This window comes from Oncorhynchus clarkii, chromosome 19 (genome assembly GCF_045791955.1).
Source record: "Oncorhynchus clarkii lewisi isolate Uvic-CL-2024 chromosome 19, UVic_Ocla_1.0, whole genome shotgun sequence".
Lineage (NCBI taxonomy): Eukaryota > Metazoa > Chordata > Actinopteri > Salmoniformes > Salmonidae > Oncorhynchus > Oncorhynchus clarkii.
Window position 1 is genome coordinate 7,390,926 of NC_092165.1, and position 60,948 is coordinate 7,451,873.

The 60,948-nt window shown below is 42.6% G+C and overlaps 3 protein-coding genes across 3 annotated transcripts; 1 reads left to right on the plus strand and 2 right to left on the minus strand.

Moving 5' to 3' along the window:
* Positions 1-10,061: 10,061 nt before the first annotated feature.
* Positions 10,062-15,258, minus strand: LOC139374683 (CD209 antigen-like protein A). Its single transcript, XM_071115742.1, has 4 exons — positions 15,138-15,258; positions 14,875-15,017; positions 14,671-14,774; positions 10,062-10,353 (listed from the first exon to the last, which is right to left on the minus strand). Exons 2-4 carry the CDS (start codon positions 14,902-14,904, stop codon positions 10,194-10,196), a joined length of 294 nt encoding a protein of 97 aa, XP_070971843.1. The 5' UTR covers positions 14,905-15,017; positions 15,138-15,258; the 3' UTR covers positions 10,062-10,193.
* An 11,629-nt stretch (positions 15,259-26,887) lies between these two features.
* LOC139374679 (CD209 antigen-like protein C) lies at positions 26,888-39,517 on the plus strand. Its single transcript, XM_071115739.1, has 7 exons — positions 26,888-27,268; positions 28,281-28,376; positions 31,587-31,751; positions 31,869-32,014; positions 32,155-32,258; positions 37,427-38,637; positions 39,412-39,517. Exons 1-6 carry the CDS (start codon positions 27,166-27,168, stop codon positions 37,584-37,586), a joined length of 774 nt encoding a protein of 257 aa, XP_070971840.1. The 5' UTR covers positions 26,888-27,165; the 3' UTR covers positions 37,587-38,637; positions 39,412-39,517.
* A 6,244-nt stretch (positions 39,518-45,761) lies between these two features.
* On the minus strand, positions 45,762-60,431 carry LOC139374681 (CD209 antigen-like protein C). The gene is made up of 6 exons (XM_071115741.1): positions 60,038-60,431; positions 58,704-58,799; positions 50,242-50,364; positions 49,998-50,140; positions 49,763-49,863; positions 45,762-47,697 (listed from the first exon to the last, which is right to left on the minus strand). Exons 1-6 carry the CDS (start codon positions 60,138-60,140, stop codon positions 47,538-47,540), a joined length of 726 nt encoding a protein of 241 aa, XP_070971842.1. The 5' UTR covers positions 60,141-60,431; the 3' UTR covers positions 45,762-47,537.
* Positions 60,432-60,948: the final 517 nt, after the last annotated feature.

The window sequence follows — 60,948 nt, forward strand, 5'->3', positions numbered from 1 at the left end:
TGTTGTTAATACAAATAATGAAGAAGCTTTTACAGAGTACAGTATGCCTAATCCTCTCCTCTATATCTAAACAGATCAATTATTTGTTCACTCTTCCTCATTCTCCTAATGTTCTTCTTCTTCCTCTATGTCTCTCTCTGACACTAAGGCTCTATCTTAATTAGTCTTTCCTAGATTCCTGTCCTCTTATCTCCTCTCCTCCTTCTCCAGCTGATCTCTCTCTTTAGTCAGGTTGTTGTATCTGGTCTGTAACGGGTCTCTCTCTTTAGTCAGGTTGTCGTAACTGGTTTGTAGCTGGTCTCTGTCCTCAATCAGGTTGCTGTAGCTGGTCTGTAACTGGTCTCTCTCTTTAGTCAGGGTGTTGTAACTGTTCTGTAGCTGGTCTCTCTCTCTTTTGTCAGGTTGTTGTATCTGGTCTGTAACTGGTCTCTCTCCTCAGTCAGGTTGTTGTAACTGGTTTGTAGCTGGTCTCTGTCCTCAGTCAGGTTGCTGTAGCTGGTCTGTAACTGGTCTCTCTCTTTAGTCAGGGTGTTGTAACTGTTCTGTAGCTGGTCACTCTCTCTTTTGTCAGGTTGTAGTAGCTGGTCTGTAGCTGGTCTCTCTCTTTTGTCAGGTCGTTGTAAATGGTCAGTAACTAGTCTCTCTCTTTTGTCAGGTCGAAGTAAATGGTCTGTAACTGGTCTCTCTCTTTAGTCAGGTTGGTGTAGCTGGTCGGTAGCTGGTCTCTCTGCAGTTGTGTTAGTCTTGTAAACGTAAAAACTCCTTCACAAGTTGTTCCTTTTATCCTCAGAGTATAAATACATAGTTACTAGCTAAAACATCATGTACGTAGTAACCATCTCTTACAACTAAGGGATAAGCAATGAACATATTGCAAAAATATTAAACTTACAGTGGACAGACTGGCCAATGATCCCAGCAGTGGAGGCTCCTCAGAGGAGGAAGAGGAGGACCATCCAAGGAATTTCATTAAAAAAGTGAAACATTAAAACAGTTATCCTCTTTAGATAAAACTATTCTAAATATTAATACAATTAGAGGTCTACAGCAGCTTACACAGCACTCTGTAGGATAGCACAATGGTGTAACCGGAGGACAGATAGTTTACCTCCTCCTCTGGGTACATTGACTTCAATACAAAACTTGGGAGGCTCATGGTTCTCACCCCCTTCCACAGACTTACAGAGTAATTATGACAAGTTCAACCTATTAGGACGTCCTCAACCTATCAGAGTTCTTGCAGCATGAACTGACATTTTGCCCACCTAATCAAAGGATCAGAGAATAAATCTAGTACTTACAGCATAATCTAAAGCTAGCTAGCGCTGCAGAGCATAATATGTGTTGAGTAGGTGACTCAAAGAGAGTGAAAACAATAGTTAAACAGTTTTGAACAAATTACATTCTTTAAAAATGAAGGAGAAGTTTAGCCTTTAGCCTTCTCAAACACCCGACTCAAATAGATAGGGATAATATGTTAGCTAGCTGGCTATGGCTTTCCAACACTGGAACACATAAATGTATTGCCAGCAGGGCCCGCGGGTGTAACTGCTCAACTGCTTGCTGACTGTACACTGTACTGCATGATTGTAGTGGGTTTACTAATGCATTAGTTCTAGTAGCTATGTTGACTAGCTATGACATTAGCTAAAATGGTGACAACAATGTAGGCTGTCTGTAGTGGTTAGCGGGTATGATATGTTTGCAATGTGGTGTGCAAGGTGTGCAAGGAGTGTGCAAGGAGTGTGCAAGGGGTGTGCAAGGAGCGTGCAAGGTGTGCAAGGAGTGTGCAAGAAAAAAAAGGACCTTGTCCAATTCAGGTAATATAACAAATATATTCCAGGACAAATTAGCTAGCAAATGCAAGCTAGCTAAATGTCTATGTATTTTAAATTCATTTTTTTTTGTTGGATTTCATGTAATAGACATACACAAAATAGTCCAAATTGCTGATGTGAAATTTAAATAATGACTTGTTTTCAAAACAAAAATACAAAAAAGAAAAGTGGTACATCTGTATACACCCCCTTTGTTATGAAGCCCCTAAATAACATCTGGTGCAACCAATTACCTTCAGAAGTTACATAATTAGTTAAATAAAGCACAACTGCGTGCAATTTAAGTGTCACATGATATGTCACATGATCTCAGTGTATATATATATATACATCTGTTCTGAAAGGCCCAGAGTCTGCAACACCACTAAGCAAAGAGCACCACCAAGCAAGAGGCACCATGAAGACCAAGGTCCTCTCCAAACAGGTCAGGGACAAAGTTGTGGAGACGTACAGATCAGGGTTGGGCTATAAAAAAATATCCGAAACTTTGAACATCCCACGAAGCACCATTAAATCCATTATAAAAAAATTGAAAGAACCACAACAAACCTGCCAAGAGAGGGCCGCCCACCAAAACTCATTGACCAGGCAAGGAGTGCATTAATCAGAGAGGCAACAAAGAGACCAAAGGTAACCCTGAAGGAGCTGCAAAGCTCCAGAGCTGAGATTGAAGTATCTGTCCATAGGACCACTTTAAACCTCTCATGACCCCGAGAACACCATCCCCACTGTGAAGCATGGTGGTGGCAGCATCATGCTGTGGTGATGTTTTTCATATGCCAGGGACTGGGAAACTGGTCAGAATTGAAGAAATGATGGATGGCGCTAAGTAAAGGGAAATTCTTGAGGGAAGCCTGTTTCAGTCTTCCAGAGATTTGAGACTGGGACGGAGGTTCACCGTCCAGCAAGACAATGACCCTACGCATACTCCTAAAGCAACACTGAAGTGGTTTAAGGGGAAGCATTTAAATGTCTTGGAATGGCCTAGCCAAAGCCCAGACCTCAATCCAACTGAGAATCTGTGGTATGACTTAAAGATTGCTGTACACCAGTGTAACCCATCCAACTTGAAGGTGCTGGAGCAGTTTTGACTTGAAGAATGGGCAAAAAATCCCAGTGGCTAGATGTGCCAACCTGATAGAGACATACCCCAAGAGACTGCTGTATTTGCTGCAAAAGGTGGCTCTACAAAGTTTTGACTTTGGGGGGATGAATAGGTATACATGCTCAATTTTCACATTTTTAGTTGTATTTCATGTTTGTTTCACAAGCAACAATATTTTGCATCTTAAAAGTGGTAGGCATGTTGTGTAAATCAAATGATACACCCCCCCCAAAAAAAAATATATATTTTAATTCCAATTTGTACGGCAACAAAATAGTAAAAATGCCAAGGGGATGAATACTTTCGCAAGGCACTGTATATCTCCTCTCTCTTTATCCCCTCTCTTTCTTTCCCCTCTTTCTCCTCTCACACTCTTTCTCTCTCTCCCCTCTCTCTTTCTCTCTCTCTCCCATATTTCTCTCCCCCTCCCTTTCTCCCCTCCCTCTCTCTTCCCATCTCCCTGTCCTCTCTCTCTCTCTCTCTCTCTCTCTCTCTTTCTCTCTCTCTCCCATATCTCTCTCTCTCTCTCTCTCTCTCTCTCTCTCTCTCTCTCCCTTCCCTTCCCTTCCCTTCCCTTCCCTCTCTCCCCTCTTCCCTTTAACTTCACTCTCCCCTTTAACTCCCCTCTATCTTTCCCCTCTCATCTCCTCCTTCTCTCCCTCTTACCCCTCTCTCTCTCCCCTCTCTCTTTCACCTCTCTCTTCTCTTCCCCCTCTCTCCTCTCCTCTCTCCATCTCCCTCCTCCACTCTCTCCTCCCTCCCTCCCTCCCTCCCTCCCTCCCTCCCTCCCTCCCTCCCTCCCTCCTCTCTCTTTCCCCTCTCCCCTCTCTATCCTCCCCTCACTCCTCCACTCTTCCCTATCTCCCCTCTCTTTCCCCTCTCCCCACTCTCTCTGTATTGCGACAGGTTTCCTTCAGGACAGGTTTTCCACTGTTTAGCTCTGTCAGAGAAATATACTATGTTACACGTATTGAACAACAAATTCTAACATTGTAATTTTATTTGATTTATTTTACCTTTATTTAACTAGGCAAGTCATTTAAGAACAAATTCTTATTTTCAATGACGGCCTAGGAACAGTGGGTTAACTGCCTGTTCAGCGGCAGAACGACAGATTTGTACCTTGTCAGCTTGGGGATTTGAACTTGCAAATTAACTGTTGGCAAATCCATAATGAGGGTGCACTCATGAGGTTAAATTCCGAAGCTAAACCCTTCTCCCCGAAATACACACTCGTACACTCTCCCTCGACGATTTCGAGGAATATGATTGCACCAATCCAATGCATTTAAATGCATGACTGAACAAGTGCACACTTCTGGAGAATGAAGGATAGAGAATGGGGACACAGCCCTAGTGACTAACTTGACTACTGACCTACTTATCACACTCAGAGAGCCTCTTCTCTAGCACCACCTTCTCATTGGTCAGGACACTGACCCTGTCTCTCAACAAGTCCCTGTCTTTAGTCAGGGCATTGTAACGCTCCTGTAACTAGTTTGTGTTCGTCAGGCACTGGTCTGCAATGATACAACTGGGATCTGTCTGGTCTTGCGCCAGACCAGTGGTGTTGCAACAGCCCTATAGATGTTTTCTCTCTTTGTTGGAACGGGCTAAAAGAAAGAAAAGAGAAGTTCCTGGGATGTGTCCCAAATGACACTATTACTTATATGGTGAGCTGCTTTTGACCAAAGCCCTATGTGCCCTGGTCAAAAGTAGTGCCCTTTAAGGAGGATAGAATGCTATTTGGGACACAGAACATTTATTTTGTGTGTCAGCTATGTTGACAGACTGCTGGTCTGTAATGTCTGTAAGTATGAATTGTGATCCATGGTTTGTGACAACAGAACTATGGTGTGACAATGACATTCATATTTGTCCTAATGGCCCTGTTCAAATGTAGTGCATTATAAAAGAGGAAAGCCTCACTCACAGAAATCCAGTCTCAGGGAGATGTGGAGAGTGACTTGTAGAACACACAGCACTCCAAAACACACAGCAGCCAGCCTGTAGAGTCTTGTACTTCCATCCGCAGAGGAACACACACACACACACAAACATACATACACACTCAGACACACAGAAACATAGACACAGAAACTCAGACACACACACACACACACACACACACACACACACACACACACACACACACACACACACACACACACACACACACACACACACACACACACAATCCTACATTATGATTACAAACAGAATAAACATAATCCGACATCACTACTGACTACGATTAGAACTCTGAGAACCAATCCCTTCCCCCCGCCCCGATTTATGGTTTGCAGCGACCGTTTGCTCAAGAGTGCTGTCATCTCAATTCTGATAAACAGGAAGCTACTTTATGAAGAAATTACCAAAATTACACAATATAGCTAAAGCATGACTGTAACGGCTTCTAGAAGTAGTGGGTGGAGGAGTCAGGCGCAGAGAGCAGGGTAGTACAAAGATGTGGATCGTTTATTTCCAAAAAACCAGAGCCTGTTTCAGGTTTCAGGTTACCATCCCCTCAGCTGTTTACCAAAAACAGTGGTGGGGTATCCACTGTGTTGTTTAAAAATATTATTTTCAATTGATCTTATTAAATAGTTGTACATAGTTCCAACAACTGAAGTGAAAAATAATATTGAATTGATGCATTTTAGTGTATGAGACCCCAGCAGGTTGTAAACCTCAGGCTCTGTACCAGCTGAACCACAGAGAAGACAGAACAATAAAACATGTACAAGTGTTTTTCTATGATGTGCTATTAGTGTGTGTCCACGTGCCAGAATACGTGTGTGCTTTCGGTTTGTGCGCTCATACCTGTCTGCATCTGTGTGTGTGAGAGAGAGAAAGATAATTCTTTGTACCTGAGAGATGGGTCTCAGTCTTCACGCTCCTCGTTGCTCTATTCTGGTTTTCTTCATTAACTTTGTTTAATTCATTCACCTGTTTGTTGATGTAGTCGGCCATCTTAACTAACCGTACCGAATATCAATGATGACCCCAATCAATTTAATAATTAATTTATTAATCAACTAATTAATTCTTTATTGTATTTTATTTATTTTATTGTAGTATATATCGTTTTAACTTTTACTTATAGTATTAACTTACTTATGATTACCTTTCTAACTGACTCCTAATGGTAATATCTACTGTATGATTCTAACTTCAGTGACTAGTAGTTGAGTAGTTGCTCAGATGTGCATCTCTACCAGTTACCTCTCTGATCTCTGTCTGTTGTCCACTACAGTTTTTAAAGTATCCAATCACCTTCAATCAGGAAGTTGTACATTACAGTATATTCTAAACACAGTGATATAACATGATAGCTGCATGACAACAAGTAGTGAGGAGCGCAGTCTTTCATCCTATCACTTTGACTGTTCTGTTTGTGGCTTCTCCAGCCTTCAAATGGAGTTCACATTATGACTCTCTCTATGCCATTGATAGGGGCCCTTTTATTTAATCTATGCTGTCTGTGTGTGACATCAGTGTGAAGAGTTATTCAGAGGCGTGTGTGGGACATCTGTCTGCATCTTTATCAGAAAAGGGGAACTTCACACGTGTGTCTGTGTGTGTGTTTGTCTGTGTGTGTCTGTGTGTGTCTGTGTGTGTGTTTGCCTGCGTGCAGCATGTATCCTCTCAGTACTCTTCTGCCTGTGTCCAACTGCAATTCACATTGTTTTAACAATCCAATCACATTCAATCAGGAAGCTGGTAATGTCACGGTCGTCCTCCTCTTCATCTGAAGAGGAGAGGCGAGAAGGATCAGAGGACCAAAATGCGCCGTGGTATGTGTTCATAGTGAATTTTAATCAAGAAAACACTGAACACTGCAACACTATACAAAAACAATAAACCAATGACGACAAATGAGACCTGTGCTGACACAAGCCACTAACATAGACAATCACCCACAAACAAACAGTGCAACCCAGGCTACCTAAGTATGATTCTCAATCAGAGACAACTAATGACACCTGCCTCTGATTGAGAACCATACTAGGCCGAAACATAGAAATCCCCAAATCATAGAAAATCAAACATAGACTGCCCACCCAACTCACGCCCTGACCATACTAAATAAATACAAAACAAAGGAAATAAAGGTCAGAACGTGACAGTACCCCCCCCCCCCCCCCCCAAAGGTGCGGACTCCGGCCACAAAACCTTAACCTATAGGGGAGGGTCTGGGTGGGCGTCTGTCCGCGGTGGCGGCTCTGGCGCGGGACGCGGACCCCACTTCACCATTGTCTTAGTCCGCCTCATTGTCCGCCTCCGTGGCTTCCTAACCATGGCAACCCTTCTCAATGGACAGAGGGGCAGCTCGGGACAGAGGGGCGGCAGCTCGGACAGAGGGGCGGAAGCTCGGGACAGAGGGGCGGAAGCTCTGGCGCCTCTGGGCTGAGGGGCTCTAGGGGCCTCTGGGCTGAGGGGCTCTAGGGGCCTCTGGGCTGAGGGGCTCTAGGGGCCTCTGGGCTGAGGGGCTCTAGGGGCCTCTGGGCTGAGGGGCTCTAGGGGCCTCTGGGCTGAGGGGCTCTAGGGGCCTCTGGGCTGAGGGGCTCTAGGGGCCTCTGGGCTGAGGGGCTCTAGGGGCCTCTGGGCTGAGGGGCTCTAGGGGCCTCTGGGCTGAGGGGCTCTAGGGGCCTCTGGGCTGAGGGGCTCTGGCGCCTCTGGGCTGAGGGGCTCTGGGGCCTCTGGGCTGAGGGGCTCTAGGGGCCTCTGGGCTGAGGGGCTCTAGGGGCCTCTGGGCTGAGGGGCTCTAGGGGCCTCTGGGCTGAGGGGCTCTAGGGGCCTCTGGGCTGAGGGGCTCTAGGGGCCTCTGGGCTGAGGGGCTCTAGGGGCCTCTGGGCTGAGGGGCTCTGGCGCCTCTGGGCTGAGGGGCTCTGGGGCCTCAGACTCCGGCAGCAGCGCCGGACAGGCGGGAGACTCCGGCAGCAGCGCCGGACAGGCGGGAGACTCCGGCAGCAGCGCCGGACAGGCGGGAGACTCCGGCAGCAGCGCCGGACAGGCGGGAGACTCCGGCAGCAGCGCCGGAGACTCCGGCAGCAGCGCCGGACAGGCGGGAGACTCCGGCAGCAGCGCGGGAGACTCCGGCAGCAGCGCCGGACAGGCGGGAGACTCCGGCAGCAGCGCGGGAGACTCCGGCAGCAGCGCCGGACAGGCGGGAGACTCCGGCAGCAGCGCGGGAGACTCCGGCAGCAGCGCCGGACAGGCGGGAGACTCCGGCAGCAGCGCGGGAGACTCCGGCAGCAGCGCCGGACAGGCGGGAGACTCCGGCAGCAGCGCGGGAGACTCCGGCAGCAGCGCAGGACAGGCGGGAGACTCCGGCAGCAGCGCCGGACAGGCGGGAGACTCCGGCAGCAGCGCCGGACAGGCGGGAGACTCCGGCAGCAGCGCCGGACAGGCGGGAGACTCCGGCAGCAGTGCCGGACAGGCGGGAGACTCCGGCAGCAGCGCCGGACAGGCGGGACCACCTGCAGGGAGGAGACAGAGACAGCCTGGTGCATGGGGCTGCCACAGGAACCTCCAGGCTGGGGAGACCTTCAGGAGGCTTGGTGTTAGGAGGAGGCACCTGAAGGACCGGGCTGTGGGGGAGCACTGGAGCTCTGGTGCGCAACCTTGCCACCACTTCCCCAGGCTGGACAACTACTCTAGCCCGGACCCTCCAGAGTGCAGGCACAGGTTGAACCGGGCTGTGGGTAAGCACGGGAGATCTAGTGCTTACTACGCGCACCTCTTCCTTAGGCTACACTCCCACATTTGCCCGGCACAAGCGGAGCGCAGGCAGAGGACGCACTGCACCCTCCCAGCGCCCCGGAGACACTGCACGCAGAGCCGGCGCAGGATACCCTTGACCAAAACTGCGTAACGGCGACCAGACCCGCTGAGCAGGCACCATACGCCATGGCTCGATGCCCGCACGACACTCTCGGTGGCTGTCCTATAGCGCACCGGGCTATGGACACGTACTGGCGACACCGTGCGCTTAACCGCATAACACGGTGCCTGACCAGTAACGCGCTGCTTATAATAAGGTCTGCTACCTGGCTTAGCTCCACACCTCGTGTGCCCCCCAATTTTTTTTGGGGGGGGCTGCCTCTCGTTACCTGTCGCACTGCCGTGCTGCCTCCTCATATCGCCGCCGCTCAGCTTTTACTGCCTCCAGCTCTGCTTTGGGGCGGCGATATTCCCCAGCCTGTGCCCAGGGTCCCTCTCCGTTCAATATCTCCTCCCATGTCCAGGAGTCCTGTGATACCGGCCGCTGTTGTTGCTGCTGCTGCTGTCGTCGCTGTCCTTTACCACGCCGCTTCGTCCTTGGTTGGTGGGTGATTCTGTCACGGTCGTCCTCCTCTTCATCTGAAGAGGAGAGGCGAGAAGGATCAGAGGACCAAAATGCGCCGTGGTATGTGTTCATAGTGAATTTTAATAAAGAAAACACTTAACACTGCAACACTATACAAAAACAATAAACCAATGACGACCGTGACGCTACAAATGAGACCTGTGCTGACACAAGCCACTAACATAGACAATCACCCACAAACAAACAGTGCAACCCAGGCTACCTAAGTATGATTCTCAATCAGAGACAACTAATGACACCTGCCTCTGATTGAGAACCATACTAGGCCGAAACATAGAAATCCCCAAATCATAGAAAATCAAACAGACTGCCCACCCAACTCACGCCCTGACCATACTAAATAAATACAAAACAAAGGAAATGAAGGTCAGAACGTGACAGGTAAACCTGATAGGTTCCTTTATTACTTAATCTGAGCCTTAGTTCATCTTCTTACTAAAGTCGTTTATGCTAATAATTGACGATGAAAAAAATCACATTATGGCAAATCACATAATATGTTTCTATTTAAACAATCAATACAATACTTTTACAGATGACAGTATGTCTACACACTGTTTAACTAGAGAGAGATGCATTAGCACTGTAGCACCACTATATAATGAGCTACTGTATAACTCTTCACAAATCCAGTTATGAAGAGAGGTAAATGATATGTCAGAATATTTATATACAGGCTCAGAATACCCAATATTACCATCAGCACAGTCCTAGTTACATCTTGGTACACCACCATTATCAGGTTGTTTTGCCCCTCAGTGCAGTACCAGCAGTGTGTTGGTGTGTCTTAGAGAGAGAGAGAATGAAGTTGTGTGCACTGTAGGGTGCTGTATGTGTGCACGTCCTCCCACCAGCCTCCTCTGTTGTCATGGTGATGTTAAACCACTTTCTCGCAAATCCAGTAACGATTGTTAAAACATGACTGGTCATTCCATGCCTTTACAGGACGCCATGTTTCTGTGTTCAGCTCAACACAGTCCTCCTCCCCATTTGCTGGGTTGTCACCACCATTATCAGGTTGCTGTGATTGCCAGTAACTACAGGGTAAACAAGACACAGAAAATAATTTATAAACATTTTTATTTGTCACATGCGCTGAATAAAACTGGTGTAGAATTTACCATGACGTGCTTAGTTACGGGTCAATCCCCAACAATGTAGAGTTAAATAGTAAGAAATAAATTAATAAAACATTTGCTAAATAAAAAAATGAAAATATTAAACACAAAATAAAAAGTGACCAGGCAATTAGGATAGATAATAAACAGAGTTGCAGGGTGAGTGTGAAGAATGTGAAAGAATGTGAAAGTGTATGTGTGTGTGTGTGGACGTGTTAAATACTATTTCTAGGGGGTTTAGGGTTAAGGTTAGAATTAGTATAGGGTTAGGGTTAGTTTTAGGGTTAAGGTTGTGGTTAGAGTTAGTTTTAGGTTTAAGTTTAGGGTTAGAGTAAGAGGACGGGTAAGGGAAAATAAGATTTTAAATGGGACTGATTTGTGGCGTCAATATACATGTGAGTGTTTTGTGTGTACATGTATTTCAGTATCAGTGTAAGTATGTCTGAGTGTGTGGGTAGAGTCTAGTGAGTGTGTGGGTAGAGTCTAGTGAGTGTGTGGGTAGAGTTCTCTGAGTGTGTGGGTAGAGTCTAGTGAGTGTGTGGGTAGAGTCTAGGGAGTGTGTGGGTAGAGTTTAGTGAGTGTGTGGGTAGAGTCTAGTGAGTGTGTGGGTAGAGTCTAGTGAGTGTGTGGGGGTAGAGTCTAGTGAGTGTGTGGGGGTAGAGTCTAGTGAGTGTGTGGGTAGAGTCTAGTGAGTGTGTGGGTAGAGTCTAGTGAGTGTGTGGGTAGAGTCTAGTGAGTGTGTGGGTAGAGTCTAGTGAGTGTGTGGGTAGAGTCTAGTGAGTGTGTGGGTAGAGTCTAGTGAGTGTGTGGGTAGAGTCTAGTGAGTGTGTGGGGGTAGAGTCTTGTGAGTGTTGTGGGGGTAGAGTCTAGTGAGTGTGTGGGTAGAGTCTAGTGAGTGTGTGGGTAGAGTTCTCTGAGTGTGTGGGTAGAGTCTAGTGAGTGTGTGGGTAGAGTCTAGTGAGTGTGTGGGTAGAGTCTAGGGAGTGTGTGGGTAGAGTTTAGTGAGTGTGTGGGTAGAGTCTAGTGAGTGTGTGGGTAGAGTTCTCTGAGTGTGTGGGTAGAGTCTAGTGAGTGTGTGGGTAGAGTCTAGTGAGTGTGTGGGGGTAGAGTCTAGTGAGTGTGTGGGGGTAGAGTCTAGTGAGTGTGTGGGGGTAGAGTCTAGTGAGTGTGTGGGTAGAGTCTAGTGAGTGTGTGGGTAGAGTCTAGTGAGTGTGTGGGTAGAGTCTAGTGAGTGTGTGGGTAGAGTCTAGTGAGTGTGTGGGTAGAGTCTAGTGAGTGTGTGGGTAGAGTCTAGTGAGTGTGTGGGTAGAGTCTAGTGAGTGTGTGAGTAGAGTCTAGTGAGTGTGTGGGTAGAGTCTAGTGAGTGTGTGGGTAGAGTCTAGTGAGTGTGTGGGTAGAGTCTAGTGAGTGTGTGGATAGAGTCTAGTGAGTGTGTGGGTAGAGTCTAGTGAGTGTGTGGGTAGAGTCTAGTGAGTGTGTGGGTAGATTCTAGTGAGTGTGTGGGTAGAGTCTAGTGAGTGTGTGGGTAGAGTCTAGTGAGTGTGTGGGTAGAGTCTAGTGAGTGTGTGGATAGAGTCTAGTGAGTGTGTGGGTAGAGTCTAGTGAGTGTGTGGGTAGAGTCTAGTGAGTGTGTGGGTAGAGTCTAGTGAGTGTGTGGGTAGAGTCTAGTGACTGTGTGGGTAGAGTCTAGTGAGTGTGTGGGTAGAGTCTAGTGAGTGTGTGGGTAGAGTCTAGTGAGTGTGTGGGTAGAGTCTAGTGAGTGTGTGGGGGTAGAGTCTTGTGAGTGTTGTGGGGGTAGAGTCTAGTGAGTGTGTGGGTAGAGTCTAGTGAGTGTGTGGGTAGAGTCTAGTGAGTGTGTGGGTAGAGTCTAGTGAGTGTGTGGGTAGAGTCTAGTGAGTGTGTGGGTAGAGTCTAGTGAGTGTGTGGGTAGAGTCTAGTGAGTGTGTGGGTAGAGTCTAGTGAGTGTGTGGGTAGAGTCTAGTGAGTGTGTGGGTAGAGTCTAGTGAGTGTGTGGATAGAGTCTAGTGAGTGTGTGGGTAGAGTCTAGTGAGTGTGTGGGTAGAGTCTAGTGAGTGTGTGGGTAGAGTCTAGTGAGTGTGTGGGTAGAGTCTAGTGAGTGTGTGGGTAGAGTCTAGTGAGTGTGTGGGTAGAGTCTAGTGAGTGTTGTGGGGGTAGAGTCTAGTGAGTGTTGTGGGGGTAGAGTCTAGTGAGTGTGTGGGTAGAGTCTAGTGAGTGTGTGGGTAGAGTCTAGTGAGTGTGTGGGTAGAGTCTAGTGAGTGTGTGGGTAGAGTCTAGTGAGTGTGTGGGTAGAGTCTAGTGAGTGTGTGGGTAGAGTCTAGTGAGTGTGTGGGTAGAGTCTAGTGAGTGTGTGGGGGTAGAGTCTAGTGAGTGTTGTGGGGGTAGAGTCTAGTGAGTGTGTGGGTAGAGTCTTGTGAGTGTGTGGGTAGATTCTAGTGAGTGTTGTGGGGGTAGAGTCTAGTGAGTGTGTGGGTAGAGTCTAGTGAGTGTTGTGGGGGTAGAGTCTAGTGAGTGTGTGGGTAGAGTCTAGTGAGTGTTGTGGGGGTAGAGTCTAGTGAGTGTGTGGGTAGAGTCTAGTGAGTTTGTGGGTAGAGTCTAGTGAGTGTTGTGGGGGTAGAGTCTAGTGAGTGTGTGGGTAGACTCAGTGCAAGAGTGTCAGTGTAAAAAACAAAAAAAGGTGTCTATGTAAATACAGACATGTTTTTTCAGATTTAAAAGGAGCATTGCCTTAATTTGGAACAAGAACCAACACTTTATCTGTATTTTTTTTATTATATTTTAAGATATGTCTTTAGTGCTTTTGGAATGACATCTATGAACATGATTTGAAGCAACATGTAATCTGCTGAAGGTCTCTATCACACCTGGATGGTCAAGTCTCACCTTGTGTTCTTTGAATTATGAACAACACGGATAATCAGTCCTACTCATTACAATGTGGTTATTGTTATTATAGAGCAGTAGTCTCTTACCTTGGGATGGTCAGTGTTATTATAGAGCAGTAGTCTCTTACCTTGGGGTGGTCAGTGTTATTATAGATCAGTAGTCTCTTACCTTGGAGTGGTCAGAGTTATTATAGAGCAGTAGTCTCTTACCTTGGGGTGGTGTCGTGGAAATTTCCTCTATTTACCAAATCATGGGAGCAAACCACACACACAAGTCAGAGTTAGTTATAAAAGTCCATCTTTAATTATATGAGCTCTATCACAACCCTGTGACTCTCAGATAAATTCAGTGTCTCTCAGTGAATTCTCTGAGAGCCCCTTCCACATTGTAAATGAGGTCCTTTATAGTAAAGACACACACACAGGATAAGACAGCATAGACATAATTCATCGTTCAGCTTTGTCTCCTTTCCCAAACCCCAGAACTATAAACCAATCCTCCAAATCAACAGGCATATATCAAATTGTCATTTAGATACAACCAACTCAAAATACAACCAATCCTGGACAAGCTCACGGAGAGGAGAATGATTCCAGACACTGCCATCTCCGATGGGAAAACTAGGGAGTGAACTGGCACACACACAGTGGAGCAAAAGATATGCTTACACATGATGACACTTTGACCTCTCCCCTCTCAGCGGCCATGCAACTTAGTCTTGACATAGAACAGATACTGCAACCCTGCCCACAGTATTATACAAAATACCATTCTGATGAGAATTAACTTACACACATTGATAAATATAAAACATCTTACATATGTTACCAACCAATTCTGAATCTTCCCTAACAGTGGTCAGTGTTATTAGAGCAGTAGTCCCTTACCTTGGGGTGGTCAGTGTTATTAGAGCAGTAGTCCCTTACCTTGGGGTGGTCAGTGATATTATAGAGCAGTAGTCTCTTACCTTGGGGTGGTCAGTGTTATTAGAGCAGTAGTCTCTTACCTTGGGGTGGTCAGTGTTATTATAGAGCAGTAGTCCCTTACCTTGGGGTGGTCAGTGTTATTAGAGCAGTAGTCTCTTACCTTGGGGTGGACAGTGATATTATAGAGCAGTAGTCTCTTACCTTGGGGTGGTCAGTGTTATTATAGAGCAGTAGTCTCTTACCTTGGGGTGGACAGTGTTATTATAGAGCAGTAGTCTCTTACCTTGGGGTGGTCAGTGTTATTATAGAGCAGTAGTCTCTTACCTTGGGATGGTCAGTGTTATTATAAAGCAGTAGTCTCTTACCTTGGGGTGGTCAGTGTTATTTTAGAGCAGTAGTCTCTTACCTTTGGGTTTTCAGTGGGGTGCCGTCCACCCATTTCCAGGTCCCCTCAGTAACAGAGTCAGTCAGACCAATCCAGGCTCTCTTAAAGAAGCTGAAGAGAAACTCCTGTTGGTGAGAAAGATACTGATGATTTCAACTACTATAGAATACATGTGTTAAATACTGGAAGATACATTACTGACCAAGGCATGTTTGATTCTCTCACCTGTTCCTTATCACTGTTTATGATCACCATGTCTGCTCCTCTCTTCAGACAGTCCTGTCTACTCTCCCTCCAGGGTTTTTTCACTGTAGACAGGAAGTACCAACTGGATTCAAACTTCTGCCAGCCTTCAGGACATTTTTGTTCTACAAGACAAAAGCATGAATTTCCATCTTATTATTCTGCACCTATTACTGAAGAATACAAACATAAGTTTACTGCATATTAGATATGTGTTGTTTTGATCATTTATCAGGTAAACTCACTCAGATTAGAGAACTTTGACGTGAGATCATCTCTATCCTTCTGTAGCTGGTCTCTCTCTTTAGTCAGGGTGTTGTAACTGGTCTGTAGCTGCTCTCTCTCTTTAGTCAGGGTGTTGTAACTGGTCTGTAGCTAGTCTCTCTCTTTAGTCAGGGTGTTGTACCTGGTCTGTAGCTGCTTTCCCTTTTTAGTCAGATTGTTGTAAATGGGTTTTACCTGGTCTCTCTCTTCAGTCAGGGTTTTGTAACTGGTCTGTAGCTGGTCTCTCTCTTCAGTCAGGGTGTTGTAACTGGTCTGTAGCTGGTCTCTCTCTTCACTCAGGGTGTTGTAACTGGTCTGTAGCAGGTCTTTCTCTGCAGTCTCATTGCCTCTGTTATCTGGAAAGGATTGATACATATAGCTCCTGGTTAATTCCCTCACAAAACAGTAATTCAATAATTTCTAAATGCATTTTCCCATGATAATGACTGAGATGATTGGCATGCAGCGTGGACATTTCACCAGTAAAACGTGATGAATTATCATTCAAGATTGACATGGATGTTTAGAGACTATTTTGAAATGAGGATTGCCTAACGTGGTGTAGGAAGGTGTTAAATATAACACGTTTTTGAGACGATGTGGATATAGTCAGATGTAATCTGAGGATGCGTGTCATGTATGTTCTATAAAGATATTCAAAAGGGGACATCTGTCGGTACAAACTTGATTGAGACATGATGATGTCATAAACAAATATCACTCCACCACTGGTTACAAAGACATGATTTACATCAGGAAAATAGGACAGACTATCAGCTGATCATTGACGTTGATGATTGATGTAAATCTGCTAGTTAGCTAGATCAATCATTCTTTCACTGATTGGGATGTAATCTTTAATACTCACAAATAATAACTTTATAACATAGCCTGACCTTCATGGTCCCGCTTTAAATTACCTTCAGCTTATGAAGGATTTTATACAGCCTTCGTAATGCTTTCATAAACACTACATAAATATGTTATTTAGCATCTATAAGTATATGTCATGCTTTATAAAGGGTTCATAAACATGGCATAACTGTGTGACAATATCTCCCATGTCAAGTGTGACATGACCCACTATGTTGAATATGATATAAACATATAAAGGGAGACATGCTGTGCTGAAGGAAGAAACAGGCTCTAAAGTTAAGTTTAGATGACACCTAATCTCGTTCCCAGACACTTCTGCCCAAATGGTCAGAAGATAAACACATCAAACTTGGCTTTCATTAGTTATGTTAGGTTAGCAAAGGACATGGCCTAATGGCAGGCAAATATTTTACTCAGTAAGGTCACTTACATACCTATAGAATTCAATGGTCACTCCAACTAAGGACAACTTTGAATGGTTGATATCCCAGGCTTATACTGTGCATTCAGAAAGTATTCAGACACTTTGACTTTCTGAAAACCATATTCTATAATGTATTAAATTGTTTTCTCCCCTCATCAATCTAAACACAATACCCCATAATGGTATTTGTGCAACTTTAAGCTAGGGGGCACTATTTTTATTTTTGGAAAAATAACGTTCCCAAAGTTAACTGCCTATTTCTCAGGACCAGATGCTAGAATATGCATATAGAAAGATAGAAAACAATCTAGAGTTTCCAAAACTGTAAAAATATTGTCTGTGAGTATAACAGAACTGATATTGCAGGCGAAATCCTGAGATAAATCCAATCAGGAAGTGACCCTTATTTTGAAACCCCTGTCTTTCTATGCATCCCTATTGCCCATTGAAAGGGAAAACAACCAGATTCCTTTTTCTACGTCTTCCCTAAGGTGTCTACAGCCTTTAGACGTAGTTTCACGCCTTTATGTTGAAGAATGAGCGTAAACGAACACATTGCGTAAGTGGCCAGCTGATGGCTCTCAGAGTGATTCTTGCATGAAAGAAAGAGGTAGCCATTTTTCCTCCCGGTCCTACTGAAAAGCCAACTGTCCCGGTTGATATATTATCGAATAGATATTTGAAAAACACCTTGAGGATTGATTGCAAAAAAATGTTTGCATGTTTCTGTCGATATTATGGATATAATTTGGATTTTTTTTCGGCGTTGTCGTGACCAGTGGATTTCTGAACATAACGTGACAAAAAAACGTATTTTGGGTATAAAAATAATATTTATGGAACAAAAGGAACATTTGCTGTCTAACTGGGAGTCTCGTCAGTGAAAACATCCGAAGATCATCAAAGGTAAACGATTAATTTCATTGCTTTTCTGATTTTCGTGACCAAGCTTCCTGCTGCTAGCTGGACATAACGCTATGCTAGGCTATCCATAAACTTACACAAACTCTTGTCTTGCTATCACTGTTGGTACTAGGGGGAAGTATTTTCATTTTTTGACGTTCCCGTTTTAAACGGGATATTTTGCCAGGACAAGATGCCAGAATATACATATAATTGACAGCTTTGGATAGACAACACTCTACTGTTTCCAAAACTGTAAAGATATTGTCTGTGAGTATAACAGAACTGATGTTGCAGGCGAAAGCCTGAGAAAAATCCAATCCGGAAATGCCCCAGGTTTTGAAAGCGCTGCGTTCCAATGAGTCCCTATTGAGCTGTGAATGTGTCATCGACGAGCTTACGCTTTCTACGTATTCCCCAAGGTGTCTACAGCATTGTGACGTAGTTTTACTCATTTATGTTGAAGAATAGCCGTAGGCGGCTACATTGCGTAAGTGGTCTCATGGTGGCTCCCAGAGAGATTCTTGCGTAAAATACAGAGGTAGCCATTACTCCAATCGGTCCTACTGAAAAACGAATTGTCCCGACGGATATATTATCGAATAGATATTAGAAAAACGCCTTGAGGATTGATTTTAAACAACGTTTGCCATGTTTCTGTCAATATTATGGAGCTAATTTGGAATATTTTTCGGCGTTGTCGTGACCGCAATTTCCGGGCGATTTCTCAGCCAAACGTGAAGAACAAACGGAACTATTTCGACACCAAAAATTAGATTTTGGGAGAAAATGAACTTTGGCTATCTACCTGGGAGTCTCGTGAGTGAAAACGTCCGAAGTTCATCAAAGGTAAACGATTTAATTTGATCGCTTTTCTGATTTTCGTGACAAGGTTGCCTGCTGCTAGCAAGGCATAATGCTATGCTAGTCTATGATAAACTTACACAAATGCTTGTCTAGCATTGGCTGTAAAGCATATTTTGAAAATCTGAGATGACAGGGTGATTAACAAAAGGCTAAGCTGTGTTCCAATATATTTCACTTGTGATTTTCATGAATATGAATATTTTCTATTAAGATTATTTGACCATTGCGCTATGCTAATTAGTGTAGTTGCTGACAATTCTCCCGGATCCGGGATGGGTAGTTCCAAGATTAAAAATAATAAAACAGAAATATCAAATTTACTATTATTATTCAGACCCTTTACTCAGTACTTTGTTGAAGCACCTTTGGCAGCGATTACAGCCTCGAGACTTATTGGGTATGATTATTGGTTACAAGCTTGGCACACCTGTATTTGGGGAGTTTCTCCCATGTTTCTCTGTAGATCCTCTCAACCTCTGTCAGGTTGGATGGGGAGCATTGCTGCACAGCTATTTTCAAGTCTCTCCAGAGGTGTTCGATTCGGTTCAAGTCCAGGCTTTGACTGGGCCACTGAAGGACATTCAGAGTCTTGTCCTGAAGCCATTCCTGCGTTGTCTGTCATGTGCCTTTTACTGAAGAGTGGCTTCCGTCTGGCCACTCCACCATAAAGGCCTGATTGGTGAGTGCTGCATAGATGGTTGTCCATCTGGAAGGTTCTCCTATCTCCACAGAGGAACTCTGGAGTTCTGTCAGAGTACTTTTGTTGAAGCACCTGGCCGTCACGTCCCTGACGGCCAGCTATAGCAAGAGCCTTGGTGTTTCCCAACTCCTTCAATTTAGGAATGATGGAGGCCACTGTGTTCTTAGGGACCTTCAATGCTGCAGAAATGTATTTGTACCCTTCCCCAGATCTGTATCTCAGCACAATCCTGTCTCAGAGCTCTATGGACAATTCCTTTGACCTCATGGCTTGGTTTTTGCTCTGACATGCACTGTCAACTGTAAGAAATTCTATATACAGGTGTGTGCCTTTCCAAATCATGTCCAATCAATTGAATTTACCACAGGTGGATTCCAATCAAGTTGTAGAAGCATCTCAAGGAAGATCAATGGAAACAGGATGCACCTGAGCTCAATTTTGAGTCTCACAGCGAAGGGTCTGAATACTTATGTAAATAAGGTATTTATGTTTTTTTTTTTTTACACATTTGGAAAATATTCTATTAACCTGTTTTCACTTTGTCATTATGCGGAATTGTCATAGTGTGTTGATTGATTCAATATTTTCTTCTCCTCATCAATTTTATAATAAGTCTGTAACATAACAACATGTGAGGACGTCTGAATACTTCCAGAATGCACTGTAGACATGGTTTGTGTCCTCAAGTAGAGCTGATGCAGTTCTTTTGTTTTTGTTGTCACATTATTGGCAGTGCTTGACTTTGACTGAAATAGGTTCCGGTACGCAGTCCCAAATGGCACCCTGTTCCCTATATAGTGCAATATCAAAAGTACTGTGATAGTGGGGTATCAGTTGGGACAAAGCCTCACTCACAGAAAGCCAGTCTCAGGGAGATGTTGAGAGTTACTTGTAGAACACACAGCACTCCTAAACACACAGCAGCCAGCCTGTAGAGTCTTAGTCTTCCATCTGCAGAGACACACAGGCAGACACACACACACACAGACACACACACACAGACACACACACACACACACACACACACACACACACACACACACACACACACACACACACACACACACCATCCTACATTATGATTACAAACAGAATAAACAACATACAACATCCTACATCTCTACTGACTAGTAGTCTGACAACCAAACCCCCTCCCCGGATTTAGGGTTGGCAGCGAACGTTTGCTCAAGAGTGCTGTCATCTCAATTCTGATAAACAGGAAGCCAAAATTACACAATATAGCTAAAGCAAGACGTAAAGAGGCTATCTGTGATTGTTGCTTACATTGTTGGGATTTTGAAATGTATAATATTTACCTATTCATTCTTCATGAATATAACTTCTACTGTAAATGCCTCATGAGCTTAGTCTAACTATGTAACCCCATCAGGACCCAAAATATAAGCTTGTTCTACCACAGAACTGTTAACAAACACTGTATAGACTCAAATGGGTAAAACTATCATTTTGATCTCATGGATGGACAGTCCTTGAATACATACTATAGCTATGAATTACATACAGTACCAGACATACATACCGTAACTATGAATTACATACAGTACCAGACATACATACTGTAACTATGAATTACATACAGTACCAGACATACATAACTATGTCTATGAATTACATACAGGACCAGTCATACATACTGTAGATCTGTCTATCAATTACATACAGTACCAGTCATACATAGTTCTGTCTATGAATTACATACATTACCAGTCTTACATACTGTAGTTCTGTCTATGAATTACATACAGTACCAGTCATATATAGCTCTGTCTATGAATTACATACAGTACCAGTCTTATATACTGTAGTTCTGTCTATGAATTACATACAGTACCAGTCATACATACTGTAGTTCTGTCTATGAATTACATACATTACCAGTCTTACATACCGTAGTTCTGTCTATGAATTACATACAGTACCAGTCTTAAATACTGTAGTTCTGTCTATGAATTACATACAGTACCAGTCATATATACTGTAGCTCTGTCTATGAATTACATACAGTACCAGTCATATATAGTTCTGTCTATGACTTACATACAGTACCAGTCATATATAGTTATGTCTATGAATTACATACAGTACCAGTCTTACATACTGTTGTTCTGTCTATGAAATACATACAGTACCAGTCATATATACTGTAGTTCTGTCTACGAGTTACATACAGTACCAGTCATATATACTGTAGTTCTGTCTATGAATTACATACAGTACCAGTCATATATACTGTAGTTCTGTCTATGAATTACATACAGTACCAGTCATACATACTGTAGCTCTGTCTATGAATTACATATAGTACCAGTCATACATACTGTAGTTCTGTCTATGAATTACATACAGTACCAGTCATATATACTGTAGTTCTGTCTATGAATTACATACAGTACCAGTCATACATACTGTAGCTCTGTCTATGAATTACATACAGTACCAATCATACATAGTTCTGTCTATGAATTACATACAGTACCAGTCATACATACTGTAGTTCTGTCTATGAATTACATACAGTACCAGTCTTACATACATAACTATGTCTATTAATTTGAGAGTGGTTACATTTCTGCAACGTACATTTCTTTTTTCTGTTTCTCTGAGCGGATAAAACAGGCAGGTCACCAGGTGCACAGAGCCTGTTTCAGGTTACCAGCCCCTCAGCTGTTTAGTGGTGGGGTATCCACTGTGCTGTTGTTTAAAAATATTATTTTCAATTGATCTTATTAAATAGTTGTACATAGTTCCAACAACTGAAGAAAAAAATAATATTGAATTGATGCATTTTAGTGTATGAGACCCCAGCAGGTTGTAAACCTCAGGCTCTGTACCAGCTGAACCACACAGAAGACAGAACAATAAAACATGTACAAGTGTTTTTCTATGATGTGCTATTAGTGTGTGTCCACGTGCCAGCATACATGTGTGCTTTCGGTTTGTGCGCTCATACCTGTCTGCATCTGTGTGTGTGTGTGTGTGTGTGTGAGAGAGAAAGATAATTATTTGTACCTGAGAGATGGATCTCAGTCTTCACGCTCCTCGTTGCTCTATTCTGGTATTCTTGATTAACTTATTTTAATTCAATCACCTGTTTGTTGACGTAGTCGGCCATCTTAACTAACCGTACCGGATATCAATGATGACCCCAACCAATCAATTAATCAACTAATTCAGACTGTCTGTCCTTTTATTGTATATATGATTTTTACTTTTACTTATAGTATTAACTTACTTCTACTGTATGATTACCTTTCTAACAGACTAATATCTGCTGTATGATTCTAACTTCAATTACAAGTTGTTGTCTGATGTGCCTCTCCATTGGTGTCTCTGTCTGTCTGTGGTCGACTGCAGTAGAAAGAACGTTTAAAGTATGCAATCTCTTTCAAGCAAGATGTTATATTCCGCAATAACTATATGTGACATTGTTTGTAAGGAAGTGACATCATGGCTCGCACTTCGTGACTCACATTCAATCAGGAAGCTGGTAGACCTCAGAAATTGTTCCTTTATTTACTCATCTGTGCCTTTGTTCTTATTAGAAAAGTGATTTATAATAATTGATTATGAAAAAAAATAAAAAAATAAAGTCACATGACATGTTGCTAATAAAAAGAGGGAAAGAGAGAGAGACTTGTGTACAGTCTACAAGAAATGTTACATAATTAACTGTACATCTTAAGATTGACAATAGGTATTGAGTATTATATACCTAGTTTGTTTTGTGTGCGTACATGATTCTGTGTGTGTGTGTGTGATGAAGAGCCTTTTTCACAGATCCAGTAGTGTGGATATGAACACTGATAGTCCCACCATTCTCCTTGGCCTGATGACCAGTAAGGTACCACCACACAGTTCTCACCTTCACCACCATTAGGCTCTCCACTCCTCCAATACCTGCAGTAGAAACAAAAGAGTTAGACTGACCACTATCTCAAAACCTAGAGTATGAACAACACAGAGAATCAGTCCTACTCCTTCCACTGTGGTCAGTGTTATTAGAGTAGTAGTCTCTTACCTTGGGGTGGTCAGTGTTATTAGAGCAGTAGTCTCTTACCTTGGGGGTAGTCAGTGTTATTAGAGCAGAAGTCTCTAACCTTGGAGTGGTCAGTGTTATTAGAGCTGTTGTCACACCCTGACCTTAGTTATCTTTGTTTTCTTTATTATTTTGGTTAGATCAGGGTGTGACGAGGTTGGGTATGTTAGTTTTTGTATTGTCTAGGGTTTTTTGTAGATCTAGGAGCTGTTTATCGTTGTCTCTGATTGCGGATCATATTCAGGGAGCCATTTTGCCAAGTCCTTTTGTGGGTTCTTGGTCTATGTATAGTTGCCTGTCTGCACGACGCATATTAGCGTCACGGTTAGTTTTTTTGATAGTTTGTTTAGTGTTATTTCTATAATTAATTAAAGAAGAATTACGCTTACCACGCTGCGCCTTGGTCTCCTCCTTACGGCGAACGTGACAACAGTAGTCTCTAACCTTGGGGTGGTCAGTGTTATTATAGATCAGTAGTCTCTTACCTTGGGGTGGTCAGTGTTATTATAGATCAGTAGTCTCTTACCTTGGGGTGGTCAGTGTAATTATAGATCAGTCGTCACTTACCTTGGGGTGGTCAGTGTTACTATAGAGCAGTAGTCTCTTACCTTGGGGTGGTCAGTGTTATTATATAGCATTAGTCTCTTACCTTGGGGTGGTCAGTGTTATTATAGAGCAGTAGTCTCTTACCTTGGGGTGGTCAGTGTTATTATAGAGCAGTAGTCTCTTACCTTGGGGTGGTCAGTGTTATTAGAGCGGTAGTCTCTTACCTTGGGGTGGTCAGTGTTATTAGAGCAGTAGTCTCTTACCTTGGGGTGGTCAGTGTTATTATATAGCAGTATTCTCTTACCTTGGAGTGGTCAGTGTTATTATAGAGCAGTAGTCTTTTACCTTGGGGTGGTCAGTGTTATTATAGAGCAGTAGTCTCTTACCTTGGAGTGGTCAGTGTTATTATATAGCAGTAGTCTTTTACCTTGGGGTGGTCAGTGTTATTAGAGCAGTAGTCTCTTATCTTGGGGTGGTCAGTGTTATTAGAGCAGTAGTCTCTTATCTTTGGGTGGTCAGTGGTATTATAGAGTAGTCGACAACATCCGGTCAAAGGGAGTTATTTTGAGGGGACAGCAAATTTACGCTATTATACAAGCTGTACACTCACTACTTTACATTGTAGCAAAGTGTCAATTCTTCAGTGTTGTCACATTAAAAGATACACTCAAATATTTACAAAAATGTGAGGGGTGTACCTACTTTTGTGATATACTGTATATATATATATATATATATATATAAATGGAGTAGAATGTAACAGCAAACCCACACATCTCAACACAGCGACCATGCTTCCTCCACTCAATCAACATATTGTGGATTAGAGGGAGCATGGCCGAGATGCGTGTGTCTGCCGCTCCACCCCTCCCCACATGAAATAGCCTTTTTGAGGCTGTTGAGGGGAGGGCAGGCCCACAACAATGGCCAGAGTGAAATGGAACAGCACTACAACCTAGTGATTATGTTCCCTGTACTCTATATAGATATGTTTGGTATGGGTTGGTGTGGAGCATGGTGTTCAAAACCTTCTAGTGTCACATACACTAAAATGTATCAATTAAATTGTTTTACTTCAGGTATTGAAACTAATTTGAACTATTTACATGTGATTAATTGAAAATAACATTTTTAAACAGCACAGTGTACACCCTGCCGGGGCTGGAAAAATGGAGCCACTCTTAAATGCAGAGACAGAACTATGCATGCAAGGACTGATCCTCCACGAGTTCAAAATGATAGTTTCAACAATCTGAGGCTTCACAGTGTTTGTTAACAGTTCCATGGTAGAACAAGCTTATATTTTGGGTCCTGATGGGGTTAGAAAGTTAAACGTATCTCATGAGGCATTTACAGAATAAGCCACATACAAGAATCAATGGGGAAATATTATTCATTTAAAAGTAGAAAATAAAATGTGATATAGCAATCACAGATAGACCCTTTAAATCATACTTTGGCTATATTGTGTCATTTTGGTAATTTCTTCATACAGTAGCTTCCTGTTTATCTGATGTGAGGTGACCACAAGCTTGAGCAAACTGTTGCTGCCTACCCTCAATCGAAAGAAAACCAATGGCGCAATGGAAATGTTTGGCTTTCAGAATTCTAATCATAATCATTAGTGATGTAGGATGATGGTGTGTGTGTTTCTGTAACTGTGTGTGTGTGTGTGTGTGTGTGTGTGTGTGTGTGTGTGTGTGTGCCTGTTCCTCTGCAGATGGAAGACTAAGTCTCTACAGGCTAGCTGCTGTGTGTTTAGGAGTGCTGTGTGTTCTACAAGTAACTCTCAACATCTCCCTGAGACTGGCTTTCTGTGTGTGAGCCTGTGTCCCAAATGACACTCCATTAGTGCACTGGTCAAACGTAGTACACAAATATAGGGGATAGCGTGCCATTTGGAAATCTAGGGTGTCATTTGGGACCCTATTCCATGTATAGTGGATTACTTTAACCCTGGCCGATAGGATAGATATGTATTTTATTATCACACTATAGTTCTGTTCACACAAAGCAAGGATCACAATTCGGACTTACAGACGTTACATAATTTGTGGGACCAGCAGTGTTTCAAAATTGCTGACACACAAAGAAATTATGAAAATAACACAACCACAGTGTCCCAAATATCATCCTATCCTCTTTAAAGTACACTACTTTTAACACGGGCACTTAAGGCTTTGGTCAAAATCAGCTCACCATATAAGGAATATAGTGTCATTTGGAACACATCACAGGAACTTCTCTTTCTTTAGCCCGTTCTAATGAAGAAAGAAAACATTTAGAGGCCTGTTACAACACCACTGGTCTGGAGCAAGACAGAGACCAAACAGATACCAGTAGAGGTATCATTGACCTGTGTACAGACAGATACCAGTAGAGGTATCATTGACCTGTGTACAGACAGATACCAGTCCCGGATGAACCGAAACCAGTTACTGAGCTGAGAGAGAACAGTTAGAGAAAGAGTGACCAGCTGCAAAACGAGAGAGACCAGTTAGAGGAGCGTTACATTACCCTGACTAAAGAAAGGGACCGGTTTAGTGACAGGGTCAGTCTGTCAGTTTGTTCATACTCTAGGTTCCGAGAGAGTGGCCAGTCTAACTCTGTGCTGTTCATACTCTAGGTTCTGAGAGAGTGGCCAGTCTACCTCTGTGTTGTTCATACTCTAGGTTCTGAGAGAGTGGTCAGGCTAACTGTGTTATTCATACTGAGAGAGTGGCCAATATAACTCTGTTGTTTCTACTGCAGGTATTGGAGGAGTGGAGAGCCTAATGGTGGTGCAGTGTAGAACTGTGTGGTGGTACTTTATTGGTCACCAGGCTACGTGGAAGGGTGGGACTATCAGTGTTCATATCCACAGTACTGGATCTGTGAAAAAGGCTCTTTGTAGGTACTGCTGTTGAAGGAACTCTTTACTGTATCTGAAGAATGATCATATATGTTGGTAGAATGGCTGTACGAACGAGAAGTTGGAGAGAAAGGCATGCGCACACACACACACACAAAACAAATTAGGAATATATCACTCAATAGCTGTTGTCAATGTTAAAATGTACAGTTCATTATGTATCATTTCTTGTAGACTGTGCACACATCTCTCTCTCTCTACCTCTTTTTATTAGCAACATGTCATATGACTTCCAATGACATTTTTTTCATTATCAATTATTATAAATAACTTTTATAATAAGAACAAAGGCACAGATTAATAAATAAAGGAACAATGTCCTCTGAGTTCCACCAGCTTCCTAATTGATTGTGAGTCACGGAGTGCGAGCCATAATTTCACATCCTTACGAACAATGTCACATATAGTTATTGCGAAATATGACATCTTGCTTAAAAGTGATTGGATACTTAAAAGATTCTTTCAACTGCAGTGCACCACAGACAGACAACAGAGACACCAACAGAGACGCATATCAGAGCAACTACTCAACTACTAGTCACTGAAGTTAGAATCATACAGTAGATATTACCATTAGGAGTCAGTTAGAAAGGTAATCATTAGTAAGATAATACTATAAGTAAAAGTTAAAATCATATATACCACAATAAAAGGTCAGACAGTCTGAATTAGTTGATTAATAAATTGATTGGGGAAATCATTGATATTCGGTACGGTTAGTTAAGATGGCCGACTACATCAACAAACAGGTGATTGAATTAAAAGAAGTTAATGAAGAAAACCGGAACGGAGCAACGAGGAGCGTGAAGACTGAGACCCATCTCTCAGGTACAAAGAATGATCTTTCTCTCTCTCACACACACACAGATGCAGACAGGTATGAGCGCACAAACCGAACGCACACACGTATACTGGCACGTGGACACACACTAATAGCACATCATAGAAAAACACTTGTACATGTTTTATTGTTCTGTCTTCTGTGTGGTTCAGCTGGTACAGAGCCTGAGGTTTACAACCTGCTGGGGTCTCATACACTAAAATGCATCAATTCAATATTTTTTTTCACTTCAGTTATTGGAACTATGTACAACTATTTAAAAAGATCAATTGAAAATAAAAAATGTAAACAACAACACAGCGGATACCCCACCACTGTTTTTGGTAAACAGCTGAGGGTCTAGTAACCTGAAACAGGCTCTGTGCACCTGGTGACCTGCCCATTTTTTCCTCAAGAAACGTAACCACTCTCAATAACAATTACGCTGCAGAAATGTAACCACTCTCAAATTCATAGACAGAGCTATGTATGACTTGTACTGTATGTAATTCATAGACAGAACTACAGTATGTATGTCTGGTACTGTATGTAAGTCATAGCTACAGTATGTATGCAAGGACGGACCATCCATGAGATCAAAATTATAGTTTTACCCATCTGAGATTACACAGTGTTTGTTATCAATTCCATGGTAGAACAAGCTTATATTTTGGGTCCTGATGGGGTTACATAGTTAAACTAAGCTCATGAGGCATTTAAAAGTTACATTCATAAAGAATGAATAGGTAAATATTATACATTTCAAAGTCCCAAAAATGTAAGCAGCAATCGCAGATATCCTCTTTAAGTCATTCTTTAGCTATATTGTGTAATTTTGGTATTTTCTTCATCAAGTTGCTTCCTGTTTATCAGAATTGAGATGACAGCACTCCTGAGCAAACGTTCGCTGCCAACCCTAAATCGGGGGGGGGGGGGGGGGGGGGGGGGGGGGGGTGTTTGATGTTTGTTCTGTTTGTAATCATAATGTAGGATGGTGTGTCTGTGTCTGTTTCTCTGCAGATAGCAGACTAAGACTCTACAGGCTGGCTGCTGGGTGTTTAGGAGTGCTGTGTGTTCTACAAGTCATTCTCAACATCTCCCTGAGACTGGCTTTCTGTGAGTGAGGCCCAAATGACACCCTATTAGCACATTACTTATGACAGTGCACTATGTAGGGAATAGGGTGCCATTTGGGACTGCGTACCGGAACCTATTTCAGTCCAAGTCAAGCACTGCCAATAATGTGACAACAAAAACAAAAGAACTGCATCAGCTCTACTTGAGGACACAAACCATGTCTACAGTGCATTCTGGAAGTATTCAGACACCTACACTTTTTCCACATTTTGTTACGTTACAGCCTTTTTCTAAAATTGATGAGGAGAAGAAAATATTGAATCAATCTACACACTATACCGCATAATGACAAAGGGAACACAGGCTAATATTTTTTTCTCCAAATCTATATATATATATATATATATATATATATATAAAACCATATATACATTATTTACATCAGTATTCAGATCTTTGCTATGAGACTCGAAATTGAGCTCAGGTGGAACCTGTTTCCATTGATCATCATTGAGATGTTTCTACAACTTGATTGGAGTCCACTTGTGGTAAATTCAATTGATTGGACATGATTTGGAAAGGCATACACCTGTCGATATAAGGTCCCACTGTCACGCGGGACGGAGTGTGTGAGGTAAGAATCAGGCGCAGAGAGCAGAGAGTTTCAAGGGAAGAAGTGCACTTTAATTTGGCACCAAAATGCAATGCCCTAAACACAGGGCGCGAAAAACACTGACCAACCCAAAACACAGGGTTTCCGGTCCGGAGCACTAACACACCCAACGACACCACACATAACACAAAATTAATCCCGCACAAAACAAGGGCGGGTAGACTAGGCTTAAATAAGGCTTAAATAAGGAAGCACATCAGGAAAACACAATTAGACACAGGTGCAACAGGAAAACACAATTAGACACAGGTGCAACTATTAAGACGAAACAAACAGAAAAAGGAAAAAGGGATCGGTGACGACGACCGCCGAGCGCCGCCCGAACAGGCAGGGGAGCCAACTTCGGCGGGAGTCGTGACACCCACAGTAGACAGTGCATGTCAGAGCAAAAACCAAGCCACGAGGTCAAAGGAATTGTCCATAGAGCTCTGAGACAGGATTGTGTCGAGGCACAGATCTGCGGAAGGGTACAAAGACATTTTTGCAGCGTTGAAGGGCCCCAAGAACACAGTGGCCTCCATCATTCCTAAATGGAAGGAGTTTGGAAACACCAAGACTCTTCCTAGACCTGGACGCCTGGGCAAACTGAGCAATCAGGGGAGAAGGGCCTTGGTCAGAGAGGCGACCAAGAACCCAATGGTCACTCTGACAGAGCTCCAGATTTCCTCTGTGGAGATGGGAGAACCTTCCAGAAGGACAACCATCTCGGCAGCACTCACCAATCAGGCCTTTATGGTGGAGTGGCGAGACGAAAGCAACTCCTCAGTAAAAGGCACATGACAGACAACGCAGGAATGGCTTCGGGACTAGTCTCAGAATGTCCTTCAGTGGCCCAGCCAAAGCCCGGACTTGAACCCGATCGAACACCTCTGGAGAGACTTGAAAATAGCTGTGCAGTGATGCTCCCCATCCAACCTGACAGAGTTTGAGAGGATCTACAGAGAAAAATGGGAGAACTCCCCAAACACAGGTGTGCCAAGCCTGTAGCATCATACCCAAGAAGTCTCAACACTGCCAAAGGTGCTTCAACAAAGTAACCAGTAAACGGTCTGAATACTTATGTAAATATATATGATATTTCTGTTTTTTATTTTTAATAAAGTTTCAAAAACTTCTAAAAACGTGTTGCTTTGTCATTATGGGGTATTGTGTGTAGGTTGATGAGGGGAGAAAATAATTTAATACATTTTAGGATAAGGCTGTAAGAAAGTCAAAGTGTCTGAATACTTTCCGAATGCACTGTATAAGCCTTTGATATCAACCATTCAAAGTTGGCCTTTATTGGGAGTGACCATAGAATTCTATGTAAGTGACCTAACTGAGTAAAATATTTGCCATTAGGCCATGTCCGTTGCTAGAAAATACTTTCCCCCTGGTCATCACTAGTTAACACAGCCACAAAGTCATAATTATGGCTAAACCCTAATTTCTCTTCTTAAAATGTACTTTAAACCTAACCTAACTAATGAAGGCCAAGTGTGATGCGTTGATCTACCCAACCTTCCGAGCATTTGGGCGGAAGTGTCTGGGAACGAGATTAGGTGTCATCGAAAATAACTTAACTTTAGAGCGTGTTTCATACTTCAGCACAGCATGTCACTATTTATAAAGCACATGTTTATATCATATTTAAAATAGTGCGGTTATGTCATATTTGACATGGGTGATATTGTCACACAGTTATGACACGTTTATGAACCCTTTTTAAAGAATTACATACATTTATAGATGCTATATAACACATGACACAAACATTAGAATGACACAAATATTAATTTTAACAAAGTCTGCTGCCTCAGTTTGTATGATCCCAATTCGCATATACTCCAGAATGTTATGAAGAGTGATCAGATGAATTGCAATTAATTGAAAAATCCCTCTTTGCCATGCAAATTAACTGAATCCCCCCAAAAACATTTCCACTGCATTTCATCCCTGCCACAAAAGGACCAGCTGACATCATGTCAGCATGTCACTCTGTCATGCTGATTGAGTTCAAATAACAGACTAGAAGCTTCAAAAGGAGGGTGGTGCTTGGAATCATTGTTCTTCCTCTGCCAACTATGGTTACCTGCAAGGAAACATGTGCCGTCGTCATTGATTTGCACAAAAAGGGCTTCACAGGCAAGGATATTGCTGCCAGTAAGATTGCACCTAAATCAACCATTTATCGGATCACCAATAACTTCAAGAAGAGAGGTTCAACTGTTGTGAAGAAGGCTTCAGGACACCCAATTAAGTCCAGCAAGCGCTGGGACCGTCTCCTAAATTTGATTCAGCTGCGGGAACAGGGCATCACCAGTACAGAGCTTGCTCAAGAATAGCAGCAGGACTATTTTCACTTAGGGGTGAACTCACTTTTGTTGCCAGCGGTTTAGACATTAATGGCTGTTGAGTTATTTTGAGGGGACAGCAAATGTACACTGTTGTACAAGCTGTACACTCACTACTTTACATTGTAGCAACGTGTCATTTCTTCAGTGTTGTCACATGAAAAGATATACTCAAATATTTACAAAAATGTGAAGGGTGTACTCACTTTTGTGATTTACTGGAAATGTATCAACACTTTCCAGATAACAGAGGCAATGTGACTGTAGAGAAAGACCTGCTACAGACCAGTTACAACACACTGACTAAAGAGAGAGACCAGCTACAGACCAGTTACAACATCCTGACTGAAGAGAGAGACCAGCTACAGAAGGAAAGAGATGATGTCATGACAAAGTTCTCAAATCTGAGTGAGTTTACCTGATAAATGATCATAACATCACATACAGTATCTAATATGCAGTGTTCGTATTCTACAAGAACAGGTGCAGAATAACAAGATGGAAATATATGTTTTTGTGTTGTAGAACAAACCTGTCCTGAAGGCTGGCAGATTAAGTTGGAATCCAGTTGGTACTTCCTGTCTACTGAGACTAAAACCTGGAAGGAGAGCAGAAAGGACTGTCTGAAGAGAGGAGCAGACCTGGTGATCATAAACAGTGATTTGGAACAGGTGAGTGAGTGAGTGAGTGAGTGAGTGAGTGAGTGAGTGAGTGAGTGAATCAAGCATGCCTTGGTCAGTAATGTATCTTTCAGTATTTAACACATGTAGCCTATAATAGTTGACAATTTCAGTATCTTTCTCAACAACAGGAGTTTCTCTTAAGCTTCAATAAGAGAGCCTGGATTGGTCTGACTGACTCTGTTACTGAGGGGACCTGGAAATGGGTGGACGGCACCCCACTGACCACCCCAAGGTAAGAGACTACTGCTCTATAATAACACTGATCATCCCAAGGTGACAGACTACTGCTCTAATATCACTGACCACCCCAAGATAAGAGACTAATGCTCTATAATAACACTGACCTCAGTGTAATGAGTAGGACTGATTATCCGTGTTGTTCATAATCCAATGACTACAAGGTGAGATTTGACCATCCAGGTGTGATAGAGACCTTTAACAAATTACATGTTGCTTCAAATCATGTTCAAAGATGTCATTCCACAAGCACTAAAGATATATCTTAAAATGTCATTTAAAAATACAAATAAAATGTTGGATCTTAGTCCAAAAAAGTATGTGCTCCATTTAAAGCTGAAAAAACATGTCTGTTTTTACATTGACCCCTTTAAAAAATATTTTTTTACACTAACTCTATGCACACTCACTAGACTCTACCCACACACTCACTAGACTCTACCCACACACTCACTAGACTCTACCCACACACTCACTAGACTCTACCCACACACTCCCTAGACTCTACCCACACACTCACTAGACTCTACCCACACACTCACTAGACTCTACCCACACACTCCCTAGACTCTACCCACACACTCACTAGACTCTACCCACACATTCACTAGACTCTACCCACACACTCACTAGACTCTACCCACACACTCACTAGACTCTACCCACACATTCACTAGACTCTACCCACACACTCACTAGACTCTACCCACACACTCACTAGACTCTACCCACACATTCACTAGACTCTATACACACACTCACTAGACTCTACCCACACACTCACTAGACTCTACCCACACACTCACTAGACTCTATACACACACACTCACTAGACTCTACCCACACACTCACTAGACTCTACCCACACATTCACTAGACTCTACCCACACACTCACTAGACTCTACCCACACACTCACTAGACTCTACCCACACACTCACTAGACTCTACCCACACACTCACTAGACTCTACCCACACACTCCCTAGACTCTACCCTCACACTCACTAGACTCTACCCACACACTCCCTATACTCTACCCACACGCTCACTAGACTCTACCCACACACTCACTAGACTCTATACACATACTCACTAGACTCTAACCACACACTCACTAGACTCTACCCACACACTCACTAGACTCTACCCACACACTCCCTAGACTCTACCCACACACTCACTAGACTCTACCCACACACTCACTAGACTCTACCCACACACTCCCTAGACTCTACCCTCACACTCACTAGACTCTACCCACACACTCCCTATACTCTACCCACACGCTCACTAGACTCTACCCACACACTCACTAGACTCTACCCACACATTCACTAGACTCTACCCACACACTCACTAGACTCTACCCACACACTCACTAGACTCTACCCACACACTCACTAGACTCTACCCACACACTCACTAGACTCTACCCACACACTCACTAGACTCTACCCACACATTCACTAGACTCTACCCACACACTCCCTAGACTCTACCCACACACTCACTAGACTCTACCCACACATTCACTAGACTCTACCCACACACTCACTAGACTCTACCCACACACTCACTAGACTCTACCCACACATTAACTAGACTCTACCCACACACTCACTAGACTCTACCCACACACTCACTAGACTCTACCCACACATTCACTAGACTCTATACACACACACTCACTAGACTCTACCCACACACTCACTAGACTCTACCCACACACTCACTAGACTCTATACACACACACTCACTAGACTCTACCCACACACTCACTAGACTCTACCCACACATTCACTAGACTCTACCCACACACTCACTAGACTCTACCCACACACTCACTAGACTCTACCCACACACTCACTAGACTCTACCCACACACTCACTAGACTCTACCCACACACTCCCTAGACTCTACCCTCACACTCACTAGACTCTACCCACACACTCCCTATACTCTACCCACACGCTCACTAGACTCTACCCACACACTCACTAGACTCTATACACACACACTCACTAGACTCTACCCACACACTCACTAGACTCTACCCACACATTCACTAGACTCTACCCACACACTCACTAGACTCTACCCACACACTCACTAGACTCTACCCACACACTCACTAGACTCTACCCACACACTCCCTATACTCTACCCACACGCTCACTAGACTCTACCCTCACACTCACTAGACTCTACCCACACACTCACTAGACTCTACCCACACACTCACTAGACTCTATACCCACACACTCACTAGACTCTACCCACACACTCACTAGACTCTACCCACACACTCACTAGACTCTACCCTCACACTCACTAGACTCTACCCACACACTCACTAGACTCTACCCACACATTCACTAGACTCTATACACACACACTCACTAGACTCTACCCACACACTCACTAGACTCTACCCACACACTCACTAGACTCTATACACACACACTCACTAGACTCTACCCACACACTCACTAGACTCTACCCACACATTCACTAGACTCTACCCACACACTCACTAGACTCTACCCACACACTCACTAGACTCTACCCACACACTCACTAGACTCTACCCACACACTCACTAGACTCTACCCACACACTCCCTAGACTCTACCCTCACACTCACTAGACTCTACCCACACACTCCCTATACTCTACCCACACGCTCACTAGACTCTACCCACACACTCACTAGACTCTAAACACACACTCACTAGACTCTACCCACACACTCACTAGACTCTACCCACACACTCACTAGACTCTACCCACACACTCCCTAGACTCTACCCACACACTCACTAGACTCTACCCACACACTCACTAGACTCTACCCACACACTCCCTAGACTCTACCCTCACACTCACTAGACTCTACCCACACACTCCCTATACTCTACCCACACGACTCTACCTCCCACACACTCACTAGACTCTACCCACACACTCCTCTATACTCTACCCACACGCTCACTAGACTCTACCCACACACTCACTAGACTCTACCCACACATTCACTAGACTCTACCCACACACTCACTAGACTCTACCCACACACTCACTAGACTCTACCCACACACTCACTAGACTCTACCCACACACTCACTAGACTCTACCCACACACTCACTAGACTCTACCCACACACTCACTAGACTCTACCCACACACTCACTAGACTCTACCCACACACTCACTAGACTCTACCCACACACTCCCTAGACTCTACCCACACACTCACTAGACTCTACCCACACATTCACTAGACTCTACCCACACACTCACTAGACTCTACCCACACACTCACTAGACTCTACCCACACATTCACTAGACTCTACCCACACACTCACTAGACTCTACCCACACACTCACTAGACTCTACCCACACATTCACTAGACTCTATACACACACACTCACTAGACTCTACCCACACACTCACTAGACTCTACCCACACACTCACTAGACTCTATACACACACACTCACTAGACTCTACCCACACACTCACTAGACTCTACCCACACATTCTCACTAGACTCTATACACACACACTCACTAGACTCTACCCACACACTCACTAGACTCTACCCACACATTCACTAGACTCTACCCACACACTCAGACTCTACCCACACACTCACTAGACTCTACCCACACACTCCCTAGACTCTACCCTCACACTCACTAGACTCTACCCACACACTCCCTTTACTCTACCCACACGCTCACTAGACTCTACCCACACACTCACTAGACTCTATACACACACACTCACTAGACTCTACCCACACACTCACTAGACTCTACCCACACATTCACTAGACTCTACCCACACACTCACTAGACTCTACCCACACACTCACTAGACTCTACCCACACACTCACTAGACTCTACCCACACACTCACTAGACTCTACCCACACACTCCCTAGACTCTACCCTCACACTCACTAGACTCTACCCACACACTCCCTATACTCTACCCACACGCTCAGTAGACTCTACCCTCACACTCACTAGACTCTACCCACACACTCACTAGACTCTACCCACACACTCACTAGACTCTACCCACACACTCACTAGACTCTACCCACACACTCACTAGACTCTACCCACACACTCACTAGACTCTACCCTCACACTCACTAGACTCTACCCACACACTCCCTAGACTCTACCCACACACTCACTAGACTCTATACACACACATTCACTAGACTCTACCCACACACTCACACACACACTCACTCTCTACCCACACACTCCCTAGACTCTACCCACACACTCACTAGACTCTATACACACACATTCACTAGACTCTACCCACACACTCACTAGACTCTACCCACACACTCACACATACTTACACTGATACTCAAACACACACATACATGTACACACAACACATGTATATTGACGCGACAATTCAGTCCCTTTCAAAATATTATTTTCCCTAACCCCTAACCCTAACCCGTACTCTTACTCTAAACCTAGCCCAACCATAACCCTAAAACTAAGTCTAGCTCCTAAACCTAACCCTAGCTCCTTACCCTAACCCTAAAACTAACCCTAGCTCCTAAAACTAAGCCTAGCGCCTTACCCTAACCCTAACCATAACCCCAAAACTAACCCTAGCTCCTAAACCTAACCCTAGCACCTTACCCAACCCTAACCATGACCATAAAACTACGCCTAGCTCCTAAATCTAACTCTAGCTCCTTACCATAACCCTAAAACTAACTCTAAACCTAACCATAACCCTATAACTAACCATAGCTCCTAACCCTTAATGTAATTCTAATCCTAACACTAATTCTAACCTTAACCCTAAACTCCAAAGAAATAGCATTTAACACGTCCACACACACTTTCACAGTATTTTACACTCTTTCACACTCACTGTGCTACTCTGTGTATTACCTATCCTGATTGCCAAGTCACTTTTTATTTTGTGGTAATATTTTCATTTTTTTTATATAGTAAATGTTTAATTAATATATTTTTTACTGCTTAACTTTGCATTTTTTGGGGAAGGACCCGTAACTAAGCATTTCATGGTAAAGTGTAAACCTATTGTATTTCGCGCATGTGACAAAATCCCATTTTTATTTTTTTATTTTCTCTGTCTTGTTTATCCTGTAGTTACTGGTACTCACAGCAACCTGATAATGGTCGTGATGACCCAAAATATGGGGAGGAGGACTGTGTTGAACTGAACACAGAAACCTGGCTTCCTGTAAAGGCATGGAATGACCAGTCATGTTTACTCAATCGTTACTGGATCTGTGAGAAAGTGGTTTAACATCACCATGACAACAGAGGAGGCTGGTGGGAGGACGCGCACACATACAGCACCCTACAGTGCACACAACTTCATTCTCTCTCTCTCTAAGACACACCAACACACTGCTGGTACTGCACTGAGGGCCAAAACAACCTGATAATGGTGGTGTACCAAGATATAACTAGGACTGTGCTGATGGTAATATTGGGTATTCTGAGCCTGTATATAAATATTATGACATACCATTTACCTCTCAACATAACTGGATTTTTGAAGAGTTATACAGTAGCTCATTATATAGCATTGCTACAGTGCTAATGCATCTCTCTCTAGTTAAACAGTGTGTAGACATACTGTCATCTGTAAAATGATTGTATTCATTGTTTTAAATAGAAACATGTTATGTGATTTGCCATAGGCTTCTTCTTTTTTTCATAATCAATTATTAGCATGAATCACTTCAGTAAGAAGATGAACTAAGGCTCAGATTAAGTAGGAAAGGAACCTATCAGGTTTACCAGCTTCCTGATTGAATGTGATTGGATTGTTAAAACAATGTGACTTGCAGTTGGACACAGACAGAAGGCAGAAGAGTACTGAGAGGATACATGCTGCACGCAGGCAAACACACACACAGACACACCTTTGAAGTTCCCCTTTTCTGATAAAGATGAAGACAGCTATCATGTTATATCACTGTGTTTAGAATATCCTGTAATGTATAACTTCCTGATTGAAGGTGATTGGATACTTAAAAAATGATATCAACCGTAGTGGACAACAGACAGAGATCAGAGAGGAATCTGGTGGAGATCCACATCAGAGCAACTACTCAACTACTAGTCACTGAAGTTAGAATCATACAGTAGATATTACCATTAGGAGTCAGTTAGAAAGGTTATCATACAGTAGATATTACCATTAGGAGTCAGTTAGAAAGGTAATCATACAGTAGGTATTACCATTAGGAGTCAGTTAGAAAGGTTATCATACAGTAGATATTACTATTAGGAGGCAGTTAGAAAGGTAATGATACAGTAGGTATTACCATTAGGAGTCAGTTAGAAAGGTAATCATACAGTAGGTATTACCATTAGGAGTCAGTTAGAAAGGTTATCATACAGTAGATATTACTATTAGGAGGCAGTTAGAAAGGTAATCATACAGTAGATATTACTATTAGGAGGCAGTTAGAAAGGTAATCATACAGTAGATATTACTATTAGGAGGCAGTTAGAAAGGTAATGATACAGTAGGTATTACCATTAGGAGTCAGTTAGAAAGGTAATCATACAGTAGATATTACCATTAGGAGTCAGTTAGAAAGGTTATCATACAGTAGATATTACCATTAGGAGTCAGTTAGAAAGGTAATCATACAGTAGGTATTACCATTAGGAGTCAGTTAGAAAGGTAATCATACAGTAGGTATTACCATTAGGAGTCAGTTAGAAAGGTTATCATACAGTAGATATTACTATTAGGAGGCAGTTAGAAAGGTTATCATACAGTAGGTATTACCATTAGGAGTCAGTTAGAAAGGTTATCATACAGTAGATATTACCATTAGGAGTCAGTTAGAAAGGTTATCATACAGTAGATATTACTATTAGGAGTCAGTTAGAAAGGTAATCATACAGTAGGTATTACCATTAGGAGTCAGTTAGAAAGGTTATCATACAGTAGATATTACTATTAGGAGGCAGTTAGAAAGGTAATCATACAGTAGGTATTACCATTAGGAGTCAGTTAGAAAGGTAATCATACAGTAGGTATTACCATTAGGAGTCAGTTAGAAAGGTTATCATACAGTAGATATTACCATTAGGAGGCAGTTAGAAAGGTTATCATACAGTAGATATTACCATTAGGAGTCAGTTAGAAAGGTAATCATACAGTTTGTTTCTAAACTATGACATGGCATTGCTTCAATAAAATCAACATTGTGAGGATGCTGTGTTCTGTGCAGTGGCCATAGAGACTATAACACATTAACATTTAAACTTAGGTTAACAGAAAGAAGAAAACATTAAGGTAATATGTAAATGTTTTAGCTTTGCTTTCGGACTCTTATCCCCTAATCTGAAAAAACATGTGCAAACTCTACACTTGGTGCCAATGCTTAGCTAGTCTTACTAACAATATTTCTGGTCTGATATCAATCATCGTTTTCACACTGACCACATTAATTAAGCTTTCAGCTAACATAAGACACTTATATGTACCTAAATGTTTAACATCTATATTAACTCTTAGAATTTATTTGAATTACACGCCCTCCAGTTTAACCGGAAGTTGTCCCGCATCCCCCAAATTTTAGGGAAAATGTTAATGTACAACAAACAGTTGTAGATGATAATATAATTAACACATTTAAACAAGTTGTGGATTTGACCTATATGTAGATATTTCTGTAATTTCTCACAAATCCAGCGCATCATGTGGTTGCACAGTGCATCGTTCAAGTTGGCCAAAACGCCGACCTCTCTTTCAGTACCAAGCGACAACACACACACAGCGTCCACCATATTGGTTTTCAGATATTCAGATTCTGGGTTGCGTTCCAATAATCTCTTCTTTCTGCTGAAGTGTACGCTCATCCACTATTTCCCATAAATCTAAAAGCCTTGGGTCGGTGTAGGCATGTGGGCTAGAGGGAAATCCCATATACTGGTGATTTCCTATCAAATCCATAAAGGGAAGTGAACAAGCGCACACTTCTGGAGAAAATGTTGAATATTGGAAACCACCGCTCGCCTCATTCTCAACACGCATTGGGAGAGAATATCCAAGGTCCCTCCCCTCAGAAGTTCTCCTCCAATGTGTTTTCAGAAGGATTCAAGGACAGGCAGCGGCGACCCGTCATTCAGGTCAGGTGGGGCAGAGCTTTAATTTTAGCATGAATTCTTGTCACATATCAGGTCATTCTTCTCTCCCTTGCTTTCTCCCTCCCTCCCTCCCTCCCTCCCTCCCTCCCTCCCTCCCTCCCTCCCTCCCTCCCTCCCTCCCTCCCTCCCTCCCTCCCTCCCTCCCTCCCTCCCTCCCTCCCTGTCTCCTCCCTCCCCTCTCTCCTCCCTCCCTGTCTCCTCCCTCCCTGTCTCCTCCCTCCCTCTCTCTCTGACCTCTCCCTCATGTCACATATCAGTTAATTCATGTTATACAGTGCCTTGCAAAAGTATTCATCCCCTTTGGTGTTTTTCCTGTTTTGTTGAATTACAACCTGTGATTGAAATGGTTTTTATTTGGATTTCATGTAATGGACATACACAAAATAGTCCAAATTGGTGAAGTGAAATGAAAAAAAGTACTTGTTTCAAAGAAATAAAAAACAGAAAAGTGGTGCATGCATTAAGTACTGCAGTCTACCTGTGTGCAATCTTTGTGCCACATGATATGTCACATGATCTCAGTTTATATACACATCTGTTCTGAAAGGCCCCAGAGTCTGCAACACCACTAAGCAAAGGGCAACACAAAGCAAGATGCACCATGAAGACCAAGGACCTCTCCAAACAGGTCAGGAACAAAGTTGTGGAGAAGTACAGATCAACAAAAAAATTGTACCTGAAACTTTGAACATCCCACGGAGCACCATTAAATCCATTATTAAAAAATGGAAAGAATATGACACCACAACAAACCTGCCAAGAGAGGGCCACCCACCAAAATTCATGGACCAGGTAAGGAGAGCATTAATCAGAGGGGCAACAAAGAGACCAAAGATAACCAAAGGAGTGTCTCAGGACCGTACAATCTGGTCAAGCGATGGTGGGTTTGTGCCCATAGGCGACGTTGTGGCCAGTGACGTCTGTTGAGAACCTGCCTTATGTCATGATGTGGCCCTCTTTGGGTATAGCGAGTACCATCCACCTCTCTCTCCCTTTCTCTCCCTCCCTCCTACACCCACGTTCAGTTATCCAGTCGGGGAACGGGGTACCCCTCGCCAACAGCCTGTGAAATTGCAAGGTGCCAAATTCAAACAACAGAAATCTCATAATTCAAATTTCTCAAACATACAAGTATTGGGCACCATTTTAAAGACAGAATTCTCCTTAATCCAACCACAGTGTCCGATTTCAAAAAGGCTTTACAGCGAAAGCACAGCAAACGATTATGTTAGGTCACCACCAAGTAACAGTAAAACACAGCCATTTTTCCAGCCAAAGAGAGGTCACAAAAATCAGAAATAGATAAAAAATGAATCACTAACCTGTTATGATCTTCATCAGATGACACTCATAGGACTTCATGTTACACAATATATGTATGTTTTGTTCGATAAAGTGCATATTTATATGCAAAAATCTAATTTTACATTGGCGTGTTATGTTCAGTAGTTCCAAAACATGCAGTGATTTTGCAGAGAGTCACATCAATTTACAGAAATACTCATAATAAACATTGATAAAAGATTACTATTATGCATGGAAATATAGATACACTTCTCCTTAATGCAACCGCTGTGTCAGATTATAAAAAAACTTTACGGAAAAAGCATACCATGCAATAATCTGAGTACAGCGCTCAGGGAACCAAAACAGCCAAACAAATATCCGCCATTTTGTATGGTCAACAGAAGTCAGAAATAGCATTATAAATATTCACACACCTTTGATGATCTTCATATGAATGCACTCCCAGGAATCCCAGTTCCATGATAAATGTTTGATTTGTTCGATTAAGTTCATCATTTATGTCCAAATACCTCCTTTTGTTAGAGCGTTTGGTAAACATCTCCAAACGCTCGTGCAGGTCCAGCCGAACGTCGGACGAAAAGTCCAAAAGGTTATATTAAAGTTATATTTAAAGGTAAAATAAAACATGACAGGTCGTAGAAACATGTCAAACGAAGTATAGAATCAATCTTTAGGATGTTTTTATCATAAATCTTGAATGATGTTCCAACTGGAGAATTCCTTTGTCTGTAGAAAAGCAATGGTACATGCGCTATCTTTCACATGAGCGCGCGTCACGAGCTCAAGGCACTCTGCCAGAAACCTGGCTCAATCCCCTCTCATTCAGCCCCCCTTCATAGTAGAAGCCTCAAACAAAGTTCTAAAGACTGTTGACATCTAGTGGAAGCCTTAGGAAGTGCAAGATGACCCCATAGACACTGTGTATTCGATAGGAAAAGAGTTGAAAAACTACAAACCTCAGATTTCCCACTTCCTGGTTGGATTTTTCTCAGGTTTTCGCCTGCCATGTGAGTTCTGTTATACTCACAGATATCATTCATACAGTTTTAGAAACTTCAGAGTGTTTTCTATCCAATGCTACTAATAACATGTATATATTAGCATGTTGGACTGAGTAGCAGGCAGTTTACTCTCCAAAAGTGAAAATGCTGCCCCCTAGCCCAAACAGGTTTTAACTCAGGTTGTAAATTCCTAGAGGAGACTCTCTCCTCATGGCCATGCATAGAATAAAGGAACTTCTACATCACAGAACTTGAGAACTGAACAATATCCATACTTTGGAGAATGTGTAAACGGTCGGTGGAGTAGCCCGCTACGACCCGGTCCGTTTTGTTTCATGTTGTGACCTTATGAAAGACAATGCAGCCACATTACCATAACTCTGTTTATACAGGAGCCTCCGTGATGAGGTTTCCGTCTAATTTATTTATAAAATGAATGATGAAGATTAAATTAATTGTGAAATTATGTAAGGTGATGTTGAACCGTTAATGCGAGAGAATTGTATTCCCTTCAAAGTTTAACTAAGTCCCATGAGCCAGACATGATTTGGCTCATGTGACAGCCCTTTTCTACTGTTACGAATAAATCCTCCACCTGAAGAAACCCACTTCAGACCACGCGTATCTCGGTCACCGAGAGGACAAAGGTTTGAGTAGAGACCACAAAAACCTCAGTATAAGCTAAGGTTGTAATGGGTGTTAAACTCCGATACTATCGATACCAACAGTATAAGAGCAAATCTTCGATACTAATTACTAGTCTGCAACTAGAAATTGTCGACCTGAGATGCGAGGACCGACAACCGCCAAAACAACTATTCTATAACAACATTTCTGAATTGTACTCTGACGTATCCATTCTAACCACAAGAGACTTCATGGAAGCAAAGAGACGATCAGATGAACTTTCCAGCAGAAAGACGGACGATTCCAACAGTATAAGAACAAATCTTCGATACTAATTACTTTGAGTTGAACCATTTCCAGCCGTGTAGCCAATGCTCCAAGTGATCTGTGTCACGACTTCCGCCGAAGTCGGCTCCTCTCCTTGTTCGGGCGGCATTTGGCGATCGACGTCACCGGCTTTCTAGCCATCGCCGCTCCATTTTTCATATTTCCATTTGTTTCGTCTTGTTCAATACACACCTGGTTTTCATTCCCTAATCACACTGCATGTATTTAGTCCTCTGTTCCCCTCCATGTCTTTGTGTGAAATTGTATTTATGTTATGTGGGTATTGTTACGCGCCATACTTATTGTCTATGTTCCGTGTTTGGGCACATTTATGTACTTTTGTGGACCGGAATAAAAAGTGTGCCTGCTCACTACATCTACTCTCATACACCTGACTTCGCCTCCAGTACACACCCTTAATAACCTGTCTAGGACACAGGTTCCGCTAACAGAACCCCCCAACATTCTGCTGAAAAGGCAGCGCTGGAAATTCAAAAATATTTTTTAGGTATATTTATAAGTTCAAAACAGCAAATGAAAGATAAACATCTTGTTAATCTACCCATCGTGTCCGATTTTATCTGTATCTGCTGTCATGTTTGAAATGAACAGTCTTCATGATGTAAATGCTTTATACTGTCGAGATTCTCTTTGCAATATCTAGAAAGAACCCGCTTCCTTTAACGAGGGATGCAACAGTACACAGTTCAATGATACCACTACTGGTATCTGGCTGGTCTCTGTCTTGCTCCAGTTCAGTGGTGTTGTAACAGGTCTCGAACTGGTTTCTCTCTTCGTTAGAGCGGTGCTTAAAAACAAAGAAGTTCCTGCATGGGAAGCATCCCAAATGACACCCTATTCCTTCTATAGTGCAGTACAATGGACCAATGCCCTATGTACCCTGGTCAAAAGCAGTGCCCTTTAAAGAGGATAGGGTGCTATTTGGGACACAGTCCCGGTTGTGGTGTGTACATTGTCGCCATGTTCAGTGACTTATACAAGACCAAGTGCACCAGTTACAGTTGTATCTCAATTCTCTGTGGAGGATGTCGACATTATTTCTTGACAAACTACTGGTCCCACAAGCCATATAACGTCTGTAAGTCTGAATTGTCATCCTTGCTTTGTGAGTACAGAACGATTGTGTGATCATGAAATGCTTATCTGTCCTTATCTGTCCCATTACAGTGCATTCGGAAAGTATTCAGACCCCTTTTCCACATTTTGTTACATTACAGCCTTATTCTATAATTGTTTTCCTCGTCAATCTACACACAATACCCCTATAATGACAAAGCACAAACAAGTTTTTAGAAATGTTTATAAATGTATTAAAAATTAGAACACAGACACCTTATTTACTCAAAATTGAGCTCTGGTGCATCCTGTTTCCATTGTTCATTGTTGAGATGTTTCTACAACTTCATTGGAGTCTTTTGGGAATGCAATTGATTGGACATGATTTGGGAAGGCACACACCTGGCTACATAAGGTTCAACAGTTGACAGTGCATGTCAGAGCAAAAACCAAGCCATGAGGTGGAAGGAATAATTAGAGCGCTGAGACAGCATTGTGTCGAGGTACAGGTTACCAAAACATTTCTGCAGCATTGAAGATCCCCAAGAACACAGTGGCCTCCATCACTCTTAAATGGAATAAGTTTGAACCACCAAGACTCTTCTTAGAGCTGGCCGCCTGGCCAAACTGAGCAATCGGGGGAGAAGGGCCTTGCTCACAGAGGTGACCAAGGACGCAATGGTGACTCTGGAACATAGTTCCTCTGTGGAGATCGGAGAGAAGCTTCCAGAAGGACAATCATCTCTGCAGCACTCCACCAATAAGTCCTTTGTGGTAGAGCGGCCAGACAGAAGCCACTCCTCAGTAAAAGGCACTTGACAGCTTACCAAAAGGCGACTGAAGGACTCAGACCATGAGAAACAAGATTATCTGGTCTGATAAAACCACTATTTAACTTTTTGGCCTGAATGCCAATGTTACGGTTTTCTTCGGTTGAAAGAGAGTCAGACCAAAATGCAGCGTGGTTGATTTGATACATCTTTAATAAAGACGAAACACGAACAATACAAAAAACATAACGTGAAAACCTATACAGCCTATCTGGTGACAACAAACACAGAGACAGGATCAATCACCCACGAAACACTCAAAGAATATGGCTGCCTAAATATGGCTCCCAATCAGAGACAACGATAATCACCTGCCTCTAATTGAGAACCAATTCTGACAGCCATAGACTTACCTAGAAAACCCCACTAAGCCACAATCCCAATACCTACTAAAACCCCAAGACAAAACACACCACATAAATAAACCCATGTCACACCCTGGCCTGACCAAAATAATAAAGAAAACACAAAATACTACGACCAGGGCGTGACAGCCAAGCATCATGTCTGTAGGAAACCTGGCACCAAGATGAGTAACGAATAGCAAAATCACCTGCCTATTTCAATCTAGTATAGTACAAAAGTGGATCTACACTTATCGTTCGGTGAGAGAAATAAATATTTCTAGATTCTGGGACAGTTGTGGGACGATAGATCCCAAGTTCATACAACCACTGTACATCAAGAAAAACGTTTAAAAGCAAAGAGGCTGATGCAACAGATCAGAACATTTAGCTTAAAATGTTAATGAACTATTAGGCTATTTCTTCACATTATAACAACAGCAATGCACACAGCAGTAAGCTAAAAGCGCTATTGTTCCAATATGCTAATTATGTATGACCTTTACATAGACTAATGTTTTTCTTAACAGAATGGCTAGTGTTTTTCAAATCAATTTAACTGGTTATTGTGGATCATGGACAGGGTGCCCTGGCAGATGGCCTTGATGCCCTGGCAGATTGGGAACCTCTTGAAGGACAAATAGCCTTGCGCCTAAAATCACGAAATTCAAGGTGTGCACATGTGCATGTATGTGTGTAATAGATAGTTTTCTTAGTTCTTACCTGAGCGACGGGTCTCAGTATTTACTCTCCTTGTTGCTCTTTTCTCATGTTCTTCAATAACCTGTTTGTTAAAGTAGTCATACATCTGCACTAACTATGTGATTACCTTTCTAACTGTGTGTGTGTGTCTGTGTGTTTGTGTGTGTGTCTGTGTGTTTGTGTCTGTGTGTGTCTGTCTGTGTGTCTGTGTGTCTGTGTGTGTCTGCCTGTGTGCAGCGTGTATCCTCTCAGTACTGTTCTGCCGACCGTCTGTGTCCAACTGCAAGTCACATTGTTTTAACAATCCAATCACATTCAATCAGGAAGCTGGTAAATTGCTAGGTTCCTTTCTTACTGAGCCTTTCTTTTCTGAGCCTCATCTTTTACTAAAGAGATTTGTACTAATAATTGATAATGAAAAAAGCACAAGCCTATGGCAAATCACATAACATGTTTCTATTTAAAACAATGAATACAATAATTTTACAGATGACAATATGTCTACACACTGTTTAACTAGAGAGAGATGCATTAGCACTGTAGCACTGCTATATAATGAGCTACTATATAACACAAATCCAGTTATGAAGAGAGGTAAATGATATGTCAGAATGTTTATATACAGGCTCAGAATACCCAATATTAACATCAGCACAGTCCTTGTTACAGTATATCCTGGTTCACAACCATTATCAGGTTGTTTGCCACTCAGTACAGTACCAGCAGTGTGTTGGTGTGTGTGCGTGTGTGTGTCTTAGAGAGAGAGAGAGAGAGAGAGAGAGAATGAAGTGGTGAGCACTGTAAGGTGCTGTATGTCCTCCCACCGCGCGTCCTCCCACCAGCCTCCTCTGTTGTCATGGTGATGTTAAACCACTTTCTCACAAATCCAGTGACGATTGTCTAAACATGACTGGTCATTCCATGCCTTTGCAGGACGCCAGGTTTCTGTGTTCAGTTCAACACAGTCCTCCTCCCCATTTTTTGGGTCATCACGACCATTATCAGGTTGCTGTGAGTGCCAGTAACTACAGGGTAAACAAGACAGAGAAAATAATAATAACACATGCTTAGTTACGGGTCCTTTTCCAACAATGCAGAGTTAAAGTAATTAAGTAATTAAGAAATTAATAAAAAATGTGCAAACAATTTAAAAAAAAAATGTAACACAACAAATAAAAAGTAACGAGTCTATATACGAGTACCAATGCCGAGTCAATGTGCAGGGGTACGAGGTATGTAGTTGAGGTAATTGAGTTAATACGGAAAATATTCACACAAATTGACTTTTTCAAATAGAGTTATGTTACAAAGTGGGATCAATATTGTCTTAAATAGTATTTTTTGGCAATAATTTACATAAAATACTAACATTTCTTCGAACATTTGCGTAACTATTCAACCAGTAAATGTTAGAATCACCCTTTGTCTTTTTGGGTATTTTTTTTTAAAGAGCTTACCACACCAGGATTGTGCAACATGTGTCCATTATTCTTAGAAAAAATTATTCAAGCTCTGTCAAATGTCATTGCTGATCTTTGCTAGACAACCATTTTTAGGTCTTGCCATACATTTTCAAGCAGATTTAAATCAAAACTTTAAAAACTCGAAACATTCACTGCCTTCTTGGTGTCACGTCCTTACCTTAGTTCCTTTGTTATGTTTCTTGTTTAGATTGGTCAGGGCGTGAGTTGGGGTGGGCATTCTATGTGTTGTTCTAGTTTTGGTTTTCTATGTGTTTGTCCTGGTATGGTTCTCAATCAGAGGCAGCTGTTAATCGTTGACTCAGATTGAGAACCATACTTAGGCAGCCTGTTTTTCCCATTTGAGTTGTGGGTAGTTGTTTTCTGTTTTGTGTTGTTGCACCTTACAGGACTGTTTCGTTCACTCTCTTTGTTGTTTTGTTATTCAGTGTTCAGTTGATTTATTAAATATTAACATGGACACATACCACGCTGCGCATTGGTCCGATCTTGACTACTCTTCCTCAGATGAAGAGGAGAACCGTTACACTTGGTTAGGAACTCTAGTGTCGGTTTGGCCTTGTGTTTTAGGTTATTGTCTTGCTGAAAGGTGATTGGAACAGGTTTTCTTCTAGGATTTTGCCTGTGCTTAGCTCCATTCCATCCTTAAATCAGTAAGAGTCCATTGACACACCTGTGCGTCAATCTAAGTAATGTAATAAAAACATCTCCAAAACAATCAGTCAATTTAAGCTAGAGATATCCGGGTTGTTTTTGCATGGGAAGGTGGCCGAGCTACAGTGGTGTTTGCCAGACCATGAGACATCCTGAAATGCAGCTGTCTCAATAAAAAACATCTGTACAAACCAATCTCTGGAAAGGCGAGACTCTCACAAACACGGTGGTTTTCTCTATTTCACTCTACGACCCTCACAACTGTCATGGGACTCATCTGAAGTCGTTAAACCTGATCTTCCAACTTCTGTCTGTTGCGTCCAAACCGTTTGAGCATTTTTTTGCTCTAGTGCCTTGTTGCAAACAGAATTCCTCAGTTTTCTCCTGTCACAGCCATTCACCTCTGTAACTGTTTTAAAGTCAACATTGGCCTCGTGTTATAATTCCTGAGTGGTTTCCTTCCTCTCCAGTAACTTAGTTAGGAAAGATGCTTGTATCTTTGTAGTGACTGGGTGTATTGGTACACCATTCAAAGTGTAATTATTAACTTCACCATGCTCAAAGGGATATTCAATGTCGGTATTTAAAACATTTTAAATTCAGGCTGTAACACAACAAAATGGGGTGTGAATACTTGCTGATGTAGGTAGGGATACAAGTGAGTAGACAATCAGGATATATAATTAACAGTGTGTGTGTGTGTGTGTGTGTGACGCTGGTAGAAAACATCATCATAAATTATAGACATGTTTTTTCAGCTTTAATATTAGCACACCCTCATCTAGCTTAGACCAACAAAGATACATTTTGTTGTATTGCATTTTCATATTTAATAGTACTTAGTTTCTTCGATATATATATTAGTGTTCGTGGAATGACATCTATGAGTGAAAACAAACTTTTCATGATAATGATTTGAAGTAATATGTCATTTGTTAAAAAGTCTCTTTCACACCTTATGGTCAGTGGGGTGTCGTCCACCCATCTCCAGGTCCCCTCAGTAACAGAGTCAGTCAGACCAATCCAGGCTCCCTTATTGAGGCCTAAGAGAAACTGCTGTTGGTGAGAAAGATACTGATATTGTCAACTACTATAGACTACATGTGTTAAATACTGGAAGACACATTACTGATAAAGAGATGCTTGATTCTCTCTCTCTCTCTCCCATTCTCTCACACACAGACACACACCTGTTCCATATCACTGTTTACGATCACCAGCTCTGCTCCTCTCTCCAGACAGTCCTCTCTGCTCTCATTCCAGGTTTTAGTCTCAGTAGACAGGAAGTACCAACTGGAGTTGAACTTCTGCCAGCCATCAGGACAGGTTTGTTCTACATGACAAAACATTCATTTCCATCTTGTTATTCTGCACCTATTATTGAAACTGCATATTAGATATGTGATGTTATGATCATTTATCAGGTTAACTCACTCAGATTAGAGAACTTTCTCATGAGATCATCTCTTTCCTTCTGAAGCTGGTCTCTCTCTGCAGTCAGTGTGTTGTAACTGGTCTGTAGCTGGTCTCTCTCCACAGTCACATTGCCTCTGTTATCTGGAAAGGATTGATACATATAGCTCCTGGTTAATTCACTCACGTAACAGTAATTCAATAACATCTAAATGCATTTTCTCATGATGATGATTGGCATGCGGTGTGGACATTTCACCAGTAAAACGTGATGAATTATCATTCAAGATTGACATGGATGTTTAGTCTATTTTGAAATGAGCTGTTCCTGACTTGGTGAAGGACATTTTCTCAGAGACGATGTGGATATAGTCAGACGCTGTAATCTGAGGATGCGTGTCATGTATATTCTATAAAGAGATTCAAAATGTGTCATCTGTCAGTACAAACATTGATTGAGAAATGATGACAAATATCACTACACCACTGGTTGCAGTGCCTATCAAAATACATGACTGACATCGGGGAAAGAGGACAGACTATCAGCTGATCATTAATGTTGATGATTGATCTAAATCTGCTAGTTAGCTAGATCAATAATGTTTTCACTGATTGTGATTTCACCGTCAATGGTCTTATCAAAGGGTTCATAAAGCCTTCATAATGCATTCATAAGTGCTACATGAATGTGTTATTAAGCATCTATAAGTGTACGTCATGCTTTATAAAGGGTTCATAAACGTGTCATAACTGTGAAGTCCATGGAGAACAAGAACACCTCCTCCCAGCTACCCACTGCACTGAGGCTAGGCGACACGGTCACCACCGAAAAATCCATGATAATCGAACATTTCAATTAGCATTTCTCTACGGCTGGCCATGCTTTCCTCCTGGCTCCCCCAACCCCGGCCAACAGCTCCGCACCCCTCGCAGCTACTCGCCCAATCCTCCCCAGCTTCTCCTTCACCCAAATCCAGATCGCAGATGTTCTGAAAGAGCTGCAAAACCTGGACCCGTACAAATCAGCTGGGATAAACAATCTGGACCCTCTTTTTCTAAAATTATCCACCGCCATTGTTACAACCCCTATTACCAGTCTGTTCAACCTCTCTTTCATTTCGTCTGAGATCCCTAAAGATTGGAAAGCTGCCGCGGTCATCCCCCTCTTCAAAGGGGGTGACACTCTAGACCCAACCTATTACAGACCTATATCCATCCTGCCCTGCCTTTCTGAAGTCTTTGAAAGCCAAGATAATAAACAGATCACTGACCATTTCGAATCTCACCGTTCCTTCTCCTCTGTGCTATCCGGTTTCCTAGTTGGTCACGGGTGCACCTCAGCCACACCTCAGGTACTAAACGATATCATAACCGCCATCGATAAAAGACAATACTGTGCAGACGTCTTCATCGACCTGGCCAAGGCTTTCGACTCTGTCAATCACCGTATTCTTATTGGCAGACTCAATAGCCTTGGTTTCTCAAATGACTGCATCGCCCTGTTCGCATACTACTTCGCAGATAGAGTTCAGTGTGTAAAATCGGAGGGCCTGTTGTCCGGACCTCTGGCAGTATCCTGATGCCATTTGCACACACTGTATATAGACTTTCTTTTTTTTCTATTGTGTTATTGACTGTACGCTTGTTTATTCCATGTAACTCTGTGTTGTTGTTTCTGTCGCACTGCTTTGCTTTATCTTGGCCAGGTCGCAGTTGCAAATGAGAACTTGTTCTCAACTAGCTTGCCTGGTTAAATAAAGGTGAAATAAAAATAACTAAAAACATAATCTCCCATGTCAAATGTGACATGACCCACAATGTTGAATATAATATAAACGTATAAAGGGTGACATGTTGTGCTGAAGGATGAAACACGCTCTAAAGTTAAGTCATTTTAGTCACATTACACCTAATCTTGTTCCCAGACACTTCCGCCCAAATGCTCGGAAGGACTGGTGGACCAACGCATCAAACTTAGATTTAGGGTTTAGATCTAAAAGCACATTTTAAGAATAGAAATTGTGGAAATGTGCTTAGCCATAATCAAATCAAATTTTATTTGTCATATACAAGTGGTTAGCATATGTTAATGCGAGTTTTGCTAAATTCTTGTGCTTCTAGTTCTGACCATGCAGTAATATCTAACAAGTAATCTACTTGTCACAACTACCTTATACACACAAGTGTAAAGCAATGAATAAGAATAAGTACATAAAAATATATTGATGAGCAATGGATGAACAGCATAGGAAAGATGCAGTAGATGGTATAGAGTAGAGTATATACATATGAGATAAGTAATGTAGGGTATGCAAACATTATATAAATTGGCATTGTTTAGCTAGTGATACATTTATTACATCCAATTTTTTATTATTAAAGAGGCTAGAGATTTGAGTATGTTGGGAGCAGCCACTCAAGATTAGTGATGGCTCTTAAACAGTCTGATAGCCTTGATATAGAAGCATTTTTTCAGTCTCTCTGTCCCAGCTTTGATGCACCTGTACTGACCTCACTTTCTGGATGATAGCAAGGTGTACAGGCAGTGGCTCGGGTGGTTGTTGTCCTTGATGATCTTTTTGGCCTTCCTGTGACATCGGGTGGTGTAGGTGACCTGGAGGGCAGGTAGTTTGCCTCCGCTGATGTGTTGTGCAGACCTCACTACCCTCTGGAAAGCCTTACGGTTGTGGGCGGAGCAGTTGCCGTACCAGGCGGTGATACAACCCGACAGGATGCTCTCGATTGTGCATCTGTAAATGTTTGTGAGTGTTTTTGGTGACAAGACAGATTTCTTCAGGCGCTGCTGTGCCTTCTTCACCATGCTGTCTGTGTGGGTGGAACATTTCAGTTTGTCCGTGATGTGTACGCCGTGGAACTTAAAACTTTACACCTTCTCCACTAATGTCCTGTTGATGTGGATAGGGGCTGCTACCCAATCTGCTGTTTCCTGAAGTCCACGATCATCTCCTTTGTTTTGTTGACATTGATTGTGAGGTTATTTTCCTGACACAACACTCCGAGAGCCCTCACCTCCTCCCCGTAGGCTGTCTCGTCGTTGTTGGTAATCAAGCCTACCACTGTAGTGTCATCTGCAAACTTGATGATAGAGTTGGAGGCTTGCATGGCCACGCAGTCATGGGTGAACAGGGAGTACAGGAGAGGGCTGAGAATGCACCCTTGTGGGGCCCCAGTGTTGAGGATCAGCGGTGTGGAGATGTTTCCTACCCTCACCACCTGGGGGTGGCCCGTCAGGAAGTCCAGGACCCAGTTGCACAGAGCGGGGTCGAGACCCAGGGTCTCAAGCTTAATGACGAGTTTGGAGGGTACTATGGTGTTAAATGCTGAGCTGTAATCGATGAACAGCATTCTTACATAGGTATTCCTCTTGTCCAGATGGGTTAGGGCAGTGTGCAGTGTGATTGCGATTGCGTCGTTTGCGAACCTATTGGGGCGGTAAGCAAATTGGAGTGGGTCTAGGGTGTCAGGTACAGTGGAGGTGATATGATCCTTAACTAGTCTCTCAAAGCACTTCATGATGACGAAAGTTAGTGCTACGTGGCGATAGTCATTTAGCTCGGTTACCTTAGCTTTCTTGGGAACAGGAACAATGGTGGCCCACTTGAAGCATGTGGGAACAGCAGAATGGGATAAGGATTAATTGAATATGTCCGTAAACACACCTTCCAGCTGGTCTGTGCATGCGGCTAAGGATGCTATCTGGGCCTTGCGAGGGTTAACACTTTTAAATGTTTTACTCATGTTGGCTGCAGTGAAGGAAAGCCTGTAGGTTTTGGTAGCGGGCCGTGTCGGTGGCACTGTATTGTCCTCAAAGCGAGCAAAGAAGTTGTTTAGTTTGTCTGGGAGCACGACATTGTGGTCCGCGACGGGGTTGGTTTTCTTTTTGTAGTTCGTGTTTGACTGTCGACCCTGCCACATACCTCTCATGTCTGAGTCATTGAATTGTGACTACTTTGTCTCTATACTCACAATTGGCTTGTTTGACTGCCTTGCGGAGGGAATGACTATACTGTTTGTATTCGGTCATGTTACCGGTCACCTTGCCCTGATTAAAAGCAGTGGTTTGCACTTTCAGTTTTGCGCAAATGCTGCCATCAACCCACAGTTTCTGGTTGGGGAATGTTTTAACAGTTGCTGTGTGTACAACATCCCTGATGCACTTGCTAATAAATTCACTCACTGAATCAGCGTATTCATCAATGTTATTGTCCGACGCAATGCGGAACATATCCAAGTCCACGTGGTTGAAGCAATCTTGAAGCGTGGAATCCGATTGGTCGGACCAGCGTTGAACAGACCTGAGCATGGGCGTTTCCTGTTTTGGTTTCAAGCTGTAGGCTGGGAGTAAGGAAATGGAGTCGTGGTCAGATTTTCCGAAAGGAGGGCGGGGGAGGGCTTATTACAGTAACAAAGATCCACGGTTTTGCCAGCCCAGGTCGAAATGCTGATAAAATTTAGGGAGCCTTGTTTTCATATTAGCCTTGTTTAAATCCACAGCTACAATGAATGCAGCCTCAGGAATTGTGGTTTCCAGTTTACATAGAGTCCAATGAAGTTCTTTCAGGGCTGTCGATGTGTCTTCTTGGGGAGGATGTACACAACTGTGATTATCATCGAAGAGAATTCTCTTGGTAGATAATGCGGTCGGCATTTGATTGTAAGGAATTCTAGGTCAGGTGAACAAATGGACTTGAGTTCCTGTATGTTGTTAGGATCACACCACGTCTCGTTAATCATAAGACATACAACCCCGCCCTTCTTCTTACCAGAGAGATGCTTGTTTCTGTCGGCTTGATGCAATAAGAAATCAGTTGGCTCTGATCATTTATCCCGAGTGAGCTATGTTTCTGTGAAACAAAGAACGTTACAATCTCTGATGTCTCTCTGGAAGGCAACGCTTGCTCGGATTCCGTCTACCTTATTGTCAAGAGACTGGACATTGGCGAGAAGTATACTCGGGAGCGGTGCGCGATGTGCCTGTTTACAGAGCCTGACCAGAAGACCGCTCCATATGCTCCTTCTGCGGCGCCGTTGTTTTTGGTCGTCGGCTGGGATCCAATCCATTGTCCTGGGTGTTGGACCAAACAGAGGATCCGCTTCGGGAAAGTAGTATTCCTGGTTGTAATGTTGCCGTTGACGTTGCTCTTATATCCAACAGTTCCTCCCGGCTGTATGTAACAAAACTTAAGATTTCCTGTGGAAACAATGTAATACATAATAATACATAAAAAAAACAAAATACTGCATAGTTTCCTATGAATGCTAAGCGAGGTGGCCATCTCTGTCGGCGCCGGAAGTACAGTCTTTGTGGTTGTATTTACTATCGACGACCAGGGGGAATGTTTTTTCTAAAGGACATAGCCTGATGGCAAATATTTTACTTAAGAAGGTCACTCCCGTAGAATTCTATGGTCACACCCACTAACTTTGAGTGGTTGATATCCCAGGCTTATACAGTGCAATCGGAAAAGTATTCATACCCCTTGACTTTTTTCTCATTTTGTTATGTTACAGCCTTATTCTAAAATGTATTGAATTATTTACTCCCCTAATCAATCTACACACTACACACTATCTACACACAATAACCCACAATGACAAGGCAAAAACAGGTTTTTAGAAATGTTTGGAACTTCATACATAATAAAAAACGTACGTAAGTATTCAGACACTTTACTCGGTACTTTGTTGAAGCAGCTTTGGCAGTAATTACAGCCTTGAGATTTCTTGGGTATGACACTACATTCTTGGCACACCTGTATTTGGGGAGTTTCTCCCATTCTTCTCTGCAGATCCTCTCAAGCTCTGTCAGGTTGGATGTGGAGCATCGCTGCACAGCTATTTTCAGGTCTCTCCAGAGATGTTCAATGGGGTTTAAGTCCGGGCTCTGGCTTGGCCACTCAAGGACATTCAGAAACTTGTCCCGAAGCCTCTCCCTTTTGTTTTGGATTTGTGCTAAGGTCATTGTCCTGCTAGAAGGTGAACCTCTGCCCCAGTCTGAGGTCCTGAGCCCTCTCGAGCAGGATTTCATCAAGGATCTCTCTGTACTTTGCTCCATTCATCAATCCCTCGATCCTGACTAGTCCAGTCCCTGCCGCATGATGCTGCCACCATCATTCATCAGCGTAGGGATGGTGCCAGGATTCCTCCAGACGTCACGCTTGGCATTGAGGCAAAATAATCAATTTTGGTTTCATCAGACCAGCGAATCGTGTTTCTCATGGTCTGAGAGTCATTAGGTGCCTTTTGGCAAACTCCAAGTGGACTGCCATGTGCCTTTTACTGAGCAGTGTATTCCGTCTGGCGCTGCAGCGATTGTTGTCCTTGAGGAAGGTTTTCCCATCTCCACATAGGAACTCTAGAGCTCTGTCAGAGTGACCATCGGGTTCTTGGACACCTCCTTGACCAAGGCCCTTCTCCCCCGATCGTTCAGATTGGCCGGGCGGCCAGCTCTAGGAAGAGTCTTGGTGGTTACAATCTCCTTCAATTTAAGAACGATGGAGTCCATTGTGTTCTTGGAGACCTTCAATGCTGCAGAAATGTCTTTGTACCCTTCCCCAGATCTGTGCCTCGACACAATCCTGTCTCTGAGCTCTATGGACAATTCCTTTGACATCATCGCTTGGTTTTTTCTCTGACATGCACTGTCAACAGAAAGACAGGGGTGTGCCTTTACAAATCAAAAATTGAGAGTTGGCGCCACCTTGCGGGAATATTGAAAACAGGCAGGTGGATACCATCCTGACAAAGCCCCTGGGAAGAAGTGCTGGTAGTGTTGCTCTGGGTGTTGCCAACTTCGAAGGTACTAGAGGGCTGGGGTTCAACTCCTTATCTCATCTCCTGAAGTTGTTTTCACCTTTCACCTGTTGCCTCGTTTTTATGAGTGTGTGGTTGTGTGTATGGATAGATGGATAACAAATAGAGGGATAGAGGACGTCCAGCTAGATGGGGTGGCGCTCACCCGCATTGCCATGATTACCCAGAACCATTATCCTGTGAAATTGGATTGGGATTCGACCTAGCAACCTTTCGGTTACTGGCCCAACACTCTAACCACTAGGCTACCTGCCACCCCAAGTAATGACACAGTTAATTTGCATAAAATGTTTCAAATAATTGTTATTGTTCATAAACTTATTTTCCAATTGATCTGATCTCTTTTCTTCTCCGTTTTATTTCTTCCCTGCCTCTTTCTCCTTCCCTCTGATTTTCAGATGCAGGATGATGTCAGTATGTTTCTGTTCCTCCCTGATGAGTTCACTGCCAACGTGACGCTGTTGGAGGAGAGCCTGATGGCCGAGTTTGTCCAGCGCTCCACTTGAGCAATGAGCATGTATCTGGTTTCTCTGTCCTCTCAATGTTGACAGAGCCAGAGCACGCATATAGAAGTTGGCTAACTGGCCTGCTGCGCAAATGTAGGAAAGTAACAATTTGGGGATGTCTGGTTTCTGATCGTGTTCACTCAACACCACTAATTAGCTGAGCTTCTAAGTCATTTTTTCTTCACCTTTACATCCATTGTGAATGTTAGTTCCTCACAGTATTTTAAAAATCTTTACAAAACTCTCCCCTCGATAATCACCAGTCCTCCTTAGAAAAAGCAAAGAGATGAATGAGATTGAAAGAATCTATATTTTCATCAGGATGTTTTCTGATTTTATTTCTTCTAGTTGACAATGGAAGTTCTTGGCCTACTGCTACATTGCCTGAGGATATCTCTTCGTGCACTCATTTCTTTAGACGCCAATGAATCACAGTGTATAAATGTGTCCATATGGCAGAGGCTGGTGCTCTCCCATTAATGGAATTTCTATTTTTTAAATGTTTATTATTTTAATTCTGCTTTGAAGCGGCAGGTTGCATAGCGGTTTAGAGCGTTGGGGCGGTATACTAGGTGAACAATCTGTCAATGTGCCCTTGACTAAGGGACTTACTCCTAATTACTCCTGTAAATCGCTCTGGATAAGAAAGTCTCCTAAATGATGTAATTCCGGTTTGTAATATTAACCCTGTCACAATTATTTTGAAAAACAAAAATGATTCTAAATGAAAATGTTCCACTAAAACGTGTTTATGAAAATCATAACTGACACGCGGATCGGTAGAAATGGAAGGATAAATTATAAACTTTCTCAAACTTGAAACCCATGCGGAGTCTAGGAACAGACTACTGTAAATAGAGCACACATTTCGTTGTACTGCATCATTACAGCAGGTGTGTTTATTTTTCGTGCGTCAAAAACATTGACAAACTACAGGAATTGTGATCGTTGATTTTAAGTACAGAACTAGTGTGATGATAAAATACGTATCTGCCCCATCGACCCTGTTCAAATGTAGTCCGTTATAAAATGGAAAAGAGACCCAAATGGAAAAAGGTCCCAAATGGCACTCTATTCCCTACATAGTGCACTATCAAAAGAACAGAACTACTAGGGTGTCATTTGGGACACAACCTCACTCACAGAAAACCAGCCTCAGGGAGATGTTGAGGGTGACTTGTAGAAGACACAGCACTCCAAAACACACAGCAGCCAGCCTGTAGAGTCTTAGTCTTCCATCTGCAGAGAATCACACACACACGCACACACACGCACGCACGCACGCACACACACACACACACACAAAGAAACACACATAGAAACACCATCATCCTACATCACTAATGATTATGATCAGAATTCTGAGAACCAAACATTTCCATTGCGTCATTTGTTTTCCTCTGATTTAGGGTAGGCAGCAACAGTTTACTCAAACTTGTGGTCACCTCACATCAGAAAAACAGGAAGCTACTGTATGAAGAAATTGCCAAAATTGCACAATATAGCTGAAGAATGATTTAAAAAGGCTATCTTTGATCGCTGCCTCAATTTTTGGGGACTTTGAAATGTATAATATTTACCTATTCATTCTTTATGAATGTAACTTATAAATGCCTCATGAGCTTAGTTTAACTATGTAACCCCATCAGGACCCAAAATACACACTGACTGGAAAAATGTAACCACTCTAAAATGCATAGACAGAACTATGTATGCAAGGACTGACCATCTATGATCTCCAAATGACAATTTAAAGATGCACCATGCAGAAATCGGTCCTCCATTTCCTGGTTGCAAAAATTCTAATGTGTTTATGTGACAAAACAAGCAGTCATTGTGTAAAATAAATATTGTATATTCAGCTGTTCGAAGTTGCTGTACAAAACCTAAAGTAAAAGATGTAAAAATGCAACTTCAGAAAGGGAAGCACAGAAAAACAACACATAGAACAAATCTACCGCCTCTTCGACTTGCTTTCAATGGGAATGAAAGATCTATAACTCACGTCTCTATGTGAATTTTGGCGGATCTCCCAAAAATACAGAGTGTACAATTCCATCATTTACAATTCCAGAGTAAAACAAGCTTACACTGAGCATACAGATCTCTATGAATTTGAGAGTGCTTACATTTCTCCAGCCCCTCAGCGGTTTACCAAAAACAGTGGCAGGGTGTCCACTTTGTTGTTGTTTTAAAAGGTTATTTTTAATTGATCTTATTAAAATAGTTCCAGTAATTGAAGGGGAAAAACATAATGCATTTTAGTGTGTGACCCCAGCATGTTGTAATCCCCACTCTCCTTACCAACTGAACCACCCAGGTGACAGAACACTCAAAAATATACATGTTATGTATGTTTTTCTTTTATGGGGTATTTGTGTGTGTGCGTGCATGTGTTTGGTTCGTCTATGCCTGCAGGCGGGCGTGCGTCCGTGATTGCGAGAGAGAGAGAAAAATAGCTAATTATTTGTCCTTACCTGAGAGATGGGTCTCAGTCTTCACGCTCCTCGTTGCGCCGTTCCTGTTTTCTTCATTAACTTCTTTTAATTCAATCACCTGTTTGTTGATGTAGTCGGCCATCTTAACTAACCGTACCGAATATCAATGATTTCCCCAATCAATCAATGAATGAACTAATTCAGTCTGACTGACCTGATATTGTAATATCTATGATTCTAAGTTACTTGAACTTACGGTATTAACTTACTGTATGATTACCTTTCTATCTGACTCCTAATGGTAATATCTACTGTATGATTATCTTTCTAACTGACTCCTAATGGCAATATCTATTTTATGATTCTAACTTCAATTACAATTAGCTGAGTAGTTACTCTGATATGCGTCTCCACTGGTACCGCTCTGAAGTCTGTTTGAGGTCGACTGCAGTTGATAGAATCCAATCAGATTCAAGCAGGAAGTCATATTTCGCAAGGCCTGTTCGTAACATTGTTCATAAGGAAGTCCCGTTATGGCTTGCACTGGCCTTTCCTGTCTATGCCGTCTGTGTGTGACATCAGTGTGAGGAAATATTCAGAAGTGTGTGTAGGGTATCTATGTCTGCGTCTTTTTCAGAGGTTTTAAAGGGGAACTTCACAGACGTGTGTGCCTTTGTGAATGTGTATGTGTCCTAAGTTCTGTGCTGCCTTCTGTCTGTGTCCAACTGCAGGTCACACTTTTTTAACAATCCAATCACATTCAATCAGGAAGCTGGTTGACCTCAGAGGACACTGTTCCTTTATTTATTCATCTGTACATTTGTTCTTCTTATTATAAAAGTGATTGATGGTAATAATTGATCATGAAAAGAAATCTAGAACAATTATGAATACATTTAGCAGAACACAAGCATTGTAGAGCACAGTATGTCTACACACTCATCTAAATC

What these genes read in the sequence shown, in the direction of transcription:
- LOC139374681 (XM_071115741.1), bottom strand. Translation starts at nt 60,140, where the DNA reads ATGGCCGACTACATCAACAAACAGGTGATTGAATTAAAAGAAGTTAAT. An exon ending in CTCCCTGAGGCTGGTTTTCT is followed by an intron (nt 50,365 to 58,703) that starts GTGAGTGAGGTT and finishes AATCCTTTCCAG; the next exon opens with ATAACAGAGGCAATGTGACT. An exon ending in GACACCCCACTGACCATAAG is followed by an intron (nt 47,698 to 49,762) that starts GTGTGAAAGAGA and finishes TTTACCCTGTAG; the next exon opens with TTACTGGCACTCACAGCAAC.
- LOC139374683 (XM_071115742.1), bottom strand. Translation starts at nt 14,904, where the DNA reads ATGGTGATCATAAACAGTGATAAGGAACAG. An exon ending in TAAACAGTGATAAGGAACAG is followed by an intron (nt 14,775 to 14,874) that starts GTGAGAGAATCA and finishes TCTCACCAACAG; the next exon opens with GAGTTTCTCTTCAGCTTCTT. An exon ending in ACCCCACTGAAAACCCAAAG is followed by an intron (nt 10,354 to 14,670) that starts GTAAGAGACTAC and finishes TTTACCCTGTAG; the next exon opens with TTACTGGCAATCACAGCAAC.
- LOC139374679 (XM_071115739.1), top strand. Translation starts at nt 27,166, where the DNA reads ATGGCCGACTACATCAACAAACAGGTGATTGAATTAAAAGAAGTTAAT. An exon ending in GACAAAGTTCTCAAATCTGA is followed by an intron (nt 31,752 to 31,868) that starts GTGAGTTTACCT and finishes TTTGTGTTGTAG; the next exon opens with AACAAACCTGTCCTGAAGGC. An exon ending in ACCCCACTGACCACCCCAAG is followed by an intron (nt 32,259 to 37,426) that starts GTAAGAGACTAC and finishes TTTATCCTGTAG; the next exon opens with TTACTGGTACTCACAGCAAC.